The sequence below is a fragment of the Vigna angularis genome, chromosome 7 (assembly GCF_016808095.1).
Source record: "Vigna angularis cultivar LongXiaoDou No.4 chromosome 7, ASM1680809v1, whole genome shotgun sequence".
Taxonomy (NCBI): domain Eukaryota; kingdom Viridiplantae; phylum Streptophyta; class Magnoliopsida; order Fabales; family Fabaceae; genus Vigna; species Vigna angularis.
Window position 1 is genome coordinate 22,839,910 of NC_068976.1, and position 72,089 is coordinate 22,911,998.

The window sequence follows — 72,089 nt, forward strand, 5'->3', positions numbered from 1 at the left end:
TCATTTGTAACATACTAATATAAAACTATTAACTAAAATATTATAAATTCTGATAGTGTATAATAGATAGAAAACATACAAAATGTTATTTTATTGTTAATTTTTAAATATAAAATAAATACTAGAGCTAACTTTTTTGTTATTCTCTATTTTATTATCTTTTTATATAGATTCATAAAAGCAAGAAAAAAAACAAAAACATAATAATTTTATTTTAAAAAGATTTAATTAAGTTTTAACTTTTTAATAACTTTGAATACTTTTACTAAAAAAATGTATTAATGTTTTTTTTTCTATCTACTGATTATTAAAAAAATTATATATAAATTAAATCTGCGTCGTTTATATTTTTTATTGAGTGACATAATTAATATTTTATTTTGTCATTTTATTTCTTTATCTTTGTATATTAAAAAATATAATAATTTATATTTAATGTAAAATAATATTGTAGTGAAGGAATATGTCATTAATCATTTTATACATTAATCACAAATATTAATCTTAAAATATCACATATCTTAATATATATATAAATATCTTAATATAGAGGAAAAGAAATTGGTTTAAACCCTTTAGTTGTCCCTATTTATGTGTGTTTTTTCCAGTTTGATTCCCAACTGATTAGAATCTCCAATTGAGTCCTTAAAAATGTTAATTTGAGTCAATTGAGTTCCTGCCGTTAAATTTAGTTAACGTGGTTAAGTTTTTGTACAGGTGGGAGGTTGATGTGTACCTTTTTGAAACATGCATCCTTTTTGAAACATGCATGCTGATGTCAGAGTAATGTGCTTGTGAACCTGTCTGATTGTTTTTTCCAATTTTTCATATAGTCACTAGAGTTCATCACGCTCCATCACCTCCTTCGTAGTGCCAGCGATGCTCGTCCCCCCACCACCAACGCAAACCCTCACGCCACCGTAAGAAGAAGCCATCGCGAGTTTCGTCAGAGTCACCATGAAATCTCGAAACTTTAGCGCAAAAGCTCCAAAATCACAGCGTCACCATGAGCATCACCGCGAAACGAAACTCCTCGCTTCATCTCCTTTATCGCGAAACACTTCCTCGCAACCTACAAAACCTGAAACACAGAAAGCCCCAAATCTCTTCACACCAGAAACCCTAAATTGTGACTTCGCTCATCTTCCAAATTGAATCCCAATACTTTAAATCCCAAATTCAGTTTTATTGAACCCTAAATCTCTTTTAAGAAGCTCTGCTAATTATAATGTCGATGTTGTACACAAAGCTTCCATTATCCAAAAGTTGTTTGTGTTGCTTCAACCTGTTGCTACAAATGGCAAGAAAGTTCCTCTTGGACAAAGAAAACTGATGTGTAATGATGACTGTGCTAAGTTAGAACGTAAACGGGTACTTGCAGATGCCTTTGAGATAACTGCTCCAAATCTGGATTCTTTCCATTTTGGTGACAATCCTGTTACTTTTGAATTGCTTTCTGACATGTTGAGATGTGATCACTAGTGCAGCGAGGGGCTTTTACCGCAGTTATTTTTCACTATACGTCGCGGTTTACGAACCGCGGCATATTCAGCCGCGATAGTAAGTCAGAGACTTTATGCCGCGGTTCTAACCGCGGTATATAAGTTGCAGAATATGTCGCGGTTGTCCAAAGAACCGCGGCCTAAATCCTTTTTTTAAAAAAAAAAATTGTCCACTATATGCCGCGGTTGGGGTTACAACCGCGGCATATTCCCCTGCATGTGTCAGCACCTACTACCACATAATCTACTTCTCATTCCATCGCTGTGCACAAGTGTTTCTCTTTCTCCCAATCAATCACCGCATCTCAAATTGAAGAGAAAGAACGCTCATTCACGAAAGGAGCACTCCAGGACAGTGCTTCCAGCTCACACGTGACCATGACCGTGCTTCTCTTCTCCATCATCTCTTCACACTCTGAATCATCACTTTCTCCCTGCTTCCAAGCATAAAGCTTCTCCAGCAAAAATGAAAAGGGTCGTGTGCATCCACACACTTCACCTACCAGCTTGCTTCATTCTCAAAATAAAGTGGCCATGAGTAAATCAGCAAATAGAAGTAAAAATCAGCTCTTAATTCATCATCCAAAAACAGCGTTCCAGTCAAGAAATGAAAGACTTCAATCGAAGTGCATAAAAACTGATTCTCGAAGTTGTTGAGCGTCTGCGCGAACAAGACGATTCTGTTCCAAAGTTTTTATTTTTAACTTTGACCGGGGAATCTACCGCGGTTCACTACTTAACCGCGGTAGAAGATGGAATTTTTAAAATTATTTTTAAACTATATGCCGCGGTTCGGAGGCAACCGCGGTAGAAGATGACATTTTTAAAATTATTTTTAAACTATATGCCGCGGTTCGGCGGCAACCGCGATAGAAGATGACATTTTTAAAATTATTTTTAAACTATATGCCGCGGTTCGGCGGCAACCGCGGTAGAAGATGGCATTTTTAAAATTATTTTTAAACTATATGCCGCGGTTCGGCGGCAACCGCGGTAGAAGATGGCATTTTTAAAATTATTTTTAAACTATATGCCGCGGTTCGGCGGCAACCGCGGTAGAAGATGGCATTTTTAAAATTATTTTTAAACTATATACCGCGGTTCGGAGGGCAACCGCGGTATATTCCTCTAAATATTTCTAATTCATTTTAAATTTATTTCATGTAGGAGAATAGGTTGCGGTTACTCTGAGAACCGCGGCATATAGGCTGTAATTTAATTTTTTTTTTCAGACGTGGCGTCAAAGGGGATGGTTGACTGGCGTATATGCCGCGGTTCCCCTCTAAACCGCGGCATATTCCTTCGATTTATTTACAAAACTGCCACCGCGCACCATTATGCTGCGGTTTCTAGTGAACCGTGGCATAATGTGCGCTGTAAAAAGCCAAATTTTTACTAGTGGATCCTAAATAGATTTTATCTGTTGAGGAGAGATGCAAGGTTTTGGTTCTTGGCAAGAACAGGGGAAATACACAAGGTCAAAAAATCCATATTTCCTTCCTATGATAAAGGACAAAAGAGATGCAGTGAGGTTCATTGCTGAAAGATGATTTAGATTAGAATTAATTTTTTTTTTCAAGTTGAGAAAAAATATGTTTTTGACCTCTCTAAAAACTTTAGTTTCAGTCCTACAATTTGTTTTTTCAGAAATTCATATTATTATAATTTTACACATTGCCAAATTCCACATTTCAACTCTCACCATGCCACGTGTTCAAAAATTGACACATCACCTTTCCATTTGTGCAAAAACTTAACTTTCGTTAACTAAATTTAACGGTCTCAATTGACTCAAATTAGCACTTTTAAAGACTCAATTGGAGATTTTAATAAGTCGAGATCAAACTGAAAATAACCAACATAAATAGAGACAAGGGTTTAAACCAAATAAATAAGATGAAAATGTTGAGATGAAGGTATGCGTATTTGACCTTGAGAGGAAGTATATTTTATTAAGATGGAAACAAGACATATAGCTTTTACATAAACAAATTTGTAGTGTTAGAAAAGTACTAAACAGTTACTAAAATAAATGTCATTAATTTATTAAAACGTAAAATCCTTAAAATATCCTACTAACAGACAAATCAGTTACATATATAATCAACAAAAAATAAATAAATGATATAAATTAAATAAAAAAATGTAAAATTTTTAATTAACTAATAGTCAATTGATTTGAATAATAACTCAAATAAAAAATTTTAAATTTATGACTTAAAACTTTATAAAATTTATAAATTAAAAAATTAAAAAATAAATATTTTATTTGTTAAAATGAATTTAAGAAAACGAGTCCATGGTGGAGGACAGTACAGAAAAAGTTTGTGGGTATAGAAATTCTTATGGTAACAGATAAAAGACCTATTTTTTTTCTACCTGATCAACTCTTTAGTATTAGAAATGAAAATTAAATTACTTTCTCTGCATATTAATGGTCAAGAATATACAGATTATGTCATAATTAATTTAAAACAAGATAATTGAACATATATAATAAGGTTCTAAAAATAAAAGTCTTGTGTAATGATATAACAAAATTATTCTATTTTATTCTCATTAATCATTTAGTGTAATAATACGACTATTCTTACTCTAATAGAAATTTGGGCTCAAAAACAAATTTAATAGTATTTCTTTTTTCCTCTTTCTTGTCTTCCTTTGCTTCTCAAATAGTATATCATTTTTTTTTCACTATAATAACCAATATATTTATACCACGTCTATTATTTTTGTTTAACAAGTGTCCTTATATAACATAAAAAGTAAAGAGCTTTTATCAATAATCAATAAATTTCTATGATGCTCTTTTAGTGAAATAATCAATATTATTAAGCATACTTTATTGTTAATTTTGAAATATAAAAATATATTAAAAATAATTTGTTTTGTTATTATCTATCCATCTTTCTATATATATATATATATAGAGAGAGAGAGAGAGTCATAAAAACAGAAGAAAAAAGAAACAACAAAAACGATGTAATACTTTTCTGACAGCATGCCTTATTTGTTTATGATTCTTTTATGCTGTGGATATTATAAACTGTACATTGACAGAAAACCATATTATTATAAATGCTGTTGAATGGGAAAAAAATTCAAAATAGGATTGAAAAAGGATAACTTTTTCAGTAAAATTATTTTTCAACACATCTTGTCCAGCTAAACCAGCATAAATTATGATGGCTACCCCTGCAACAAGTGATATCTGATGTGCAAGTACCATAAGTTACATCCTTCAATAAAATAAGTTAAAAAGAGACTGCTGGGATTATGCTATACATTTGTCCATAGGGCTATTCCCATGGATCTTTCATAATAGGGGCATGCCGATAAGCATGTTTAAGAAGAAAGTTTTTCAACGAGGATTAATAGAGAGTCTTTTAAAAACTATTCCAAACCATCATGGTTGTTAAGTTTCATCATGATCATATGCTGCTTTTATAGATCACCTAAGTTTAAGAATGAAAAGAATGGGAAGAGGAATCCAAAAAGTTAAAAAATAGATTGATTGCAAACAAACAGTAAGACCAAAAGCAGTTGAATATGAAAACCTTAATTCCAAATATTTTTCTTTCACTGCACCAATGTACGCAGCAGGTTGTGTGTTTGTTAATGACAGAACTATGATGTTTTAATATAAAACATTATGAGGCAACCTCTGCAATGGCATTTTTTAATCATTTTATAACTCAAATGTACACTGCATTTTAAGTGTTTCGCCAAAGATAAACATGAGATTGCAAATGGGGTTTTTTTTCATATGATCATGCAAAGTCACCAAACTATGGAATCATTGTTCGGAATACTATAATTTCACTTGAACAACATTGCAAGATGAGGTTGAGACGAGCATTACCAATGCAGTTACTTTTGATTCCAGAAAACATGAAAGTATGAGGAAGGGCCATACAGGAATACTGTTTTTTGAGCTGTAGAACAACAAATGGAAGATACGATGAAATCAGCTTCAGGTATTGTCAAATAGCACATATACATAAGAAAACACAAAATTATTGTATTTATGCTGGCAACAGGGAGGGCGGCAAGGCTTAATCAAATATGTATTTGCAAATAATTCAATGTTTATGGTTCACAATTATTATTGTACGGTTCTAACTAGGCAGCAATTTGTATCATCTATAGAATCTGAAATGGTTAGAAATCTCACGTGAACTAAAAATATCATCAAATTATAAATATACATATATTTATATATATATATATTTATATATGTATGTATATATTTATATATATATATATATATATATATATATTTATATATATATATATATATATATAGATGCAAAATCAATCTACAAACTTATTTTGTAAGGTTGAAATTCATATTCTAAGTCAAATGACGCCGAATAGTATGATATTAATTACATAATTAGTACAACATCGTGATCAATTCCTAGAACAATAAATTTTCATAACACAATTCAACTAAAAGTTAGAGGTTTATGAGTGGCTTGAAATCTGATAAAAGAAACATATTATTTATGTTGGAAAAATATGCATAGCAAAGGGAAGTACCTTCTTCCTGTTGGAAGCAAGAGCATGCTATATACCAACGGCCACAAGCCCATTATATACCACAATGATACTAACACTTCATTCGTTCTGAAACCTTCATCCCCTTTCAGATTCAGGAGCTTTTTCAGGAAATATGAATCCCTTAACTGAATGAAAGTAAAATTTCACAGTTAAGACAAAAGGAAAGAAAAAATAAAAGCATAGGAAGATAAAAACTGCTAAAGGCTACTTTCTGTGATGAATCCAAGACTCTTAAATCAATATATGAGTCTCTCACTGAACTGCAGGGTCAATTTAATACACAAACTTATGGCTGTAAAAGAATAAAAGTTTAATACAGTAATTGTAATTTCACAAAAATGAGGAGGTGCAACTATCTACCTTAAAATGAATTCCGTGTAAAAAGAAATTACCACAAAGGAAGCAAGTCTAATCAACAAATGATACCTATGTTAGGTGACAAGCTACTCTGTGTGGTTCTAAAACTAGAATGAAATCCCCGACAGCCAAGAACACCTCCTCCTACATCAGCAAAATTCTTCGGATCATTATGGAAGAATGACTGGCGCACAAGCAAACAGCCTCTGCAGATAGACATTATTGTTAATAAATAATAACAGGCACACACAGAAAGAGATGAACCAAACTATTATCAAAATTCAATAATGATATTTATTTATAGAATAATAAGAATTTGGTATAAATCACACCCTCTTTAGCAGCATACTGCCTCAGAATGATATCAAGAACTCTCATTGCTTCCAGGTAATTATCGGAATCCTGTCCACGGAGAGCATTGACAATAGCTTGCAGTGGAATCTTTGAAGCAAAATTAATCTCAATTTTAAAAGTTTTGGCTCTATTTGGGCGCCTCATTCTTTTCTTGTCGTTCTTGCTGAATTCTCCATGCTCATCATGCTGGCATTTTCATTATTTCTATCCATACATGTTCAAAATTAGCATATAAGCCAGCATTCAAAATTGAAAACCACAACATGAAAATGCAGCCTGATGGTAATGGAGAATTCAGCGAGAACAACAGTAGGGAGATCATCCTGCCTCGAGAACAACAGTAAACTAAAGACGATTACGGGCGATAGAGCCAAGGGTAAAAGAGTTTTCTCGCCATGCAAAATTCTTCCCGTTTAGTTCAAGCTCCCACAAAGGGTTTTCCATCAAGCTCTCCCATTCTTTTAACACGATTACTGTGTGACTTCCTCAGGCACTGTGAACAAGAATATTATATTACACTTTACACACAGAGAATACAAACATAAAGACAACCATGGCAGTAACAATAAGTAACACAAACAAAGGCAGCATTACGATTGCGTATAGGGCTGCTACAGGTTGCAGGGTGAGGTGAATGATCAAATAGTCCTTACATAGACTGAGTCGAGGGAAAGCCTCTGGTGCTATATCCAAAAAAGCTTAAAGACATTATCGTTGCAACGGCTGCTACAGGTTACATCAAATAGTCCTTACCTCCACTGACTCCAGGGAAAGCACTGCCTGCTATATCCGAAAAAGCTTAAAAGCATACTTGACCTGTACGGTGGTGGTGGAAAACATCAACCCTAGTTCCTAACTGAAAACACTTTGGTTTGCGTCCGAGGTTTTTGAGAAAATAAAAAGTATTATAATTATGTTTTTAGTTGTATTAAACAAAAATTCATCACAGAGTTATGAAGAGTCACATGACATATTTAATATTTGTTTAATTTTTCTAATTAGAGTTCAACTTTATCTCCCATAAATAAATTGTATATAAAATTTAAACAAGTCATAGAAGAAGAAAAAATAAGGTTCAACTATTTTATTACTAAAGTACGTTTGTTAAGCGAATTATGATATTGTTGTTAACATATTTAAATTACTCTTCATAATACTATAGAAATATTTTTACTAATAGATAAAATGAACTTAGACCATAAAAAGATATATTTATATTATTATAAATAATAATGATGATATAACACAAACTCTGAAATGTATTTTGGGAATGTGTAATTTATAATGTAATAAAAATGTGCACAAGTACCTTGTCTAATAATTCTTTAATCGGTTAAAGGATGAGAAATTAGGGTATTAGTGAGAAAGAAATGAGAAAGTATGAATAAGAGATGAGAAGGAGAAAGCATAAATGTGGAGGTGCATTGGAAACAAGGGAAACTCAGTGGGAATAAGGTTAAAGGTTTAAACCTAATTTTAATGAATGATATTTTGGAAATCAAAGGTTTTATGGAGGGGATTACAGACAATTATATTTTTCTTTATAGTTCCTTGATATTAAAGAAGATAATTACTTGCATCTATCTATTATCTATTATATGGTGTTGCAATCAATAATTATAAACTTGTTAAATGTTTGTATCATTAAATCATTGATTTAAGTATTGAGTCCTTTATTAAATATTATGTGTGAACCTCAAATACTGGAGAAGGGAGGCTATTTATAAGAAATTAACGTTTATGTGTGAACCTCAAATTTCCAAATAATTAGTTTTGGAGGAAACCCTACCCAAAACTATTTTTGTTCTAACCCAGTAATGGATTTTTCTAAATTAAGTATCGTAATACCTAATTTAGGAATAACTTATATCTATGTTAATATTTAATTTTAGTTTTAAATGTAATAAAGTTAAATATATTTATAGTCTTCAAATTATTATAAAATATATATATTTAGTCCACCATAATATCTTAATATTAATTAGTAGTAATTTTTATTTGTGTAATATTAATAGGGTAGTATGTTGTGGGATTATTTATCTCTAACCTTAAGTGTTTAGATCTCGAAATGAATTAGAGAAAGAAAGAAAGGTAAAAGAAAAATTACAAATAGGAATATTTAAATTAATTAAAAAACAGAAAGTGAAAAAAAATTGTAAGTTATTTAATTGAATAATAAATTTTAAAGAAATTATAGAGTGATTCATTTGTAAAATTTATTTATTATTATTATTAACTTAAATTAATTAAATATATATTATTGTTTTACTATTATTTAATATATTTATATTATTTCTATTATTTTTAGTTTTATTATTTATTATTTTATAATTATAATTATCTTATTATTATTATTATTTTTAATTTTCATCAACAATTTCTTCTTCTTCTTATTATTTATATTTTTCTATTATTATATTTTATTTTGTATTATATTTTATTGATATAACTTAACCTATTATAAATAATATTTTTCTCAATAGGTTCTTACTTTTATTTAATTTTTTTTTAATTGTAGATACGTGAACAGTACTATCGTCATAAAATAATTCACGCATTTCTATCGGCTTACCTTCTCAACCGTAATTTTCATTTTGACTAAGACCACAATATTACATTATGGCACCTAATTTTGCTTTTGTCATAATCAAATTCTCGTAACTATGGCACCATTGATTTACATTCCAAAAGTAAATTCAATAAATAAAAAATATCAAAGACAGACTTTGTCCTATGCTGAAATTTTTGCCAAAACTTTTTTTTTCTTGCTTAATTACATGTTGTCAATATATAAAGTCTAAATTTTTTTTCTTGGCATAAAAGAAAAGTCTAAAATCAATGGTATGTGTGGAAAAAAAGAAAAAGTGGTAGGAATGGTGGAGATTGATAATTTTGATTTTAAGCTTTTACTCTGTAAGTTTCTACCTGTCTTAATCATTAGGACCACGTTTATTCCATATTCATAGCGAGAATAAATGTTATTAATATTTTGTTTTTATATTTCACCACATTATAAGTGGGGGAACTAAATTATAAATCAATTCAATTGAGCTTTCATGCTAACAATTTGTTATGCAATATATTTTAAGAAAAATAATGATAAAATTATAAATAATAATAATAATTATTATTATTATAATTAAAATAAACTATAGAAGAGAATGTGCATGTTTAATTTTGAAATTCGTTTTTGCTTTCACACTTAGCTACACCAATCTTGGAAAACCGAGTTTGTGATTGAATGAAAAGCGGAGTGGTGAAGTTTCAAAATCTGTTTTTTTCTGCTTTTTTAAGCAAACCTTCTCAATTCCATACCCATTTGAAGTCTCAAAACATGAAAGTCTTATTTGGATTTGTCATTGAATATGTAAAAATATATTTTAAAACTAAATCAATAAGTTTATTAAAATTCATTTTTCAATTTAAAATTTAAATTTAACTAATTTGTGTTTAGATTATTTTATGAAATCAGAAAAATTCAACACTTCCACCACAAAATATCACCATCCATACATATATTACCTAATGTTTCGGTATCCGGGTACTTTCATATTATTTAGAATTTGAGGTCAGAGGTAATTATTATACCATCATTTTTTTCATTATTTTAATTATCAGAAATGACATTAAACTTGGTGGATATTGAATAAGTTAAAACCTGAAGAATGATTTTTTTAGCGAAACAAAGATTTATAAAACAAAATTAAAATTAATAATATGAGCTTTTTATGTGATTCAACCTTTTATGTGAAAAAAATTAAATAATAAATAAAAATATTAAAAAGAATAAAAATAATCAAATGTATACACTAGAAATTATTTAATTCCATGAGATTGATGTTTGAGTTTGCTTAAATATAATGTACCAACAAAAAGAAGCAATACAAAAGAGAAAATGTATATTTAAGATTGTTATAAAATGAAAAATACTTTAAAAATAATTTTAAATAAAGATGAAGTCGGAATCATAATAGATTTTTTTGTAGAGAATCAGAGAGATATATTACCATGAAACATGAATTCAACTTATATATAAAAGATTAACATCACATTCAAAATAAAGATAATACTTATAGATCTTTTGAGAAATGATCACCATATAAATCAATAAAACATGAACTCAACTCACACGTAAGAAATTTACATCACTTTTTCAACTCAAAACCTAAAGATAATAGATTTATAAGTCTTACAATATTCAATTTTCTTACTTTTACTCAACATGATACTTAAACTCATAATTAAATTTTTAACAAAATAAAAATGTTCATACACATTCTCCATTTAAAAAGTTTAATACATATCACATATTTATACCTAGTCAATCTAAGAATAAGATTGAGACGAGTTTAAACAGTAACCGAGATGTCATTTAGGAGATGTTTTTTTATCATTAACAATTATATCTTCTCTTTGTAAATAACTTTTAATATAACTGGACTTGAGAGAATTTTTCTCGAGTCTTTGAAATCTTTTCTTACGTTGAGTTTTATCTTGAGTCATACACTACAAAAAATATTAATATTACCGACGGATTTTTACCGACGGATCAATATCCGTCGATATATCTTAATTTCCGACGGAATTACCGAAGGCTTGTGGCCGTCGGTAAGTGACATGCGTATTACCGACGGATTTACCGAAGGTTTTTGGCCGTCGGTAAAAAAAGCGGGATTTTCCCGCCCATTATTTCGTGGATGACATTACCGACGGATTTACCGAAGGTTTTTGGCCGTCGGTAAAAAGAGCGGGATTTTTCCCGCCCATTATTTCGTGGATGACATTACCGACGGATTTACCGAAGGCTTTTGGCCGTCGGTAAAAAATCAGAATTTTTCAAAACCAGTTCGCATCCAGTGCCAATATATGTGGGTAAACCAAGTATTTCTCCTCTCATTTCGTAAAGAAATCTCCACCTGCTCTCCACCGGCACTGCCATCCACTGCCGCTGCCTCCACCACCGTTGCCCTCCCCCACCGCTGCTCTCCACCACCGCTGCTTTCCACCGCTGCTCTCCATCATCGTTGCTCTCCACCGTCACTGCCCTCCCGCCGTTGCCCTCTCGCCGCTGCCCTCCCGCCGCTGCCCTCCACCACCGCTTCCCTCCACCACCGCTGTCCTGTACCACCGTTCTCTCCACCACCGCTGCCCTCTACCACCGTTCTTTCCACCACATTGAAACGATTAGAAACATTACAAATCTGAGAATTGCAGAAAAACTCTCCATGATTCACTATAATTTTAACTATTGAAAATAAATTGGTTGTTTGATACTTTGGAAACTAGTTTGTTACTCGCGTGATGCTGTTTTGGTGGTGGAGTTCGTGGAAATGGAAAAAAAAATTTACACAGCGATGAAGGAAGAGGAAGAAGATGAACCAGGTCGCGACATTTACCGACGGATTTACCGACGGCCAAAAGCCTTTGGTAATTACCGAAGGATTTACCGACGGCCAAAAGCCTTCGGTAATTACCGACGGCCAAAAATCCGTCGGTAAAGTTTACCGACAACGTTTTTACCGACGGTATTTTGGCCGTCGGTAAGCCGTCGGTAAATGCCAATTACCGACGGATTTTATACATTACCGACGAATTATGACCGTCGGTAATTTCAATCATTCTTGTAAGTGAGAAATCCATTTATTACTCTTTCATTTTTTTTTTCTTTTCTTTCATTTGAATTTTTGAATATATGTTATTATTTGTTTCTAGTTCTGAGTATATGTTCTTCTTTTATACTCTTAATAATTTTTCATACTTCTACAATGTTTTGAATTCAACCCGTTGTCAGTAACAAACTCTTAAAAGTTCTTACTTTATCTAATTGCTTGTGATGTTTCCTTTTTATTTTTATGTATTTCAGTGCTAGATGTAAAATCTCACTTATATAATCTTTATACATTATATCTGTGATAAAATGTTTAAGTTTCATATTATTTGATCCTAATTCATGAAAAGATAAAAGTAAGTTGATGTTTCTTCTAATAATCAAATATTCATAATTAAATATTCATCAACTCATATACATTTTTAATTCCGTAATTTTACATGTACAAACATTGTACGTAATGTTAAGAACACGTTTGAGATGGTTGTTTTAATTGGTGATTTGCTTTCCAAAAGTTCATCCATTGTTAAGCACTAAAATTAATACATTCATAATTAGTTGCATAAGTAAATAAAATAAAATATGCTAATCATACATGATGCTCATGTCTAAATAAAGTTGGAAGTAAAAAAAAAAATGAAGTGTTACGCCTACAGTAAAATTGTTGGTGTGTAAACTTAGCTTTGTTGGCTGTGCAAAATGTAGTGATTAAAAGAAATGGAGAGACTCCATGACACATTTCAGAATTCATAACATATGAAATCAGTGGGTGAAGTTGTTATTCTATTTCCACCTCTAAAATCTTATAATAAGAAAATTAATTGCAAAATAATAGACAGTAAAATAAATTGTCTTCACAAATATCCACAAATAAAATTAATAATAGACATAAAATGAGTACCTTTAAAATTATTTTTTATAAATGTTAAAAGGAGAAAATTTTAAGTTGATAAAAAATATAATTGTATTTTGAGTTGAATTCTAAATATTTTAAAATAAAATAAAATGATTTTACCTTTAATATTTTTAAAATCATATAGTCTCTTTAAAATCTTAAATAATTTGAGTTCATGCTAAGTTTTCTTTACTCTTTTTCTTTAGAACATTTATATCATTTTTTGTTTTCTTTCTTAGACTATAAATTAGGAGACAATTGAGATTATAATATACTTAACTCAAATAAAGATAATAATATTTTGGAGATAATTGTTTTATTTTAGTTTGTATGACTGATGCATGTGATGTTTGTCTCCATGTGAGTGCAGTATGACTTCTAATTAGAGCTGTGTATGTTAAGATTAAACTTTTTTTTAGTGTTGTTTAGATTATGTTTAAAGTGATTTCTAAGTAGTTATATGTATTACTCTTGTCGGGTAACTCGAATAAGTTAAGGGTTTTTAGGGTGTTGTATTTAGAGGACGAATATCTCTTCATAGAGAGCTTTAAGAACTGTGTTTAAGTTTGTTTGATTATGAAGAGTCTTTAGATGTTGAGTTTAGAAGACGAGTGTTTCTAAACAAAGAATTTTAAGGATTAATGTTTGATGTTGGATTTTTAGGGTTTCGAGTTTAGAAGACAATTATTTTTAAAGAGAGAGCTCTAAAAACTAGTATTTGGTTTAACGTGTGACATCATATTATAAAATGAATATTACAAGAAAATATAATATGTTGTTTAATTGTTTTCATGTGAGTTTATTCTTTTCTATGTGTATGTGTTTACAAGAGAATATGATCATTAACCCTGCTTAATAAATATCTATTATTTAATTCAACTTTCTATTTTGTTTTAAGAACACTCTGTTTAACCTTTTCCTTTGACTTAATTTGAAGTGCCTGTAAAGTTGATGATTTTGGATACCTATTCGTAGGAATAGTAAACATTGATGATTTTTTTTTTAAACTTTCGTTACGATAAATTTTAATTTTAATTTTTGGAAGATTCATAAACTTTAACGTAAAATAGAAGTTGGAAAATTGAGACACACTACTTTTCTTTCTTTGGAAATTTCTACCTGTAAGGATAAGAGTTAGGACCACATTTGTTCGATATTTATAGTGAGAATAAATATTAATAATGAAAGGTGAAGTTCCAAAGTCTCTGCTTTTTGTGGTTTCAGTGTCACACTTTATTGTCTTCCAATGTTTCTTTATTTATTTTCCTTCTTACAATTGTTTGATGTGCAATCCTCATGACACGTTTGCCTTGTTACAATTCAAAAACTCAGTAGTTGCTCTCAACTCTCCACCTTTTCTTCCTGTGAATGATCGTTGTTCCTCATATTTTTCAAAGACGAAATCTTGGAACAAGGTGACAGATTGTTGCGGGTGGGATGGAGTCACGTGCGACTCGAGATCAGGTCACGTGATTGGCCTCGACCTTTCATGCAGTCTTCTTAGAGGTGAGTTACTGGGTTCCAATAGTTCTATTTTCAGGCTAAGACACTCTGCAATTGGTGACCTTATCGACCTCACGCATCTAAATATATCATGTGTTGGGATTAGCGGTAATGTTCCTCCACAATCTCTCACTTGTCAAAATTAGAACATCTTCGTATCAGTAGCATCGACACATTTCCCACCAGAATTAGAATTGATGATTACACATGGAACAGACTCATTCACAACGCAACTAATTTACGAGAGATTTATTTAGAAAAAGTGAACATGTCTTCTGTCGGAGAGAGCTCTTTGTCATTGTTAACTAATCTGTCATCCTCTTTAGTTTCTCTCCATCTCTCAAACACCCAAATCCAAGGGAAATTGCCCTCTAACATCCTTCATTTACCCAATCTCCAAGAGATAGATTTGTCCCAAAATCAAAACCTCAGAGGTGAACTTCCAACGTCCAACTGGATAACTCCATTAAGAATCTTGTCTCTCTCTGAAACTGCTTTCTCAGGATACATTCCAGATTCCATAGCCCACTTTAAGTCTCTTCACACACTAGAACTTTCAGATTGCAATTTTGATGGATTTATTCCTCCATCATTGTTTAATCTTACTCAACTTTCTTTCTTAGATTTATCATATAATAAATTAGTTGGCCCCATTCCAACCCAAATCACCAAACTTTCTATATTATCGATCTTATCCTTGTCTGGTAACATGTTAACTGGACTAATTCCTTGCTGGTGTTACTCCTTGCCTTATTTATTCATCTTGGATCTTAGAGACAACCAGTTCACAGGGTCAATTGGTGAATTCTCAGCTACTTCTTTACGATATTTGTCTCTCTCTGATAACAAACTGCTAGGTAATTTTCCAAATTCAATATTTCAACTCCAAAATCTTACTTCTTTGGATTTGCAATCAACAGGTTTGAGTGGTACCGTGGACTTTCACCAATTTTCAAAGCTTAAAACTCTAAGTTTTTTGGATCTTTCTCATAATAGTTTGCTCTCACTAAAATTTGAAAATAATTTTGATTGTATCTTACCCAACCTTCAGTACTTACATTTATCTTCAAGTAAAGTAAGTAGTTTCCCAAAATTCATAGCACCAAACCTGGAAGTTTTAGATCTTTCTCATAACAGAATTCGTGGAAGCATTCCCAAATGGTTTCATGAGAACCTCTTGCGCTCCTGGAAGAACATTAGTTACATTGATTTAAGTTTCAACAAGTTGCGAGGTGATCTTCCGATTCCACCTAATGGCATTCGATTCTTTTCAGTCTCAAATAATCAGCTGAGTGGGGACATTTCTTCAGCATTGTGCAACGCTAGCACCCTTTCTATACTTAACTTGGCTTCCAACAACTTCTCAGGACTTATTCCACAGTGCTTGGCAACATTTCATTCTCTTCGGGCGTTGGATTTGCAAGACAACAACCTTTACGGTAGCATACCTGATAACTTTTCTAAAGGAAATTCCTTTGAGACTCTAAAGTTGAATGGAAATCAGTTGAAGGGACCATTACCACGATCTTTGGCTCATTGCACAAAACTCGAAGTTTTGGATCTTGAAAACAATAACATATATATGTTCCCCTATTGCTTAGAAACTTTGCCAAATTTAAGGGTACTCAGTTTACGGTCAAACAAATTTCATGGCGTCATCTCTTCTTTCGGCACCGAACTTCCATTTCCCAGATTGAGGAATTTTGACATCTCCCATAACTATTTTACTGGACCCTTGCCAGCATCATACATCCAGAACTTTCAAGGAATGATGAATGCGATTAAAAACCAAACTGGTTTGAAATATCTCGGTAACCATTCTGCATATAGTGATTCAATAGTGATTATAATGAAAGGGTCATACATGGAACTCACAAGGATACTGACTGTTTTCACAACCATTGATTTATCAAATAACATGTTTGAAGGAGAAATTCCAACAGTCATTGGAGAGTTGCATTCTCTGAAAGGGCTTAACCTTTCACACAATAGAATCACTGGTATCATTCCATTATCAATGGGTAATTTAAGCAATTTGGAATGGTTGGACCTCTCATGGAACCAGTTGAAGGGTGAGATTCCCATGGCTTTGACAAATTTGAATTTTTTGGCAGTCTTGAACCTTTCACAAAATCAGTTTGAGGGGATGATACCTAAAGGTGGACAATTTAACACATTTGAAAACGATTCCTATGTTGGAAATCTAATGTTGTGTGGAATCCCTTTGTCAAAATCCTGCAAAGAGGATAAAGAAAAGTCACCATATTCAACACTTGACAAAGAAGAATCCGGATTTGGGTGGAAATCCGTTATAGTGGGATATGCATGTGGGATGATCTTTGGAATAATATTGGGTTGTAATATATTCTTCCTTGGAAAACCTCAAATGCTTACAAGACTTGTTGAAACATGTTTCAATGTGAGACTGATCTAATAAAAACAAGAGAAACCTTACAAATGGTTGGATGATGAATTAGTACACTTTTAGTTTAATATGGTTATTTTTTATGTGCCTTTTATGTAGTTTTAATTTCTACTTTCTCTATCTTATGCTATCAATTTCATGTTATGCTTAACATGTTGTAAGATGTCAAACCTTCATAAGGTAAATTCTAATATTCAATCTTCAATAAACACAAAATTAATCTTATATTAGCTGGATGCGTATAGCCTATAGATTAACACAATTAAATGCAAAATTGTCTTATTGTATTTTAAATTTGATAGGCTCAAATTGTGTCCGTCAATGTAAATGATGTACGAAGGAGTGAACATGACAGTTTTGTTGACCAAAAAAAATTTAGAAGTTAACGACTGATAAATTAAATATTTATCAATAAATTTTTAATTTATAAGTTTTAAGTATATAAACTAGTTCATTAGTTTAAAAGTGTTTAGTAGATATGTTTGATAAGCTAGTTAATAATATACAATTATACAAAAGATAATCTAAAAAAGTTTATATTTTTAAATAAAATTATAGTATTATATTAAACAATAATTAAAAAGAAATAATGTGGTATCTCACATAGAAATTGAGAAATTGGTGAAGAGATGTTTTTGTCTCATTAAAATTGAAAATAGATATTAATAAATAAAAGTATATTAAATATAGAAAATATAAGAGATAATAATATAAAAAAATAAATATAAATGGAATAAAATAAATTATAAATTAAAATTTTAATATATTTGATTAAATATTATTTTGCTAGTCAAACTACTTTTTAATGCACTAAAACGTATTTTATGTTACTAGTTAAAAAAATACATGTAAAATACCTAAAACGAAAATTTATACCACGTCAATAGGTTTTATTTTTTTAACAAGTGTCCTTATATAACACAAAAAGTAAAGAGCTTTTTATCAATAATCAATAAATTTCTATGATGCTCTTTTAGTGAAATAGTCAATATTATTAAGCATACTTTATTGTTAATTTTGAAATATAAAAATATATTAAAAATAATTTTTCTTTTGTTATTCTCTATTTTTATTATCTATCTATCTATATATATATATATATATATATATATATATATATATATATATATATATATATATATATATATTCATAAAAACAGAAAAAAAAACAACAAAAACAATGTAATACTTTTCTGACAGCATGCCTTATTTGTTTATGATTGTTTTATGTTGTGGATATTATAAACTGTCCATTGACAGAAAACTATATTATTATAAATGCTGTTGAATAGGAAAAAAAAAAATTCAAAATAGGATTGAGAAAGGAGAACTTTTTCAGTAGAATTATTTTTCAAAGAAAGAGCAACACTGTAATTTTGTTTTTTTCCTTGTGAGAGGGATTCAGTGACTTGGAATTTGCCCTTCTTTTCACTATATTATGTTCACAGTTGATGAGTAGTCTCGATATCAATTGATTGGTGATAAGCCACGTAGGATCTGGGATATGGAATACTAATAATATGTAGTAATCCAAGTTGGATTTGTTAATACAGTTGGCTGGAAAGTCTGCAGAAGATTCCACTTGGGAGAATGAAATTGTGCTTAGGAGTCCATCATTGACACCACAATTAGCAACAATCATTTGTAGACACTAGGAATGAAATAAAATAAAAAAGATAGAAAAAAAGTGTTGAAATAATCACTTTGAAGTCACAGAAATAGTAATGCTCTTTCTTTGAAATTGGATCCCATCTAATAATAAAAATGTAGGTAATGTCAGTTTGTTGTGGACTGTGTAGAAAGAAATTATCTTCTTGAACCAAACTTGAAACCAAATATATTTTTGTTGCATAGAACGTGTGCACTTGTATTATTAATTTCACTCTGGTTCAACAGGAGTTTGCGAAATGGCCTCTGCTGATAATGATGGCCGCAGGAGAAGGTATAAACCAGGCCCTAAAAATGGTATCAATGATATGGGAAGAAGCCAAGAACCTTTCTCAAACCTGCAAATTGGATTAGCGTTAAAATATGTGCTACATTCTCTTTTATTCACTCCGTTCCACAATAACTGCAGTTTAAGGTTTTCGCGCACAGGTTATTTTTAATCAAAATTGGTAATCAAAACATCATTGTGTCGACTCTAATCCCAACTAGGTTGACACTTCTCACACAGATGTACCACTTTTTGAAATAACTTTACTAAAATAGTCTCACTTTTTCAATAAATAAATTGCTCTGAATGAGAAAAAAAAAAGAGTAATTAATTTGAGGATTAACTAGGAAGAGAAAGAATTAATACTTCATTGGAATGTGAGAGCATCAATCAATTTGAAATTTTTTTTACATGACTAAAACCGCAGTTATCATTGAACGGAGGAAGTATATAACTAGGCCAAGGAACTGAATGTAAAAATTGAACTAAGAACTTATATGGCAAGTAATTTACCATTTTCGTGCTGTCATGTCGTTGTAAACCCAGAATGGTGCAAATGTGGAAAGTACAATAAAATCAATGGAGGTAATATGAATCTGCAATATGAAAAGTCAACCTTAGCACCTAACATTTCCAATTTAATGGAAAATGGACAGTGTAAATCATGAACATGAAGTCTAAGAACTGCATTCTAATGTTGTCATGAACTTGGCCTAGTAGACCAGCAATTGTTGAATTTAGATTAGCATTTCATTTAGCAAAGATCACGATAACAAGATTGAAAAAGTCTATGACACTGCTAATGCTTATATAATAAACACAATGAATAGTCATGCCAACTTGTTGAAATGCTGAGTATGAACTTACAAATTTGCTTTCCCTGAAGTACTGGTAAAATTCTTTCCACACATCTTGTCCAGCTAAACCAGCATAAATTATGATGGCTACCCCTGCAACAAGTGATATCTGATGTGCAAGTACGATAAGTTACATCCTTCAATAAAATAAATTAAAAAGAGACTGCTGAGATTATAATATACATTTGTCCATAGGGCTATTCCCATGGATCTTTCATAATAGGGGCATGCTGACAAGCATGTCTAGGAAGAAAGTTTCTCAATGAGGATTAATAGAGAGCCTACTGAAAACAATTCCAAACCATCATGGTTGTTAAGTTTCATCATGATTATTGGTCACGTAAGTTTAAGAATGAAACGAATGGGAAGAGGAATCCAAAAAGTTAAAAATAGATTGATTCCAAACAAAAATAAGACCAAAAGCAGTTGAATATGAAAACCTTCCAAATATTTTTCTTTCACTGCACCAATGTACGCAGCAGGCTGTGTTTGTTAATGACATACAACTATGATGTTTTTATATAAAACACTGAGGCAACCTCTGCAATGGCATTTTTTAATCATTTTATAACTCAAATGTACACTGCATTTTAAGTGTTTCGCCAAAGATAAACATGAGATTGCAAATGGGGTGTTTTTTCTTATGATCATGCAAAGTCACCTAACTATGGAATCATTGTTCGGAATACTATAATTTCACTTGAACAACATTGCAAGATGAGGTTGAGATGAGCATTACCAATGCAGTTACTTTTGATTCCAGAAAATTCAAGGGCCACGTTTTAAGCTGAATTTCTTCAACAGGAGGTGCTGGCGGTTTCCAAAGTACAAAATAAGGAAGAAGTGCATATGCACCTCCAAAACATGAAAGTATGAGGAAGGGCCATACAGGAATACTGTTTTTTGAGCTGTAGAACAACAGATGGAAGATATGAAATCAGCTTCAGGTATTGTCAAATAGGACATATACATAAGAAAACATAAAATTATTGTATTTAAAATTCGTGTTCTAAGTCAAATGACACCGAATAGTACGATACATGAATGATTTGGTACAACGTGGTGCTTACTGATATTAATCACATAATTAGTACAACATCATGATCAACTCCTAGAACTATAAATTTTCATAACACATCTCAACTAAAAGGTAGAGGTTTATGAGTGGCTTGAAATCTGATAAAAGAAACATATTATATATGTTGGACAAATATACATAGCAAAGGGAAGTACCTTCTTCCTGTAGGAAGCAAGAGCATGCTATATACCAATGGCCACAAGCCCATTATATACCACAATGATACTAACACTTCATTCATTCTGAAACCATCATCCCCTTGCAGATTCAGGAGCTTTTTCAGGAAATATGAATCCCTTGACTGAATGAAAGAAAAATCTCACAGTTAAGACAAAAGGAAAGGAAAAATAAAAGCATAGGAAGATAAAAACTGCAAAGGCTACTTTCTGTGATGAATCCGAGACTCTTGAATCAATATATGAGTCTCTCACTGAACTGCAGGGTCAATACACAAATTTAAGGCTGTAAAAGAATAAAAGTTTAATACAGTAATTGTAATTTCACAAAAATGAGGAGGTGCAACTATCTATCTTCCTTAAAATGACTCTGGGTTCGCCATAGACTACTTTTGTGCTCTTATAAGAGGACCAAAGAGTATATTGAATCCTCAAATATCTTACACAGTATATTGATTTCCCATTTTAGTCCATGAGGGACTCTAACATTGTTTAATCTCAGCTCAATGAGCCTTATTTTTGCAAAGATTCTATTAAAAATCCTCTTGTGGATAATAACTATAACTTTGATTCTCAAATAATATTAGAAGGTTTTGTTGTTGTGGTGGAGATTATATTTCCTCTATAATTATTTTTTATTCTCAAATGAACTGATATAAACAAATCACAAGTAATACACATTCGAATATCCAATCGTTTTCCATCCCTATGGAGATCGAATTTTATATGATGATTAGCACATTTCAAATTGGAAAGAACAGAAAGAACATACAGGGGTCTGGTTTGGGGTGAGAAAGAAGACATAGTAGATGAGTGCTGCCCAGAGGAGAAAGAGCAAAAAGGAGGTTGTCCAGTCTCTTCCATCATTCCCACCAAATTCGCTCTCTTTCTTCAAGCTATGGCAGATTTGGAAACCACTCTTTTTCTGAAACGGAACGAACAGAGTTTTGATTCTTGCTCTCACACCGAGTGGTTTTGGCGTTGGTGAAACTCTGAAAGGAGGAAAATTGTTGTGAGGCTGAAGTGAAGCTCTGAAACTTGTCTTCTTGGTGAGAGTGGGAAAGTTGGGAGAGAAGAAAATGGATTGAGCCAACAACATGTTGTCTTATGGCTAACCCGATGACCATGTATATTTTAGTGCTCTCATATTCGTATCTCTTGCCCCCTCTCACTAGCTATATAGAAAGAGACAGGAATATTATATAATAATAATTATTATTATTATTATTATAACAAGAATAATAAGAATAGTAATAATAATAATATAAAACTGAGAAGATGATTTGCGTGCACGTGGTCTTTTCATGTTCAAATTCTCGAAATTAAAATTTAATGTAATGTAATATAAAAAAACTAGTTGTGATGAAAAAAAAAGTCATTCAACAATAAAAATAAAATTTTTGTAACTAAATGTTTTAAAAATAGAGTATATTCTTTATAGTTTATTTTATTTATAATTCTTTTTATCTTAAAATGTTGCATACTATTACATATTATTAGGACTCCAAATCTAGTAGGAACGGTGGACATAGATGATTTTGAATTTTTTTTGTAAACTTTTCTTGCAATACTTTCTTTTGTTTAATATATATATATATATATATATATATATATATATATATATATATATATATATATATATATATATTTGTATTTCTGAAAGTTCATAAACCTTAACGTAAGTTGGAAAATTATCACAGTACTTTTATTTATTTCATCCAAAGTTTTTACCTGTAACGACAAGAATTTGGATCCCATTTATTCGATATTCATAGTGAGTATAAGTATTATTAATATTTTTGTTTTCAGGATCTGAGCTTCTAATTGAATAAAGAGCTGAAAGGCAAAGTTCCAAAGTCTATTTTTTGTGCTTTCTCAAGAAACTTTCTACATTCCATACATACTGCCTTGTTGAAGTTTCATGGCTTATTTCCCTCCTCATCTTATTTCTCGTCCTTTAGAATATTTGATTTTTATTTTTGATTCTTAAAAAGACGTATTTCTTTCTCCTTCGTCAACTCTTTAATATTGAAAATGGAAATTATTTTCTCTACTGGTCAAGAATATAAAAATTATATCAGTATTAATTTTAAAAAATAATTAAATATATATGATATGATGCTCTAAGAATTAAAGTCTTGTATAATGATTAAGATAATATAAAATAATTATTCTATTCTATTTTCGTTAATCATTTACTCTGACAAGACTATTATTATTTAAATTTGTGCTTAAAACAAATTTAATACTTTCATAATTTTAACAAATTTTTTAACTTTCCATTTGCACAAATTTACAGAATTCAACTTTTTTTTCTTTTTCCCTGCTTCTCAAATAGTATATATATATATATATATATATATATATATATATATATATATATATATATATATATATATATATATATATATATATTTAAATTAGCTTATGTATTTCGTTCTTATTTTTTTAAAGAAAAATCTTAAATAAATCCTTTTATTTTTATATGTCTTAATTTTGTCTCTATTTTAAAAATTGTTAATAATTTGATGCTCTATGAGTTGAAAATGGCGGCTGGTGACACTGCTACGCCATAGATGAACTTTAATATAAAAGCATAATAAAATTTGATAACAATTCAATATCTTTTTTCCAGTAACTAAACAATTTATTTTTGGACTAAAATTATTTAAATTTGGAAAATTGGAGAACCAATCTTATTAAAGCTTTATGCTTTGATATGTGTTCGAAAGTCAATAGTTTACTATGTCACGTGTTGTTATCTGAATGTTTGTATTTATGTTGGCATGTTTATATTTGAAAATTATTATAAAAGATATTTTGAAATCAAAATTATGAAAGATTCGACTATTCAAGAAGTAATTGATGGGTATTAAACGTCATTACACATTTTTTTAACTGAAATATAGATTTCAGAACCAGCTTTGGATTAAGATAAACTCAATTTATTATAATTATATTTTATTTTAAATTGATAAGTGTCAGAGTTAATTTCTTAATAAATTGATTGTTTGCTATTCACATCCACTTGATATGAGAATAATGCGTAATCATGTTATAACATGATTGAGTGGTTAAACCGTTTCATTCAAAATCATATGATACATTTTATAATCACTTTATTTAGAAATTAATCATAATATAAAAAAAAAAATAGAATGTGTTAAAGGTCCCATAATGTACACAATACTCTGTAACAATACATATGCTAAAAAAAGTTTAATAAGAATGATAAGTGAAGGAGTAGGCATGGGCCGCTACTCCCTGCACCCCATTAATTTATAAAAGACTATTATGCTCTTATGAATGTATAATATATTATCTTTTTTGTCTTCTCATTCTTCCTTTCCAATGTTGTAACCTTTCTCTCCTCACTTTGCTCATTCTTATTCCATCTTTTCTATTCTCTTCTCCACCATCTACATGTCCATCTCCTGTTCACCATCAAAGTCATGCAACATCAGATTAAAACAGGGAGGGAGGGAGGAAGAAGCACCCGTAGGCAGGGTATTCTTGCTTCGAGAAAGCCCATTATATTTTTGTGTGTTTGGGTTATGGCCCAAGCCCATGATTCTTTTTTTATCAAAACCTATTTTGCTAAATAAACCAAAGAATACAAAAGTTAAGCGAAACAAAAGAAAAAGAAAAAACACGCGCGGTGTGACATGTTTGAAGAGCTTAGCTCCACATACTAATATTATTATTATTATTTGATTTTGTTTTATCAATGGCCACTCTTCCTTACCGCACTCTTCATCCTCTATCTTCTTCTCTCAGTCCTTCTTCCACTTTGGTTCACCTTTGTTCATGCTCTTCCACACCTTCTCGTTCTCTTCTCCAATTCCCCTCCAATCTCAGACGCAAAGCCACCAAGAAGCCCAGACTGTTTTTGATCGTTCACCCCATTTTTCTCTTTAACGGCGTCGCCACCACTTTCTATTTTGACACCCAAACAGTCATCGTTACTGTTAGTGTTTTGGCCGCCATTGCTCTTTCTCTCTTCCTTGGCCTCAAGGTTCTCCCTTTTCATTCTTTTAACTATGGGCTTCTCTCACTTTACATAAAAACGAAAACTTTTTTATTTTCCTTTTTATATGTAATGTTAGACTTACTATTTCACCATAAGACCCACGTGCATTTAGTGTTTATGTATTCACTTATCTAATATTTCGGAAATGTGTTCACTTTAGCATATCATGCTTCCAATTTTGCTAATTATTTCTTTTTATTGATGATGTTTCTTGTCTTTAATTAAGATTGTTACTTCTGCCTTGTGCTTACTTTCTGCTGCTTCAATTTTGGTTATGGAAAATTGTGGAGTGGGGATGATAAATGTGATAAGTGATCTGAAAGAAAAGCAATGTGGAAGTGAGTTATAAGAGAAAATTAATTTACACTTATAATTATCTTCTGAAATTTGTGGGTTTTGATTTCATAAAGTGATAAACATTTTTTTTAGAGTGGTGGTGGTGTTGGTGAATGTTGGCAGCCTACCTCATTCAGAAGTGTAATATAGTATGCATATGCATAACTGCATCAACATTTGCTCACGGAAGTGTGTGCTACTTTTTAACAGTAACATTATGGGTTAAATTAAAGTTGATACTTCTGTTTGTTAATGAGTGATGGGGTTTTGCAGGGTGATCCGGTGCCTTGTGAGCGATGTGGTGGCAATGGTAATTATCTTTCTGCATTTGAACTTAAACATTGTTGTGCTTTAGTGTTGAATTTTAGGGAATTATTGAGGCTTGAATCGTGATGGTAACAATACGAGGAACATTTTAGATATTGGTGACGAGGATATCATTATTCATGTGTTTAGGACATTGACTTGAATCATTGTAGTTGGGGAATAATGATTGTTTTGAATAAGGATACTTGGGGTCTGCTTGATTGAGCAAGTGAGAAAGTGAAGAATAGAAACAGTTTTGGACTAAAGTTATTGGTCAGAGTTGAAAGGAGATTGTTTTATTTCCCACTCTTTGTGGTGTTTCTATCATACCAGTCAAAGGTGTAGTGCTTTTCATGTGAAAATCTTCACCTCTTATTTTCAACCTATTCAACCAAGCTGTCATTTAGGACCAATTGGTTCTAGTTTCAAAAAATATTCCCAGCAGCAACACGCCTGATTGTTGTATTTGCATAAAGGGAGTGGCTGACATGTGCTTTGTGAAAGTTTTTGGATCAGGGTAATCTTTAGAAGTTAGTGGGTAACATATGATCTTTTAATTTTTTGGCTTGATGACTGATGTTGTGTTTTTCAGCCACTACAATGTATGATACAGAATATAAAGCTTCCACCAATTGTTTTTGCATTAAGATTGCGCTTGTATTATCCCAATAACTTCAAAATTTTCTCCTTACCCCTTTTCAATAATTATATCACTATGAATGGAGATGTATTCTATGGCAATAGTTCATTTGGATTGGATAAAGAAAGTGTTGTAGTACCTATTTTAGTGATGGTTATGAATGAGAATTCTACTTTCTAATGTCATTGCCCCTCTCACTATTGTGATTCCTGTAAGTGTGCATTGACCTGCGTTTTTACATTGCATGTGTGAAATAAATGGGAACTTGTTTCAGTATCGTTGACAGAAGATACTATTTTGAATGCCGTTGCTGACAAACAGGTGGGACAAAATGCGTGTTTTGTGACTATGGCAAGATGAAGCAAGATATGGGGTTAATTAACTGTAAAGTATGCAAGGGTTCAGGTATATCTCTCTGTTATCATATGTGTAAAACAAATTATAATGATTGCATTTTCTTACCTGAATATTTTGGGTGCATTTCCTTTCCTTTACCACTTTTAAGGAATTGTTTGATCTGTTACGTGAAAATCAATATATTGTATTTCCTCAAGGGAAAAAAAGAGATTATACTATTTTTTCCATGTTCAACCATGGCTTATTTACTGTCTTCACTGTTCTTTTTGTTTATGCATGTGTTTCCACTCTATAGGATTGATTTTCTGCAAGAAATGTGGAGGTTCAGGCTATTCCCGTCGGCTATGAGCTGTGAAATTCCTCCTATATGTTAAGACCATCTGTTCTGAGATATGTAAGATGTTGTAACAATTTTACTTCATAGTGTCTTTTTCTCTGTGAATCATTTTAATAAAGTTATTCTGAAGTCCTCTTAGCTAATTGGTTTTTCCATAAAAATTAGTCCAATTTTGGTAATAGTGTTTAATATGGTTTCTTCTTGAAAATATAAGTTAGGTAAAAACATGTTTAGAAAAAATAAACTTAAAAAAAAGTTAACAAACATAGTTTTTGGTTTAAAAAAAAAAGCATATTTGACTTGTTTTCGTATATCATATTTTGATCTCGTCTATAGTTTTAAAACATTTTTGTTAAGTATTATCATCGAACACAGTTAAGTTTAATAATACTTTATTATGTTTAGTGATTATTATCATCAAGTGAACACTTAAAGTTATGTTTAATAATACTTTATTATGTCTTAGTGATTACTATTTTTTGAGTTTTTTTCTTTTAGAAATTCTCCATGGAAATATTTACTAAAATTAAAAAAAAAGTTGTCAATGATTAAAAATCACGACAAATATTAATTGTAAATAAGAACTTATTAATCCATTTATTTTGATTAATATATTATTAGATGAGTTCTAAAAATAATATATATGATAAAAGGCTAGGGTTTGATTCAATTTTTATTTTTTTATTAATAGAAAGTTATTCACAAAAAATATCATTAAATTATTAAAGAAACTATCTAAAATTTATCTCAAATTAATATACATAGATGAAAATAAGCCAATTTTTTTTATAAATGAAAAATTTTAAAATATAAAAGAAAAAACATATTAGACTTTGCATTTAAACTTAATTTAAAAAATTGGAGTCCACATTTTTTGTCTCATTAATTTCTTATACATATTAATGTTATCAATAATAGTTTTACTTTTTCTTATGCAAATTCCTATTAGCAACTATAGTGTGGCTTCAAAATTATTACAGATAGAAATAAGAAATTATAGTGGTAAGAATCATAGCAGCAGCTCTACGGCTGAAAGAAAAGCCCAACGAGATAGAAGAAATCCTCAGGACTAAAGGACATGTCAAGATTTCTCCTACCACCAATGATCTCTAAAATCAGCAAATTGATTCGAAGTTTTTTCTTGGCATGAATTTGCAGAGCTTTGAAATCTTCTTCGTATCGTAAATAGGTCTTCATTTTTGCTTTTGGGATAAAACTCAATATCTTTACCAGATGTCGATATTCATTCACGAATAATAACATCTGAATGTTCACATTCGTTTAAATATTATTGTTAAATTCCTTTATTTTAAGAACATTTGTTCTGAAATATGTAACAATCTGACTGTTCATATTGTTTCTTCTTAAAAATATAAGTTTGGTATAAAAAACATAAAAAGTTAACAAACATAGTTTTGGGTTTAAAAAAAAACATAGTTAAACTTTGACTAGTCTTCGTATATTGTATTTTGATCACGTCTATAATTTTAAAATATTTTTGTTAAATATCATTAAATGAACATGTCAAGTTAAGTTTAATAATACTTTATTATTATGTGGAGTGATTACTATTTTTTTATGATTTTTTTTCTTTTAAAAATTCATTACTCAATGAAAATATTTACTAAAGTTAAAAAAGTTAGTATTAAAACTCACAAAAATATTAATGATAAATAAGAACTTATTAACCATTTATTTTGATTAATATTTTTTATACGATTTCAAAATATAATATATATATATATATATATATATATATATATATATTTTACAAAGTCAAACATTTTATGTATCATTAAATTGTTAAGGGAACTATCTAAATTTTATCTCAAATTAATATACATTAAAATAAATACTAGTCTTCTATTTTAATATCTATAAAAACTTTTTATCAAGCCATATTCGAAAGATAAAAATATCAATAAATGAGTTATCATTAGACTTAAATGTTATTAAATTTAGCATGTGATAACTTTAATAGCAATAATTGAAAGAATGTATCAAAATCATAGACCAACCAAAACATATTATAACTAGATTAATCAAAATTTAGTAAATGTAATAAAAAAAATTAAAAATATTTTGTATTGAAAACAAAAATAGTTAAAACTTGAAGGAAAAATGACAATATATTAAATAAATAATTCTTTCAGTAGATAAAAATTAGCTAATTTTTATCATTATATAAAAAAGAAAACATTTTAAACATAACAATAAATATTAGACTTGAGAATTAAAATATAAAATAATTTTGGAGAATTTGATTGATCCTCTTGTACTCTTCTATTTATAAGAATAAATTGATAAAGAGTATATAATAATTAAGTAACCTTAGACATAATATAATCATGATAACCCTAAATACAATATAATCATGATAAATATAATAACTCTAAACACAATATAATTATGATAAATAGGATAACCTTTAACACAATATAATGATGATAAATAAGATAAATATCCTTACAATTAGATTTTGCATTTAAACTTAATTTAAAAAATTGGAGTCCACATTTTTTGTCCAATTAATTTCTTATACATATTAGCAATAATAGTTTTACTTTTTCTTGTGCAAATAATCTGGGTGGATAAGTATAGCAACAAATGATAAGTATTGAATGTATTTTATATTTTTGAGAAATTTAATTAACATTTTAATGGGCAAATCATACACAACGTTTTTCATCATTTTCTCCTTCAATCCAACGGTGGAAATTGGTCTTCCTTGTTTATTAAAAGTATTACTCATTTCTCATATAAAAAAACAAACTTCCCATTTCATTTTATCTTCTTACTCTTCTCATTGCATGGGAAAGACCCGTGTTGATTATAGTATTTTATGGCAGGTTAAAACCATAAATATATTTTATAAATAATTTAAAATTATAAATAATTTAAAATGTGATTGGTATAAGATATTTCTAAATTAAAATGGATACATTAAGAAAGAATTTTTTACATGCTTGAAATACATTTTGTCACACCCTTAAAAACTCACTGAAAACCCCGAGTAGTGGGATCCATGTGTCAAGGAGTGAGTGAGTGTTTCAGTTAGTGGAAAACAAGTGGCTGTAGGAGAGTGACCGTTCGGTTTTGGGTGACGGCAGTACTTAATACGAAAATTTCAAATGTCATGCCATTCTCTGCATGCTCTCTTTCCTCTCCAAATTTCTGAAAAAAAAAACGTTTTCTCCTCCTTCTCTCTAAAATCTCCACCTTCTCTCTAAGAAAATCTCACATTTTCTTCTTCCAATCACCTCTCAGGCACCGTTTGAACACTCCCGGCGTCAAGAGCTTTCGTTTAAACCGATCAGTTTGTGATTCTGAGCTGGTGAGTTTCCTTCCCTTTAGCACGTTCATTTATTTTCGCGTGCCAACCTCTATTTCTGGTCGCCTGAGTGAATCATATAATTCTGAGTGTTTCTGGTTTTCTGTTTGGTTCAGTACTCCTAAAACGTGACTGTCGAACGTTAAGTATTTGGTAGTGGGGAGCTCCATTATGCATCGTTGAGCGTTCGATTACGTATAGAGGTAAGGAAAACTTATATAATTTGATTAAATCCTTGTTTTGAACTTGGGTATGTTTGTATGATACGTTGTTTGATTATTTGATGAGTATGAAATATGTGTGTACTGTTTGTTTGGATGTGTGGATGGATGACTGATATACGTGTGAACTAAGCTGAGATAGGGCTTAATATTCAAACTGTAGTATTATGAGTAAAGGTGATAGTATGGTCGAGCGTCATTAGCGAGCGTTCGGTTCTTCTTGGGAGTGCATAGTCTTACCTGATTTCTCATGCTTTAGGGATAATGTCTAAGAGTCTTTCTGTAATACTATATAGGATTAGGTAAACTGTGATCGAGAGTTCGTATTAATCGTTCAGTTTTCCTTTGAGCGTCCGTCTATATTAAGTTATTCTTCTACAAGGAATTTCGTTAATGAAGATCTTGTTATAATATTGGATAGGCATAAATAAGTGTGGCGCAATTGTGTGTGTGTGTGTATATATATATATATATTCATTCGTTTTATGTAAATTTATTAGTGCTCGGTCTTGGACCAAGCGTTCGATCTCAGTAGCGCTCGTTCCTGATAAGTACTTGGTCTTGGACCAGCGCTCGTTCAATAGTGTACGGTTTTCTACAGGGCTCGGTCTTAAACCAAGCGCTGGGTCTCGTTTCAGTAATTTATTATTACTGTTTTAGAATAAGAGTATTCAGCCAAACTCGATACCATCCGTTACTTCATAGTTTCTATCAGTATTAGTATTGGGTATCAAACAATGTTGGTTTCTAAAAGGTGTTCGGTCTAAAGTCTTAGTACTCGGCCTAGGCTTCGTGGTGTTCGGTCTAAAGTCTTAGGGGTCTGTTTATTGAAGTGGATAAGTAGCGCTCGGTCATGTTAGTTTCTAAGGAGTGTTATTCCAGTTGGACTTATGTTATGATGAGAAAGTGTGATCTTATTTCAGTTGAATATATTGATGAAGTATAAGAGAATTTGAAATGTGATGTAAATGAAATAGTTTGATTATGAACGAGTATTCTAGAGAGGAATATCTCAGAAAGTGGTTATTGATTGGTAAAGTATGAATGTGGGCAAAACTTAGCGGGCGCTTATCCTGATATTCCATGATTACTCATTCTCAAGTAGAGAGGAGTAAGTCATGTGTGGGAATGACAGGAGGTCCTCTTGGACGGAACGGATCAACCTCGGGTGGCAACTGTTGAGGGTATCCCAGTTACTACATCACTCGGGTGCACGAACGTCGTAGCTACACATGATTCATACCGTCTGGACAGTCAGAGTCAAGTGGTCGTTAATTGCATGCCTTGATGTATGAATGATGATTTGGGTGTTGTTAGTTTAATTATGAATGTTGTATGTTGTTATTGAATAAATTAAATTACATAAGCTTACCCTATTTGTCATTTTATTTGTGTTGTGCGTCCTGTCGTTGTCATGTTGCAATGATCATCCGTGTAGATGTGACAGAAGGAGAAGAGCTGCTGGAAGAAGTATTGGAAGACGCAGCAGAAGTGGAGGTCGAACCTTAGGAACGTTCGGTCTGTTGTTAGCTTTATCTTTTGTAAGATTGTTCGGTATAAGTTATTTTGTACACCGTTCGGTCTAGTGGTAGCTAGCATACGGTTTTAAATTTCCTGCTGTTATGTAAGGTCGTTCGGCCGTAATCGTATCTCGCTAAGTGTTTGAACTGATCTGTAGTATTATTAATATGTGATTATTCTCGTATATGGTTTTACACTGTATTTTTAGGATGTTACACATTTTCCTAAAAAAGAAAAATGAATTATGAAAATCCTAAATTGACAAAGTGAAAGGTAATCCATTTTCTATTTAATGTATAAGTATTTCTTTAATTTGAATTTTAGTTATTTATTTAAATAGTTGTGGAAAATATGAGATTCAGGTTTAGGGTTTAGATGTAATGAATATTTTTAATGAAATTCAGGTTCAATTAACTAAATTTAATCTTCATTTAACTTTTCAAAAATAAATACTTAATGAATCCGACGAATAACTCCTATTTTAATTATTTGACAATGACGTGCACTAAAATAATTTATTGAGTTTGGCTATTTTCACGTCTAAATAGAGATATAAATCTGACAAGTGGGTTATTTTAATTATTTGACAATGACATGCACGGAATAAAATCATTCATTGAATTTGGTTGTTTGCATATCTAATTCCCCAATTGTTGTCTGTAGACAGAAATAGCTGATACTAAATTTACAAACAATGTCGTACAAACAATGCGAGAATCCCTTTTACCTGTCACATTGCAAATAATGGAAAGTGGGACACAAAGAGCAACTGAAAAAGCACAAATACAGTTTTTTTTTAATCCATGTTTTGGACAGAAGAAAGAGTAAAGGTGTTAAATAACATTAATCAATTGATTCATATAAGTTCTAGTAAATTTGTCACAACAAATCAGAGTCAAAATTCCTGTTATATACTTCATTGAAAATTCACCTGCCTTTGAATTATATACGGGAAAGGGTAGCAGAGTTATGGTATTATATAGCAATGCTACCAATAGTTAATTTAACACTATCCTATGCTAGTTTTATTCTGTGCATTAAACGTGATTTTTCATCACATCAATCCAATATCAGCAGTTAATGCTTATGAGAAGTGCCACTCAAGATGACAATGAACCGCTGTGTTTGCTTGGCAATGGTGTGTTCCTCCGGGACTGGCGTTTTGTTTGTACAACTACTGGTTCTTGTTCTTCCCACTTTTCACTCATTACTTCACTGTCACTGTCATCATCACCTTTAAATACAGGATGGATATACGCATTCTGAAGGAACTCTTTCAAATTGAAGTTTGGCTCTCTTGCACGCTCCAATGTGTCCTTCATCATTGCCTCCTGAAGAAATTTAACCAAAAGGGTGGAAATTTAACACGAATTTGGTGAAGAAATGGATGAACTACGATGCCATGATAAAGAAAAGGATAAAAAAAGGCAATTTTAAAACAAAGGGTTTCCTAAAAACGTTTCTTTTTTTGTTTCTTGCATAGTTAAAAGCAGTATCCAGTTGCAGTATCAAGACTAACCTGTAATGGATGTTTAATGAAAGCAGGTTCATATCGTCCCTTGCAATACAAATGGAATGCTATTGTCAAAACTGGGAGAGTGATGAGTAATGGAGTTGAGTTAGCAGCTTCTTTTGTACTCAATAATCCCATTAACAGAAGCTGTGAGATCACTAATGCAAATATGATACGTCCATGGATATCAGGCCAGAATGCTGCAGCACTCTCATACTCTTGGTTGTAGACATTTATTATCTGCCATCAGATAATTAACTTCGATATTAAGTTGAATTATACATACTAGATAATCATGCTTAAATTTTTCGTGTATGTGGTCAGTTTATGAAAACAGTAACTAAATGCATGCATAGAAACAGAAACATGTGATGAACCAACTTTTACCTGATGACGGTATACGACATATGCCAAGCCAAAGAACACTATGATGTATGGAAGAAGAAATGGTGTGACCACAGCATATACAAGGCCAAGTAAGAAATAAAGTTGTATTTGAGGTTCTCCTGTATTGAAACCAAAGGTCCCGGGATCCATTGCTTCTTCACGATCCTTTTCAGTCTTCACTAAGAAGAAATTTTTCAGGTGATAAAATATCAATGGCTTCAACCTTAAAATCTCACCAGCACATCCAGCCCATCCATCTACCATTATGTAAGTTATAAAGAATGTTGCCTTCATTGGAATTGAGACACCAATTGTTATTGGGATTCTGCATACACAGCATATGATTACTTTTGGTTATTGAAAGCTATTCAAATGAAAGGATATTTTCTGTGACTGTTTTAGGATTATCAAAATGACTGTTGACATATAGTTTATTTAAACTTAATGGCTAACATACATAAAGTTAAATGTAAATCTGCAGCTGAAGAAGATTAATGATTGTAATAGTAGTACTAGGAGGTCTTACTCATTTGCTGACTGGTGAAGAAATTTATCTAGCTGTTGGAATGCAGTCCCAGTAATTATGCTCCCAAGAAACACATTAATGAACTGGAAGATGTAATATCTAGTGGCTGCTCTCCTTTCCAGAGAAGAAGTGCTAATAAAACCTTCGAACTTGGACATTATCATCAATATTGATGGCAGAAATATGAGAAATATCTTCAAAGCAATACCGGGAAGGAAACCTTGTATGAACGCTTTTATGACTTTGCTGGATAAAAGAGAAGCATAACATTAGTTTTCCACCACAGACACCATTAAGATATCAAAGAACAACACAAGGTCATCAGTAACATTTTGTTTTTTCATCGGTCAGACATAGAACCTCCAACATATTCTGGGTTCAATCATAAAAGTAGTAAAAGGTTTTCATATTTATTCTATAAATTTTGTTCAGACGGATATATGTGTTATGCAAAAAGGAAAATAAGATGATATTAAAAATAAAAAACACTTACATTTCAATAAAGGGTTTAAGAAAAGGTACTGCTTTTTCAATCCCTTCAATGTTAGCTAATGACTGAACAAAAGCAATGGGGATCATGAAAAAGAATGTCAGAAAGAAGAAAGCTACAGCAACTATAAGCCTCCTTATTGTGAGTGAAACATATGGTATTGCCATGTTGTCCCAATACACATCACGAGGTTCTGGAGCCCACTCTGTCAACCATACGGTTGGATTTCTGGACTGTTGAGTTTGTGCACAAACAGCTGCACCCCAACGAGTTCGGAAGGAAACAAAAGCCGCTGGCATTATATATTTAGGATTCTTTATCACCCTATCTTTCTCCAACTCTATCTGAAAATGCAGAGGAACATCAAACTCAATAATTTATGATACAAGAATATAGGGATATGGACATGTATAATGATGATCATAAGCAAAAATTTGTATTTCAAAGATGAGAAAAATTTCTGTCACTGATGGAAAACACCTTCTATTGTTATAGCTATGAAACAAGTATGCAAACACTACTGATATTCTGTTTTAGGTGTACGAAAATAATTTTAGATCAGTATATGCCTACCATCAGTGTTACAGCACGATAATTAGCTCAGATCTCTTTCATCTTTTTTCTTTCACAGTTGACAGTAGAATAAAATTTCTTTTTAGTTATCAGCATATAAACACAGAAAGCACTGCTTACTTCTTTTGATAATCTGTTAATTTCATCAGTATAAAAATCAATTGCATCCACTCGATCCCCCCAAAGACCGAGACAACCAGTCTGCAAGCAAGTACAAGATAGTGGAGTTATATAGTGCAGGAGAAAAAGAAATGGAATGCCTTTAGAAAAATAGCGAGAGTTTTACACTGAGATTTTAAAAAATGGAAGATAATTCAGAACTCATAGGAACCAGGTTATTGAAAATAGCATACCTTTTTAAATGGCCGTGTGGATTGATTTCTAGAATATTTAAGTTCATAGTAGTCAAGCCAATTCTGCGTTTTCTTCTTCTTAGAAACTAGACTAGAAAGTTTCTTTGCATTGTGAACAACCTGCAGGAATATCTTTAAAAGTAAGGGGAAAAAACCAAAAGTTCTTCTTCGGATAAAACACAATAATCAACCTGCTAGAATTTATTCTGTGAATGATGGGTCAAGATGGGTTGAACTTGACATCCAAGTGTCATTATATCAACAAAATAAAATGGAGCTAATTGGCTTGCTGTTCTGTTTAATAACGAGAGATCGTCTCATAGTTCAAGGTCTGTCCTAGTAAAATCCATTTCAACAGTGCATTTAGAATACTAAATTTTGGTCATTGACTCGATCATGCTACAGTTGACATAGGACCACCTCAAAGTTTCTAGTCCAATATATAATCTATAGCTATCAGAAACAAACAGAAGAGGAAGTTTGTCAAATATACTACAAAAAACTATATTACACTAAAATTTACCCCAACTAAGAAATATGTACTTCATGGCTCATAAGATTATAACTAATAACTAATCCTAAACAAATTAGGAAATAACTATCCATTTGAACACAACAAAAATTAATATGAGGATACCAGTTATAAATGTTGTTAATCTGATACACTCAAATAACAAAAATCATATTACAAGATCTGAAACAACAAAAAAAAAAATTAGGCGAATGTGATTGCAATAAGAAAGGATCAGACCTGATGAGTGAGATAGTGATCTGGATGGTTGACCAAAAAGAAATGTTCCACTAGCTCACTAACTGATTCATCAGGATCAGGTGGTACATTTCTGACAAGTACCTGCACAGATGTAAAGGACAAAGTTTACTATGACAAGTTTTTCTTCTATATTTATGAAGGTGATGAAGGTTCAATGGATCGTTAGGATATATGGACTTATGTGGACTTTAATAATCTTAGGATATAAATCCTTATTACAGAAACAGTGGTTCTACGAGTATGAACTTATCGTCTTGTTCAGATATAAAACTTATTCTTACTGTGAATTGGTCTGGACGACGTCTTTCTGATGCTAGAAAATGCAATCTCATTGTTGCAACTATTTGATACTCCCTTTTCAAGATATAGCATGTCCAGAAGGTAAAAGCATAAGCCATTACCAAATGAGTCCAGAATCTGCAATTCATGTAAAAAGCATTGGAAGATAATCATGCTTGTTCGAAAAAATAGGCAGTTACTTCAAAAGAGATTAAGGTTCTGGAAGGAGTTATTAATTTGTTTCAACTTGATTTAGAGGATTTGCATGGACTACCTCAGAGATGTATATACTAATTCACCCAATCTACAACAGGGACAAAAATGAATGTATGCGACATACTAATACTAATGTGCAATTCTTTAAATTAACAGACACATCATTAGAAAGTTCATATTAGATGAAATAGAATGTAAAAGGCAAAAGAAAAGTAAAAATTAAAGCAAACAATCCAACCGGGTGAAAAGTGTGGATACCTATTTGATCCGGTTGGAATATTTGAAATTGAAAGCTTATCTATCTGACTATAAGTCAAATTGGACCGCTCCAAGGTGCTATTCGTCCAGTTGACAGGAACCATAACAGAAAACGCTAGGAATGCAATGGGTACAAATATTTTCAGCCTGCATTTCAATAAGGTAAGAAGACACAGTAAAAAATCAAGAGACATAAGCAATGTTGGAGTTAAAAACTGGGGAAATTCTGAAAAAAAGAAAACTACCGTTGGAAATGAAGGAAAAACCAGATGAGAAAGCATGAAAACAATGAATGGTTGAAATCCACAAATGCCACAAAGAATGATTGATCAGAGCATACCCAAGTAAGTAGATCCTCAAGTAAACAGCAGAGTCCAAGCCTGCATGGTCAATTAGTTCAGGTTCTGGCATTTGCAATGCTGCAGGCATCCAGCTCAGGAACCTTATATATGACTTGAAGTCCAAATTGACAATCTTGCTCACAAATAACCCTGCTTGCAATGGACTGCTTCTTAAACCCTTCAAATACCATTTTGGAAAATACACCCTATCGTTTATAGGCTGAATTCGAAGTACAGCAAAAGCCAACAAGAAAGTAAATGCACTCAGGATGTTAATTGCTGCGGCGAGTCCTATATCACTCAAAGAAGCCATGAGCATATGGCAACTTAGAAAAACGAAGCTACTCCCTGTAAATTATACAAATAAGCATGATGTCAAAATCAACACATTTCTTTATAGGCTTCGAACTTAAAAGTACAACCTTATTTTGCAGCAGTGATTGGTGGAAGACAAAGACAGAAAGATTTAACATCTGATTTGAAATAAGAACTGATGTAAAACTGATTTTCCCGTGATGATATGGACAAAAAACAGAATTATAATGTTAAAAAAAATTGTGATGTGGGAGAGGCTGAAAAGTCACAGTCAAACTGAGTTTTCTCTTCCCCCAAAATTTCACCCAAAGTCATAATCAAGTGAGGAAGTAAGTACTAATCAATCCTTCTACCCAGTATCTCTCGCTGGTCAAACTATAATCCACTTCTAAACAAAATAATGTTTTCCGTTAGGCATAACCGATCATGATTCTGAATTCCCATTTTCCATGCAAAACCAAAAATTAAAGCCAAAACTTTATGACATCTGTGTTCTTCTAGCAATCTTAGCCACCAATCAACAGAAAACACATAATTCAACACCCAGAAAAATTCAGCATTAGAAACCATAGCAACTAAAGAACAATGAACAAAAATGGCTTTGAATATTATTATCACACAATAGATCCACGCCGTTGGGGTACATTACCTTGTCTGCCACAACAAATTGTCCGAACAGAAAGAGAAAGAAAGGAGAAAACGAGCTGAAACAAAACGGCGAAGAGTAGTTTTTCAACACAATTGAGATTATTATCACACTGCCACTGTTAGTTCAACCGACCACAGGGAGAAAACCCAAAAGCCAGAAAGTCAGCAATAAGCAAAAGTTACAAACTTTATGGCATTTCTTTTCAAAGGGGTGCGTTAAGGATTTATAATTTGTAGCGGCACGTCTTAGTCAGGTGAGGTAAGATTTGTGCCTACTCATCATATACACCATGTCGACCATTCACTGTATACAATAAATCCTGCATGTAAAATAATGAAAAACAATTGAAAACAAAAACTTTAACTACAAGAAAATTGGATTGATAAAACAGTAAAGCAAATTTGGATAATTTCATGAAAATATGGTGATAAAACAGTGAATCTCTTGCAATTAGTTTTGTGATTTTACGTTTCATAGTATGATCTTCTGATGGTAACAAATATTAAGAAATTAAAATAAAACAATTAGGATTTTCAATTGATAATTGAATTGTGTTTGGTTGGCCGCACATGGCACGAGGTGGTGGGGTCGGAGAGAGAGTGTAATAGGAAGAAAGGAGATACTGTCTTTGACGTTTCCTTTCTTTTCCTAACGGCTACTATCTTTTTTTTTTTTTTGTAATTGTTAATTCACTGTAAGAGTTTTAAAAGCCATGGCCAGCCGAACAGAGATTTTTTAAAAGAAAAAACTGAGAGTTTGATACTCTACAGTTAGATAATTAAAAGTTAGCTTATTTAGTCTTAAATAGTGGGTTTGAATTCAAATCTCGTTATTAATTGTTTTAAATATTTATAAAGAAAGTTTTGTGATTCATATTAACTTTATTTAACTCTGATGATTGTCTTCCATAAAATATACATATAGTTCATCGTAAAAAAAAAGGTTATCTTTTTAAGAAAAGGGTATGATTCCTTAAATGTTGATGGTGCTGTTTTTCAGTTAATTTTATGAAAGAATAATGGTTGGATGACAAATTTTTACTTTCGTTTGACACAATATAAAAATAAAATAATTATAAAAAATGAATTTATATATTTTTTTAAAAAGAAAAAAGTAAAAAAAAAATGTTAAATAAATATAAAAATTTTATGTATAATTTTTTCTTCATGAAAGGAAAGTAAATAAAAAAAACAGACACGTAAAGTTGCATATTAAAAGTTATACTGAACATAATTTTTTATTTAGTTGAAGATGTGTGTAAACTCATATAATAATATACATAAAATTTTATATTGATCACTCTGTGTACGTGTATTACTATTAATGCAAGTTATATACGTAACTTCGACTATGTTATTTTAATTTAAATTGTGACGTCTTTTTTATATTTTTTCAACTGTTGTATTATTGAGACTTAACACAGTGAAGAATTTTGATTTTACAGTGACACATCCCTCGATTTTCGTTGGTACAAGCTTTAACGTTTGCAATAAACACGGGCCCACATGATGAATGTTGAAAGCAGTTATTGAGATAAGTTTTAAGTTTTCAATAAATGTTTATGTTTCCATTGACAAGTGTGTATTAAACAGTGCAGGGTGCGTGACCATAGAGATTTTATTTTAAATTGAATCATCTAGTTCGACATACAACACTATGATGTTAAAATGAGTTTTAATTGTATTTCCTATTTTAAATCTTATCTTTTTAATCATTTATGGACACACAATAATGAAAACGTGTTTTCTAGAAAAAAAATATCATAGCAAATTGATAAGTCTGAGATTTTAAATAGATGATTAACTGTAAAAGATTAATATAACCGCAACATGAAAAAAAAAACGACTTGTCGTAAAAATTTGTCTAGTATAAAAATATTTATTTATTTTTACGTCATATTTAAGTCAAACAATAAAATTTTCAATTACGTCTAGAGATAAATAATTAATTAAAAACTTATGAATACATAAGAACAAGTTTTAATAATAACGTCATAAAAATAATTTAATATGTGTAAGCATGTTTTCAACTTAAATATATTTCTTAGTTATGAAAAATTAATTTATCGGAATTGAATAAACTCCTGTTCAAATATTGATATTTAACAACCACATACAATATTTTGCACTAAATTAATTAATAATAAATATTGTATGGCAAACATCAGAAAACCATAATCGAATAAATAATAATATCTTTATAAATAACGAAATGTCACTTAATTTTTTTAGATATATTATAATAATTATAATCAATTAAGGTTTAAGTCTATGCCGATAAAATAAATTAAATCCATTTGTGAATTTTTAATTGAATTCTTATTGATATTTTTTATTTATTAAATACTTAAATTTTTTAATTAAGTTCTTGTTATATAATTTTTTATTAGTTAGATGATGCGACTATTATTTTATGTCTCCTAATCTTACTTTATTATTTGTATGTGTTAATCAATACAAGACACTAAACATATCAGTTAAGAAACTAATCAATCATTTTTTTTTTCATTTATGGTAAGAAAACGACAGTTTTTTAGCTTTTGGTCTATCCATTATGTATGGTGTTTGATTTAGAGAAATGTTAGTTTTTATAGAAATTATTGGTTTCTGTGTGATCTCTTTGATGTGAGATTTGATGTAGTTAGGAGACAGGCTTTTACGTAGTTGGGACTTGGGAGGCCCAATTCAGTGACAAACTGGGGCCAAGCCTTGGGAAGTTCTGGGCCACCATGGCCCAAATTGTTGAAGAAATGATTGAATGCAGAAAGGGAAATGAGAAAAGAGAGAGCCAGAGAGACAAGAAAACTGAATGGACAAATTAAGGATTGCGTGTAACCCTTTAGGAGGGTAGGCTTGGACCTTCTTTCTCCTCAATTGTCCTTTGTTTTATAGCCAAAAAGAGAGCTACCATGATTGAGAATCACAAGAGCCACAGAAACTCACATCCATGCAATTTCAGTAATGTGATGAAATCATTCATTAGTGTTAATCCTTTTGACTCATTATCATTAATACGTATTTCTTTGATAAATCTAAAAGAGAATTAGATGAAACAATTACGAGAGAATCAAAATTTGCAACCAGCAAGACTGATATGGTAAAGAGACTCAGCCTATGGAATTAGGAATTTCTCTTGAGAAAATAGTGTTGGAGAGATCCAAGTTCTTCATCAGAGTGCTCAAGTTAGATTTTGGAAGTTCAACTCTTAGCCATCCATTAGATGAAAGATATATTTTCTTAAGATTTGCTAAATACAGTATGCCATTTCGAAATTTGCCTTACAAGTTGGTGCCTGAGAGTTTTTTGGATTTATTGAAATACTATTCACGCATAATGAACGAAAGTTGAAATAAAAAACATTAGAAAACTGCAAAAACACAAAAATTGAAAAAAAAAATACTTTTGAACTTTCCTTAATGTTATAGGAAGATCATATAATAAGTTATAATTGATTACTTTTATTTTATTTTGTACTATATGACTATCTAGTCAGCATCAGAGAATTGAATGGTCAATTATTACTAAAGACGTGTAAATGAGTCATGTCAAGATAGAACAATTTGATGGTTAGAATGATTAATTCTAAAAGTTGATCAATTTAAAGATAAAATATGATTACTCATAAAATATGATTACTCATTAATTCTAAAAGTAGGCGGTTGCTACTCAAAAGTCCATCTCGAAATTTATAAATATTAATTTCAAGCAAGAAAATAAATAATTATATTTATTAAACTATTAATATTTATTGGATCAAATTGACTTTGATACAAGAGTACTTCATAGATGTACTCTCTACACAATTTGGACAAATGACTACAATAAAACTTAAGGTGGAAGAATGTGTTTAGGAATCTTAAACAACTTTCTACATGTTGATATTAACCTCGACCTTACACTTCAAAATAAATTTATATAATTCATATTATTTTATATTATATTAGTTTTAAAAATTCTTTTAAATATATTAATAATTAATCAAATTTATTTTATCAATTACCAATTAATTTACCGTGAAATATTCCATCAAAAGTTTCAATTACCAATGAATTTATAACATTTTTTATAAATTCATAATCAACAAATTTAAAAACATTTGAATTATTGATAAATTTTAAAAAGAAATTACAGATGAATTTATTGTCAATTTTGAAAAAAAAAACATTATTAATAGATTATAAAAAGAAAATTTATACAACAAATTTATTAACAAAATTTTATTATTAAAGTTTAAAATAAAAATTTTAATGTCTATCTTATTTACAAAATTTAATAGCAAAAATATTCATAATAATAAACCTTATAAATTATCAATTAATTTTGTTAATAAACTTATTATCAGCATATATTTACATCGTAATACAAATATTAATGATGGAAATATTTATCCATAATTAAAAAATTTAAATTCATTGATAAAATTTTGTTAATAAATTTTTTTATTAATAAATTTGTTGTCATTAATAAAATTCTGTGATAATTAAATTTTTGATAATAAATACTTATGTTTGGTTTTTCACATCGTATCACTATGCATCCATTTAAAATTTTATATTTTAGCACTGTTTTTCAAAACTAGCTCGTGACTAGTTAATAAACTATATTTTATCTAGCTTCTTGCTGATAAGCTACTATTTTATCTAACTTATAGTTGGTAATAAGTTCAGATCTGACAAGTTAGTTTATTTCAATAGAAAATGTTGATAAATAAGCTAATAAATTATTAGCAGATGTTATAATTATATAAATGAAATTTAATTGTTTTAGAGAAAAATTTTCATTATGTAACTATAAATTTAAAGCTTTTAAAATAATTAAACTTTTGATAATTTTTTTACTATTTTTATTTATTTTTTAAAAGTTGTATAATGTTTTTACCTATAAATTAAATTATACCTTTATTTATTTTTAAATATTTAAATCTTCTTATTTCGCGGCTCATGTGGGTTGAACCCGTGGTGGGCCGGGTTGGTCCACCAACCTAATTTTATTTTATTAAAAATGAATTTTAATTTTATAAAAAAATATTTATTATTTTGTTTTTGGTTGAAAAAATTATTTAAGTTTCTTATTTTCAAAATTAATTAAACACCTCGTGTTCAAGAGTGAAATTTTTTTAGATTTGTATTATAGAAAGTTTGTAATTTTTTTTATTTAAAAAAAATTGTAATTAGGTGAGCCAGTGAGCCAACTCGTTTACCCACCAACCCATGGTGGGTCGAGTCGGATTCGAATTTTTCTGGCTCGCTAATAAATGAACCGGGTTGAATTGGCTCACTAAGTGACCAACTCGTGATGGGCCGGGTCGGGTCGGGCCGGATGACCCGTTTTAACAGCTTTAAGTTTTATTATATGTAATTTTTTTATATAGCATAATAAATTATTCTAAGCAGACTAAGGTTTTTACCATTCCTACTGCATTTAACGTGAATAGAAAAACATGATCGATTGATCTTATTTATTTATTTAATGTTAAAAATAGTTTTTTATATTTTGTATAATTGAAATATTATATTAAACAAGTAAATTTAAATTCAATAACTTTGAATTATTTTATAAAATCATTTTTAAAATTAAATAATTTGAAATAAAAATAACTTAAATTTAATATATATATTTTTTTAAATGTTAAAATTTATCAACCAAGATTAAAAGAATCAATGCACGGGAGTAAACCCATTCTCTCCACTCATCAAGGAAGAGAATATTTCATCAAAACAAATGCAATATTTTAGCAAATATCGAATGAAAAATGAAAGTTTAACTAATGATTGCAAAAAGAAGAGTTTTAAGTGTTAGGATATAATCAGTTGGTATGGATTTATTGTGCAGAGTCTCACTCAGAACACAATCAAACTTTAATTTATTTTAAATATTCATGGATTTAGTGTTGGTAAGTATCCAAACTTTTAAATTATTTATATTTAATGAAATAAAATAAAAATTCATAAAAATTTGTGTAATATAAAAAAATATGTAAATATTTTGTGACATGATAAACTATTATTAAGTAATTTTGTATTGGAATAAGTTCTTAGTATGTGTTAACTAATAGAGAGTTTGTGTAGAAAAAAACTAACAAAGCACTGGTCCTTAGTACGACATCGTTAGTTAACGATAAAACACAATTCCAACTCTATTGTAGATTTGAGTTGTCCGATAAAACAATACAAGTTTGTTCTTAATAAATTCCTGCTTTCAACGACTATTATAGTTTGAACGTGTAAATTTTCCACAATATCTTTTCAAAGATGAATACATCAATGATGTAATAGAGAGATGAGGTTTTATTCCATAGACTGATAAGTTTTGTAAAATAAAACAAAATAGATACTGACAAACACTTGACACACATAAAACAAAACTATGTTAATCTAATCCTTTTCCAACAATTTGTAGGCTTTCTGCTAGTTGGTCTAATCAGTCTCACATTTAAAACTCTCTCAACAAGTCTTGCAAGCAATTGGGGTTTTCCAATGAAGAATACATTACAACCCAATATTATTCCAAAGATCATCCCACATGCATATCCCATTAGAACGGATTTCCACCCAAATCCGAATTCTTCTTTATCAAGTCTTGAATATGGTGACTTTTCTTTATCCTCTTTGCAGGATTTTGACAAAGGAATTCCACACAACATTGGATTTCCAACATAGGAATCATTTTCAAATGTGTTAAACTGTCCACCTTTAGGTATCATTCCCTTAAACTGGTTTTGTGAAAGGTTCAAGACAGCCAGAAAATTCAAATTTGTCAAAGCCATAGGAATCTCACCCTTCAGCTGGTTCCATGAGAGGTCCAACCATTCCAAATTGCTTAAATTACCCATTGATAATGGAATGATACCAGTGATTCTATTGTGTGAAAGGTTAAGCCCTTTCAGAGAGTGCAACTCTCCAATGACTGTTGGAATTTCTCCTTCAAACATGTTATTTGATAAATCAATGGTTGTGAAAACAGTCAGTATCCTTGTGAGTTCCATGTATGACCCTTTCATTATAATCACTATTGAATCACTATATGCAGAATGGTTACCGAGATATTTCAAACCAGTTTGGTTGTTAATCGCATTCATCATTCCTTGAAAGTTCTGGATGTATGATGCTGGCAAGGGTCCAGTAAAATAGTTATTGGAGATGTCAAAAATCCTCAATCTGGGAAATGGAAGTTCGGTGCCGAAAGAAGTGACGACACCATGAAATTTGTTTGACCGTAAACTGAGTACCCTTAAATTTGGCAAAGTTTCTAAGCAATAGGGGAACATATCCTCTATGTTATTGTTTTCAAGATCCAAAACTTCGAGTTTTGTACAATGAGCCAAAGATCGTGGTAATGGTCCCTTCAACTTATTTCCATTCAACTTTAGAGTCTCAAAGGAATTTCCTTTAGAAAAGTTATCAGGTATGCTACCGTAAAGGTTGTTGTCTTGCAAATCCAACGCCCGAAGAGAATGAAATGTTCCCAAGCATTGTGGAATAAGTCCTGTCAAGTTGTTGGAAGCCAAGTTAAGTATAGAAAGGGTGCTAGCGTTGCACAATGCTGAAGAAATGTCCCCACTCAACTGATTATTTGAGACTGAAAAGAATCCAATGCCATTAGGTGGAATCGGAAGATCACCTCGCAACTTGTTGAAACTTAGATCAATGTAACTAATGTTCTTCCAGGAGCGCAAGAGGTTCTCACGAAACCATTTGGGAATGCTTCCACGAATTCTGTTATGAGAAAGATCTAAAAATCGCAGGTTTTGCACTGGTGCTAAGAATTTTGGGAAACTACTTATGTTACTTGAAGATAAAGATAAGTATTGAAGGTTGGGTAAGATACAATCAAAATTATTTTCAAATTTTAGTGAAAGCAAACTATTGTGAGAAAGATCCAAAATCCACAGAGTTTTAAGCTTTGAAAATTGGTGAAAGTCCACGACACCACTCAAACCTGTTGATGACAAATCCAAACAACTAAGATTTTGGAGTTGAAATATTGAATTTGGAAAATTACCTTGCATTTTGTTATAAGAGAGAGACAGATATCGTAAAGAAGTAGTTGAGAAGTCACCAATTGACCCTGTGAGTTGATTGTTACTAAGATCCCAGATGAATAAAGAAGGCAAAGAATAAAACCCACTAGGAATTGATTCGTTTAACATTTTACCACTCAAATCTAGGGTCGATAATTCAGAGAATTTGGTGATTTGGGTTGGAATTGGGCCAACTAATTTATTACTTGATAAATCTAAGAGAGAAAGTTGAGTAAGATTAGACAATGATGGTGGAATAAATCCATCAAAATTGCAACCGGAAAGATCTAGTGTGTGAAGAGACTTCAAGTAGGCTATGGAATTGGGAAGGTATCCTGAGAAAGCAGTATCAAAGAGAGACAAAACTCTTAGTGGAGTAGTCCAGTTGGACGTTGGAAGTTCACCTCTGAGGTTTTGATTTTGGGACAAATCTATCTCTTGGAGATTGGGTAAATGAAGGATGTTAGAGGGCAATTTCCCTTGGATTTGGGTGTTTGAGAGATGGAGAGAAACTAAAGAGGATGACAGATTAGTTAACAATGACAAAGAGCTCTCTCCGACAGAAGACATGTTCACTTTTTCTAAATAAATCTCTCGTAAATTAGTTGCGTTGTGAATGAGTCTTTTCCATGTGTAATCATCAATTCTAATTCTGGTGGGAAATGTGTCGATGCTACTGATACGAAGATGTTCTAATTTTGACAAGTGAGAGATTGTGGAGGGAACATACTAATCCCAAGACAGGATATATTTAGATGTGTGAGGTTGACAAGGTCACCAATTGCAGAGTGTATTGAAGATCCAAAGAAATCATTAGAAAATAGATTGAGTTGTTGAAGGTGTCTTAACTTGAAAATAGAACTATTGGAACCCAGTAACTCACCTCTAAGAAGACTGCAGGAAACAACTGAGTTTTTGAATTATAACATATCAGACTTATCATGAGGGTTGCACAACAAACAATTATAGGAAGGAAAATAAATAAGCAAACATTGGAAGATAATAAAGTATATCACTAAAACCCAACCCATTAATCTCATACGGAAGAAATATGGATTTTGGATGCAACCCATCCAGAAAGTTTAATCTATATATAAGAAGCTGCCCTATTTTAAATTTACAAAAAAATTGATAATACTTAATTTAATTCGTACTATAGAAGTCAATTAGAAATTCAAAGCAGTTTCTTTGAAATTTCCGTCCTAAAAAGGACGGAAGACTTTCTAATACAAAATGACAACTGACAACTACAATTTCTTAATCTTATCTTCACCGGCATCATTAGAAATTTCATAAAATTAAGGCTTCTCCCAAATTAATCTGAAAATGATACTTTGAACAAAATTTCACCATTTTTTATTTTAATAATTAATAAATAGGAAAATTTCATCCTATTAATTATTATATTGTTTTTAATTAACATTATTCACGTTATTTTTACAATATTTCGTGAAAACATACCTCCAAATATTTTAATAGGATAATTATAGCTTAATATTATTATTTTAGAAATAATAAAATAAATATCAAAATCAAATTTATTTATATATTAAATATTAAATATAAATACTAAAAATATATTAAACAAACTTAGATTTATTAAAATCTGATTTAACCCTACAAAGTGAGTGACAAATATTGTGTACTAGGAAAGGAATGTGACTTTTTGTGGCACGTTGTCGAGTTTTTCCGGTTTCGTAAAATAATATAAAAACAAATGAGTTAAATTTTAATTTTAAATTGAAAAGTGAATTTTAGTAAACTTATGAATTTAGTTTTTATATGCTATTGAATTAAAGTTCTTAATGGTTTAATTAAGTTTTAAACTTTCATACATTTAGAAAATTTTAATTAAGTCCTGTTAAACTTCTGTGATTCATTAAATATAGGAAATCTTAAATTGTAATTTATAATTTTATTTAAAATTAAAAATATTTTTCATTAAATATAATGAATCTTATAAGAAAATATCATTATAATAAAATATTATATAACAACTTTTAAGTGGGATAATTATGTTAATGAAAAAAATGTAACAACAAAAATTCAATTAAAAGGTTTTAAATATTTTTAGGATATTCAATAGAATGCAAAAGTTTAACCCAAATTCAATTGAAGATTTTTAAATTTATCAAAGATTTCAAATTTAATTACATTTTAATTAATTAAAAATCTCAATACAAATTTTAAATCAGTCTAAAATAGTCATTCTATACATAGTTATTTTTCTTTTCTAGAAACTGCAGTAATTTATTATTAAGAACAGAAAACCATGTACTTTTTACTTAAATGTTATGCTTATTATAACATTAAATCATGAATTATGAAAATAATTGACAAAATTTGATTGGACATTGTCCGGTAGGTGGCCAGATCACTCGACCTGAATTTGGATTTTGGATCCACTGCAAGAATAAAAAGTAATATATATATATATATATATATATATATATATATATATATATATATATCAAGAATTAAATAAATTATTTATTTATCAAAGATATAACATATAAATAAAAGAATTTTATTGGGGCGTTTGTAACATACCAAAATATAGTAATAAACCATACAATAGTAGTCACAGAAATAATAAAATAAAACAGTTAAAAACTAGGAAATAAAGTATAAACTTTTACAGTCATCCAAAATAACCGTAGAATTTAAAACTTTATTTACAAGAGTGTATTCTACAACTATACACCAAAATAACAACCTAACTAAATTAAGCTAAACATCAGCATCATCTCCCTCCAAAGCCTGCTCCAGAGGCACCTCATCTCCCTCTACTCACATCCATCGGATGATCATTGCAAAAGAAAAACACCACACATACAAAATACAAACACAAGCAGAAGGATAAGCTAGATACACAAGAAAACACCTAATTTAATAACATATAACATACACAAGATAACTCAAGCAAAGTAACTGAATCAAACATCCTAGCATGTTATATTCTAGACTTGACTCGTCCGGACTTTAGAATGATTGTCGAGCTATGGCAGGTCATGCACTCGTGGTGGCCTCTACTGCTTTGCAAAGCCATTGCCAATGGGTTTCACCCTACCACCCTCACGAGGTTAGTCTGTTCGGGGCCTTGAGGCATATTGCCCCCAAGACTAAGACCTTCTGCTACTCCTCACGACATGGTTCAATCCTCTCTACTTGAGAATGAAAAACCATTGGAGTTTCAGGATAACCCCCAAGACTGAGCTCCTACATTCATTATAAACAACCTGGAATCTCACCAAGAGATTCTCCACTGAAACTTACATTCACCCGTTTGAATCACATACTTTTATTTGTAATTTCACTCATAATAATACTCAGTTATATATTGTCATACACCTTCAAACACACTTCACAATACATGTCACAATTAATTTAATTCAACTCAATACAAAGCAAATAAAGAATAAACAGTTCCAGACCTTTCGCTCTACGCACCTAATTTGCAAGGTGAAACCAGGAGTTTCTCGCATAGCGACTTATCTCGTTGTGCGAATTAACTCGCAGAGGAACTAGACCTCAACCTCTTGCATAGTGCTCGAGGTCGCTATGCGAAAGCCCAGACAAAGACCAACCATCCTAACTCACTCGCTGTGCGCCCCTTTTCGCTATTCGAATAAAATTGGCAGTAGTCCCAGACCTCAACCAGACGCATAGTGCCCTGATTCGCCATGCGAATCACTAGACACAGAGCAACCCTCACCAACCATTCGCACAGCGTCCCAACTCGTTGTGTGAATGCCAAGACAGAGAACAAACCTCTCAAGTTATTCGCACAGCGCACCAATTCATTGTGCGAATGCCCTTGGCAAAGAGCATCTCGCCAGAGCGACTCGCTATGCGAATAGATTCGCATAACGAGTCTGCATAATCTGCAGAACGAAAATCTGCAGAATTATGCAACTCAAACCCCAATTACCAATTCTATCCATTTTTCCCAACTTCTAACGCTCTTAAATTGTATTATATATCCTTGAGTTTTGTTCTTAGACAAATGACAAACGAGAAAGAGAGGTTGAAAGAGAAGATAACTTAAAGAAAGGACTTCCTAACTATGCAAATAAAAAGAAAAATATTTTTCTTTATATTTCTAAATGTACCCATATTTTAATAAGTTAACACCTTCATTCTTTTTTCATTGTTAAATATAATAATCTCTTTAAGCTCAATCTTAAGTCCAAAACTGTGGAACCCTAAATATCTAAATTTATAATATTTACATCTCCTTTTAAATCCATATATATATATATATATATACTAAATAATGAAATAAATATACAATTAAATTTATAGATAAAATAAATCATACAATAATAAGAAAAAGAAAAAGGCGACGACACATAATTATAATTCATACAAAGATGAAAAAAAAAAAGAGAAATCCGTTTTGTCTTGAAATGTAATAAAGGAAAGACAGACGACAATTTAGTAAAGAGATGCCAAAAAATCAATTTATTAATTCACTAAACAGTAACAAAGATTATACCTGTTTTAATTACGATTATTCTGTTATTTTGAAATGAGTTAAATATGTTTTTAGTCCCTAAACTATTGGCCGTTTTTGGTTTTCGTCCCTCTTTTAAAATAAGGTACAATTTGGTCTTCATATTTTTCTCGAAACGTTCGTTTTAGTCCTTGAAACTTTGGTTTTAGTTCTCATTTTGTTGACTAAATGAGGACCAAATTTTTAACGGTGTTAGTTTTCGAGGACTAAAACGAACGTTTTGAAAAAAATGAGGACCAAATTGTACCTTATTTTGAAAGATGGACGAAAACAAAAAACAGTCAATAATTTAGGGACTAAAAACATATTTAATCCTTTTGAAATCAATAATTTAAAATCGTTTTAATTATCTGTATTAATAAGTGTCGCAACCGGAATCGCGACGGGACGACGATCCAATAAAAAAAAGATTTATAAAAATATTGGAAAAGAGATTTTGGAGTCGCCACCATAGTTTATTCTGGAAAACTACGGAAAAACCATAAAATGATAAGGCATAGTCAAATTGAACCAGATTCTTGGTTCGGGAGTCGGTTACGTGTAGGGAAGGTATTAGCACCCTACAACGCCTGCCCTAAGGCAGTACCTTTAACTAAATGTGCGAATGTGGATGTGGTTTTCAAAGTGTTTAACATTCCCTTGAAATAAAACTCTAAAGAAACAAACAATATTTTTTAGCTTTTTGGGCCCGACAAGGATTGACCTTGCTCCTACGTATTCTCATGCAGAATGAGAAATCAGGGTTACGTAGTTCTTTTAGAAACTTCTTGAGAAACTTGTTTGAAAATTTGTTTGAGAAATTGTTTGGAAAATGATTTGGATTTTTGGGAGAGTGAGCCTGACAAGGACTGACCTTGCTCCTACGTATCTCCACTTTTGATGGAGAATCAAGGATCACGTAGTTCTGGAAGGCGATATTGTTTGTTGTTTGAAAATGTTGATGTTTTTGGCTTTTGAGGATTTTTATATGTTTTTGGTATTTTTGTTGTAATGTTTATATTTTTTTGCGTAATGAGTACTAGGCTGATGCGTACGATCGCACGAGCACTCACACGGATTTCTCTTTTTATTGTTTTGCGTAATGAGTACTAGGCTGATGCGTACGATCGCACGAGCACTCACACGGCTTTCCATTTTATTGTTTTGCGTAATGAGTACTAGGCTGATGCGTACGATCGCACGAGCACTCACATGACTTTTCTCTTTTATTGTTTTGCGTAATGAGTACTAGGCTGATGCGTACGATCGCACGAGCACTCACACGACTTTCTCTTTTGTTGTTTTGCGTAATGAGTACCAGGCTGATGCGTACGATCGCACGAGTACTCATACCGATTTTTATTACATTAAATGTTTTTTAACGTTTTATATATATTTTTTATTATTTACAATTTTTTATATATTTTTGTAATTTTTTTATATTTTTATTTTATTTTTAGAAACAAACAATAAAAGCTTGAAAAACTTTTTTTTTTTTGGATTTTATGATTTTATGTCTTTAATTTTTTTTTTAATTTTTATTATGTAATGAAATGGGCTAAACGGAGGGAGAATTCTCTGCCAACCATCAGGGGTGTGTATGGAAGATTCGGGTGTAAGAAAGGAAATGACCCAAGGCCCAAATCCTTGGCTTTCTCCAATTGTAGCGGGCCAAGCCCTTTCCTTCTCTTTGCCGGTCCAACACCTTCCTCTCATTCTGGAGAAACATTTCCTCTATCAGCCAACAACCAAGGACATTTTCTTTCTTCATCCCCGGCGGCTAGGTTCAGAGGTGGTGGTGGTGGTCAACTTGATGGCGGGCGACAACGGTTCGCGGTGGCTCCGTGAAGGTTTGGGTGACGATGCGACGGAGTGAAATGGGCGAGTTACGGTGATGAGATGTGGAGTCCGCGGCGACGCAACAGCAGCTATGGCGCCTGAAGCGGAGCGAGTGAGGATCGAAACCAAAGGTGGTACGACGGTGGAGTGACCATAGTGGAGAGATTCACGGCGACCGGCGCTGCTGGTGGCGCGATATGGATGGAGAAGCGCGGATGGAAAGATTGCATGCACTCTCGGTGGCGCAAGAGTGGGGTTGAGCGGAGGCAGCGGCAAGAGTCGTCGATGCGGTTGTGGCGAGGAAACCGGCAGCGACAGCGCGACGCAGCAGCGAAGTTGAAGAAGGTGGCGGCTTTAGAGTGGTGATGCCAGCGGCGGTTGCATGCAGAGATGAGGATGAGAACGACAACAACTTCGGAGTAGCTGCAGCAGTGGTGGCAGCGGGTTCGCAGGTGAAGATGAGGGAAAGATGAAAATGAAGATTGGTGATGGTTGGTAGTGGTGCAGTAACGCGTGGTAAGGGATGAAGATGGCGGAAGAGAATGGGGTTACGAAGAAGCATATATTGAGGAGGGAAAGGTGAGTTTGTGTGACGGAGGATGAGGCTGCGACGGAGACTGCTACATGCAGAGTTTTAACGTGGTGGTGCGTGATGGAAGCTTCACGGTGGCCAGCGGTGGTGAGGTGAAGGCGGAATGGGTTTGAGTTGCAGATGAGCTGAGGTGGGGGGGTCAGTCCAGTGGTGACTCGCGGTGGTGGCTTACAGTGGCCGTGCCTTGTTCACCGTGATTGGGGCATAAGGAAAGATGAAGTTGGGAGGTGAAGGTTGGCTGGTGATGGTAGCTGCCGTGGTTGGAGGAGAGGAAGAAGATGTGTGTCGGCTACATTGGTCACGGAGATGAGCGGTGATCCGGTAAAGGTGGGGGTTGGAAGGTAGCTTCCCGGGGATAAAATGACAGCGAAGAAGAGACTGATGTGGGAGTGGTGATCCACGATGGTGGTGAGTTGGTTGCGGGAACTTGGTGGTTCGAAATGGAAGAGATGATATCCGATGAAAACCGGGGGACAGACCACGACCAAAGAACAAAGGTGGATTGGGATCGGGGAAACTTTCGGAGCGCGGTGGCAATGACAGGGTAGCAGTGGTGATAGCTGGGCAAGGAAGATATTTCAGCGGAAGTTCCCACAGGGACCAGTGTTATTGATAGCTGCAACGATGGGGAATGACGAAGACGACCACGGCGAGGAAGAAGTGGCTTGCGACGACGGTTGCCAAGGCAAGATTGAGTGATGTGGTGAGGTTAATGGCAACCGGCGATGATGGGAAAGACGAACAAGAATTTCACTTTGCATATTCCTCTGACTTAACAATGTAAATGAAAGAGTTGCACCCCTTCTACTGGATATTGCTTTGTTGATGTTATCTGGGTGCAGGCCAAGGAGATATTTGGCAAAGCGAGATCGTTCGATGACTGATGTTAGCATAAGGACATGGACATAAGGATGGATTTGGGTGGAAGATCTCACGGTGGTTGGTTTGCGTTCGGTGCTGGAGGTGGTGAGGCAATGAAGATGGCTCGCGCTGTAGGTTCAGACGAGAAACAGTGATGACAGAGTGGGCATAGTAAGGGATGATGATGGTGAATCTGATGGAGCGATGTCGGAGATGAAGGAGGTGGCAGTGAGGAAAACTTTGGAAATGGTTACTGTCAACACTCAATTTCGTCCGGATTGACTAAATAATTTTGTTTTATTGTATTCTTCTCATAAAAAGAAAAATTGAAAAAAATGTATATAATGAAAAAATAAAATAAAATAAAAAAAAATAAAAAAAAAAATAAAATAAAAAAAAAAGATGAAAACGTTCGTCCAAACAGTGACCGTTCGGTTCTCCCCACTGTTATGACGTTCGTCCTTCCCAACTGTTCAAGCGTTCGTCCTTTCCTACTGAGGTCGCTCGTCCAAACAAAGAGCGTTCGTCCTTTCCTTTGTTGCTGTGAGCGTTCGTCCTTCCCTACTGTTGTGACGTTCGTCCTTGTCCTTGTTACTGTAGTCGTTCGTCCTTCCCCACTGTTGTGACGTTCGTCCTTCCCCATTGTTCAAACGTTCGTCCAAATAGTGAGCGTACGTCCTTCCTCACTGTTGCTGAAAGCGTTCGTCCTTCCCCACTGTTGCTGGGGCCGTTCGTCCAAATTGTAGTCGTTCGTCCTTTCTCACTGTTGAACCGTTCGTCCTTCCCCACTGTTCAACCGTTTGTCCTTCCCCATTGTTCAACCGTTCGTCCTTCCCCTATGTTCAACCGTTCGTCCTTGCCCACTGTTCAACCGTTCGTCCTTGCCCACTGTTCAACCGTTCGTCCTTCCCCATTGTTCAACCGTTCGCCCTCATATTCAACTGTTCGGTCATAATGATTTGATGAACGTTCGGGCTCAATGATATATGTCTTCAGCGTTCGGTTTTGGACGTTCGGTCCAGTGTTCTGCAAATTGCATTCGGTCAGGTTTATTCTTAGTGAACGTTCGGTCTTGCTTTGTTTGTTAGTGAACGTTCGGTCTTCATTTGAACGTTCGGTCTCCTTCAGCGTTCGTACGTTTGGTGCTTGTTTTCTTCCAGCGTTCGGTTTTGAACGCTCGTCCTTCGCCTTGTGCGACCGCTCGTCCAATTCGTTCTTCCTCCTGTCTGCCGCTCGCCCCAGTTACCTCGGCCTTTTCGGCCGTTCGGCCTCAAACCATTCAACCTCAATGAAGTTCGAGCGCTCGTCCAAACGGTAATAGTTTTTAAAAGCGCTCGCTCATCTACAGCCCGTTCGTCAAGGTCGCTCCTTTTCTCTACCGAACGTCCTGATGTTATTTTGTTTTGAAAACGGTCGTTCGTCATATGGTGCTGTAGCGTTCGTCCAATTTAAGTTTTCGGACGTTCGGTGCTTGCTTTGTTTTAAAGGGGCCTACCTTTAATTATTCCCACGATCTTTGTCTACCCTGTCTACAAAATTATTCCAACGGCCCCCACAATCTTCTAAATTATTCCCTAATTATTCCATGAATCTTCCACCAATCCAATGATTTCTGCATCCTCCAATGAGAGCTGCCGACACCAATCATCCAATAGAAAGCTGCCGACAATTTGGTTTTCTAGCAATTTAAGAAGAACACAGACACTGGGATTGGGGGATACCCACGGCTACTGGGAAGCAGCTGACTCTCTACACCTCTGACCAGGGCCTTTGCCTCTCACGACCTTCACCCGTAACCATCCTTACACCAACTCCATCACTTCCAACCATCGCATATAACCACATACTTTTTCATCTTCAACCTCTGGACATCATATCCAACATCCATACTCATAAACCATAGCCTCCACTAATGCCCTTCCCTCCGCTGTTTCGCGGCCAACATCCATCATGATCACCCGTGATCTCCATTCTCCATCACCCATCCCCTCTCAACACCTATCATCCTCACAAAAAAAAAAAAGACTCAAGCTCTGCAAGGTCACCTCTGCATATTCAAACCGAACTCCACCACCAACATCATTATCCCTTCACGGTCAACACCGTCATCCTGATTCTTTCATCCTCCGTTTTGCACACAGCCAAGATCATCATCACCCTTCATAATCCCTCACTAAACCAGATTCAACCTTCAGAATCACTGCCCATTCAAATTTATCTGCATCAACATCACCCGCTAACTTCATCTTTAACCTCCATTTTATCCATCTCCTTTCTTTGAAAACCATTATGCAGAACCCCAACCTTCATCGCTCATTCTTATCATTTTTCAATCACTAAGCCAAACTCTCACTAGGGGAGCCCACTCACTCATCAACCACACCCCCCAATACCCGTGATCATCTCCAACAATGAATGCCACGACCTAACTTCAAACTCTATCACCAACACTTACCATCAGGAGGAGAAGAGAGGCCAGAATCATCATCCATTCCCAACAACCCAAACACCCCCACGGCTACTGGGAATACTTCTACCTTCAACCATAATTCATCTCTTCATCCTTACACCCACATGCTACTAGTAACTGCTCATCATCCATATACCATAGCCCATATCATCATCATCAACACATATACCTTCCAAGCGGCCAACATCCATACGCCATATTCCCACACAGCCAACAACTCACGGTCAGCCCTTTCATCTTCTCAATTTTTCATCTCCAACAATAAAATCACCTCCAGCGGCCTTCACCTCCAACACTCCCCTATCCCCAACTCCCACTCGTCACTGACTGACACAGCCATCTTGACACTGAACCAGCACCTATTAACTTCATCCATTTCCTACCCGTGATCATCCCCAACACCCGTTACCACCCCAACCACTTCTCCTTTTTCACTTCCCCAAATCAGCATCCTGTTCAAATCAACACCCATCATCTTAATTCACTCATTTTTTTCTTCTAGCTCCTGCCTCCCCCGTGACCCATTCACGCCTCACCTTCTTCCTCCATTTTCATCTTCCAATTTCAAATTCAATTTCATCTTTGCAACCTGCAAACTGATATCTCTTACACTCATATGCACCCAACACGGTAAAACGATAAAATAAATGAGAAAAAGAGAAGGAAAAGTGGTGTTGCTGGAGATTCTTTTGACATAAAAAAAAAACTCGAAAGGGGAAGAAGGAGAACGGTGCCGGCAGCGTCAGTGGAGAAGCAAATTCCGGTGAAGAAAATGGTGGCCAGTTTCGTCCGTGGTGGCGTTTCCTTCGTAAGATGAGAGACGGTGCCTGGGGCGCAGCAACCGGCGACAACTTTGGCCGCGATTAAGGGCGCCGTTGGAGTCCCGATTCGCGACGTCTGGGAGAGGGGAAGGAACTGCCGCGAGCGAAGAGGAGAAGGGAGATGCGAGGGATGTCTCTGACTTAGAGTGAATGAGGAATGGGAAAGGGATATGAAAAGCCCTAAATGTGATTCTGAGCTGGGACGGGTGATGCCTAGGCCAAACTAATTAAAAGAGAACTTTCCGCACCCCCTGTTTCTCACTCCATTCACACCCTTTCCATTTGGGCCGAAGCCCATTTGTTTCTGCAAGTAAAAAAAAAGGGGAATTGAGCCTGACAAGCAAAGATTCAATGGAGCACCCCCAAATTTCATCTTTACACCCCTGACAGTTGCAAAGGAGCTTCAATTTCACTCGGCACCCCTGGTTTTTATCTTTGTACCCCCAATTTCTATTGAGCTTTTCTTGTTTTATTTTTATGCTTTCTTTTTCTTTTTATTGGTTTTTATTACTTGTTACACCCCTTTGTATAATTACCCCCACCCCTTTGTTTTAGTGATTTTGTTCATTTCATTTTATTTCAAAAAAAGGAAAATAAAAAAAATAATAAAAAATATGTAAAACTTTAAAAAACATTTAATAATAAATATCGGTATGAGTACTCGTGCGATCGTACGCATCAGCCTAGTACTCATTGCCCAAATATAAAACAAATAAAAGCCGTGTGAGTGCTCGTGCGATCGTACGCATCAGCCTAGTACTCATTACGCAAAACAATAAAAAGGGAAAAAAGCCGTGTGAGTGCTCGTGCGATCGTACGCATCAGCCTAGTACTCATTACGCAAAAAATATGTTTCAAAGGTTTAGGCACATGTGTGATCGCACGCATCGTCCTTGTGCTACAAACCTTTTCTTTTTTCTAAAATGAAAATACCAAAAAAATATAAAAATGTTTAAAAAACTAAAAAACATCTACTTTTCAAACTCAAACAATATCGCAGCCAGAACTACGTGATCCTTGATTCTCCATCAAAAGTGGAGATACGTAGGAGCAAGGCCAGTCCTTGTCAGGCTCATTCTCCCAAAAATCCAAATCATTTTCCAAACAATTTCTCAAACAATTTTCAAACAAATTTTCTTCAAGCAGTTTTCAAATGAACTACGGAACCCTGATTTCTCATTCTGCATGAGAATACGTAGGAGCAAGGTCAATCCTTGTCGGGCCCAAAAAGCTAAAAAATAATTGTTTGTTCTCTTTAGCGTTTTATTTTAAGGGGAAGTTAAATACTTTGAAAACCACATCCACATTCGCACATTTAGTTAAAGGTACTGCCTTAGGGCAGGCGTTGTAGGGTGCTAATACCTTCCCTATACGTAACCGACTCCCGAACCAAGAATCTGGTTCATTTTGACCATGCCTTATCATTTTATGGTTTTTCCGTAGTTTTCCAGAATAAACTATGGTGGCGACTCCAAAATCTCTTTTTCAAAATAATTATATATATGTCTTTTTATTGGATCGTCGTCCCGTCGCGATTCCGGTTGCGACAGATGGCGACTCCACTGGGGAAATTGGAGAGTCAGGCCATTTAATTAGATGTGAGAATTTAATGTGGTTTTCCTTTGTGTTTTTCTTTCCTTTCTTTTTCTTTATCTTTGTTTGATATTTGTCATTTTTTGTATACATGTTGTTTTGATTATATTGAACCCTAGGGTAGAAAACATGTTGTATCTGCCTGGGATTTTTCTGGTTGTTTTGCAGGTGAGGGTTTGGGGTGTATAATTGCATTCTCCCTTCACACACACACATCATATGCATATCATGAGTGAGGCCCTATACCCGGGTCTGAGCGCAACTTAGAAATAGAGGGGTTGTGTAGCGGTGTCACTCTGGGATGTACTTCCTGTTTGGCTATCGTGAGAACCCCAGCCAGAGTCTGTTCTTTTCATTTGTGTCTCCACATCTAGTTGATTACTCTGACTGTTGTGGAGAAACAGTGAAAAGAGCCATAGCTCTGGTGGCCTGATTTAAGCATTAGGAAGCTATCCTTGTGAGTGCATATATTTGGCCTTAGAACTTTTGATATTCAACCTTTGATAAGGCACAAAAGGGAGAAATGTGTTTTCCTATAACCCTCATGTTTGCTTAATAAAAATCACGCACCTTGTACATATCATCATATCTCTTTTTCTTTCTTTCTTTTGCTTTTTCCTTTTTCTTCGCTCATTGTTTTTCTTCATAGTCTTGTCACATATTGTGGATTCTAGTCAAAAATTGTAAAGTTGTGATTAAGGACCTTAAACTAAAAATGGAAATTAACATGGAATTTGAGTCAAGGGGTATAAGAATTTGGTGAGTTTGTCAGAGGGGAAAAATTTGGGAAAATATTAAATGCAAGTTTTGAGGCCAAAGCTCTATACCACTAAATCGGGCAATATACCCATGTCCCGTCCTGGCTGAAGTTTATGGGACCCTTAATCGTTGTTACGAACTTAAAGAGGGAAAGATGTTATGTTGTCTACCAGTGGTGTATTTGTGGTTCATTTCCCGTGAGACTGGAGACGCCTTAAATTCCCTGTACCCCATGGACGAATTATTGTAGTGTGTAATAAATTACAAGGACATTGTAAACGATTACCCGAGAGAAAATTGGATTTTGTACAAAAAGTCCATCACAGGTACTCAGTCAGGTGAACATGGGTCACCATTGGAAAAAGAAGTAACTTTTAGGCACTTTTGCGCTTGTCTTAGGCTGTTCCTTGTGAACCACATGTGAAAAGAGTAAATGAATGGCGCAACTTTGTGCAAGTTTAAATGAAGAACAAGCTAAATGGTCTGTCCCTTGGGAGCATAGATCGCAGATTACATATCATTGCGGGAGGTATCCTAATGTACCCCTCATGGGTATTAGGTGTTGTATTAATTGCAATCCTGTGTTAGCAAACAAAAAAAAAATAATTTGAGTATCCTGAGAGGATCGCTAACACCTGCATCTCTCGCCACATTGCAGATCATATGAGGAATGAATCTTCGCTGAAATGTTCCATCAAGTTAAAGACAATTGGGGGCAATGTTGTTCGCTTCAATGAAAGGCCCAAGATCATGAACTGTTAGTGAAAGTTTCCCTTAGCCAATGAATCACAGAAAGGGTTAAGACAATCAAGTTGTAATTAATTTCCCTTACCCAAATTGCGAAAAGAAATTTCAAAATGATGAGCAGTGGATAGAAGCAGCAGTGACAAAACTAGAGAAGGAATGTTTCCATTTAGCTAAGAGGGAACATAAAGGATTGATTAGTCAGATGAAGAAAGAATATGTCGTTGAACAAGGACAAGTTAAAAGAATTGGAAGAGAAGTCTCTCACAGCTGGCTTCCCTTGCCAATGGAGCCATTGAAAACGTCCTTAAGTTCTTAGTTGATGCTGAGTCTGTAATATCAATCATCAACCCGCCTAAGGGGATTGAAACATTCCTCAATTACTGCAAGAAGCTGATCAGACAAATGAAGAATGTGATGACTAAAGCCTGCGATGGTTGACCAAGAATTCCTATGTCTCGCATTTTGGGAACTTCTGAATGACGAATCACCTTATTGACTCAGTTTCGTGTTAATTTCCAAATTATACCGGGGCAATTATTTTCACAGCTTTATAATTTCTGACTAGAGATTTTAAACTGCGTTGTGTGTTCTTTTCATTCAAAAAAAAAAAAAAAAAAAAAAAAACTAAAATACAGCTAAACATCTAAGATACCCTAAAGGACTCGAACCAGTTCACAAATCTTGGAGAACCAAAAGAAGGAATAAAGGTCGATATCCAACAACTGAAGGAACAAATGAGCTTAATCTTAGAGGCCCTAAACGCCTTACAATGACTTGGAAATTTGTACACACCACAACTACAATAGAGTTTGAGTGGCACAATTTTTTCCTCCTTATTGGTCTTTCCTCATATTACACTCCGCCGTGAGAGGCAGACTCGGGTCATGAAGCCCACAAAAGACCAAGGAGAACACACTTTAAAGAGGAAACAAGCTGGGGACAACCACTTGCATGGTCCTTTGGGGAAATTATTAAGCCAAGTATTGTGAGCACGATGAGGACAAAGCTGCCTGAGTTGAAATTTTCTCACCAAGTCAATGTTGAGGTTGTCAGGCACAAATTTGAGGTGCTAGAAAAATTGTGAAAGCCATAAAAGGTGGATGAAGCGTCAAGTTTGAAGGTGTTGAATGGACGCTCGTTGCCAAGTGAGCGGACGTTCGTCACATGGCGAGCGCACGCTCGTTCCATAGCGACGCTCGTTCAGCGCGCAGAGGACGTTCGTCCAGAAAGTGGACGTTCGTCCAGAAGAGGACGCTCGTCCAGAAAGTGGACGCTCGCTCGTGCATAACGCTCGAAACGCTCGTCCATGCTCGTCTAGAACGCTCGAATCGCTCGTCCAGCGAGGACGTTCATCCAGAAAGTGGACGCTCATCCACGCTCGTCCACGCTCGTCCATGCTAGTCCAGAACGTTCGACACGCTCGTCCAACAGAGGACGTTCGTCCACGCTCGTCCAGAATTGGGATGCTCGTCCAGAAAATTGGACGCTCGTGTGACTCAATTATTGAACCCTTCTCTTTAAAAGTTGATGCAGAGGAGTTGCAAAAGCAGATTTGGACGAAGAGGAGACTTACGCGTGATGCTACAAAGTGTCCTACGAAAAGGCCTTGTCTACTGGTTTCGTGAAGCCTGTTAAACTTCCATGATCCAGGGCTTATGGTTTCATCGAAAGTGTTGGGTGTTCCAGCGCAAAGCCAAACTTTAATTGATTCAAGATGTTTAAAGTTCGATGGATTGGGCTTTAGGAAAACATAAGTCATTATACAAGAGAATTTGATGTTGTGAAGTGTCTTAGTACCGAGGAGGTATACGCATTGATATAGCACCTTCATCCATGACTTTCAATGTGAACATTCACTATAAGGTTCTCAAAGCAGTGCTGGAAATCGAGTCCCTAAAGGGTATTGCGGAAAAAGAAAAAAATTGAAAAAATTTTGAGTCACTTGTCTTACTTGCAAATTACCAAACTCATATTTTTTTGAAAATATCAAATTTGTTAATCAAGAGTAAAGTTGCAGTGTCAGATTTTCCCGAATTTGATGTTTTCTTGCGAGGCATGTTTTCCATCTTTACAGTTTTTTCAGTGTGTATTGCAGCGTGTTTTCCATTTGAGGCTTTGTCTTGAGCCAGTTTCTTTCGTTGTTTCATACACGTATTTCATTGAAATTTTGCTTATCCCTTTTACTTCAGATCTCATGTTTTTATTCGAATTCAATTTTCCTTATTTTCTTGTAAATAAATTATTTTAGCTTTTTTTTCTTATACATAATTGTGGGAAAATCTTGTTTTGACTAAAATAAAAAGAAAAGCATAAAAACCCATTTCATTTCATCATCAGAGTAGGAAATTACAGTAAAGGTCAGATACACTCATACGATCTTGGCATCATGATAAATAAAATAAAAATGCAAAGAAAAGAAAAAGCTGAAATAACAAAAAAAAAAAGAGCGCAAGGTTACAATTTCAAATAAAAGCAAAAAAAAAAAGCAAAGCAGAAAATAAAACAAAAGCAAATAAACAGTGTTCAAGATTCGATCACGGGTGATCGTTAAGTTACAGACCATGAAAATAAATAATAATAAAAAAAACTGAAATTCAGCGAAAGTATTCCCGAGCTGGTTGCGGTGGTCTGAGGGAGAGCTCCGTCGAGGGAGCTCTGGTCCGGAATGTGAGAAGCATGGGTGGAGCAATTTGTCGTCCGTCCCTGTCGTCGTCAATGATGATCGGAACGGGGAACAAGTTCAGCAGCCTCGGCGCCCTCATGATCACCCAGTCGTATTCTGTCCAAAAAAAAAATATAAAAAAAATAAATAAAAAATTGTCAATAATAAGATGAGGAGAAAATTTTCAAAAAAAAAAAAAAAAAAAAAAGAGAAAAAAAGAAAGATGGAGGTGATCAGGGTACTTACCATACATGTATAGCGGCAGTTGTGAGAACTGAGTGCCGGTAGGGTCTATCTCTGCTTGCCAGCACCTGACCCGATTGCCGTGGTTGTTAAACCAGCAGTGCACATTGTATTCGCTGACATCTGCGAAAACCCTTAGTCGAGACGCAATTTCGACGACTTGTGCTCTGCTGGGATGTGTGACCCCGTAATTGAAAATATTGGTCATCATTCTGACCTGATCGTCAGTAGGTCGCCACCGCTGACTGGTATACCTATCCATCTCCATCTCGTTCATCCTTCTTCTCTAAGTTTTCTGAAACAAAAAAAAAATATAAAAATAAAAAGAACAAAAACATAACGAAAGCATAAAGCAAAAAAAGGTTTTTTCAGTGTTTTCTTTAGTCGTTTTTGTTTCCTTTTAGTTTTTTGTCTGGTCAGTCTTTGTTATTTCAGGTTCTGGTCTCGGATCTGTTTCACGGTCCTTGCAAGAGGGTCCTAAACGGATCTATGTCCTTTTTGTCCTTGTCCTTTTGTCCTTGTCCATTTGTCCATGTTCGTTTCATACAAATCAATTCTCTTTTTAAGTTTTCTGATTTTATGGGGTACGTGGCGTTGTTCTACCCGATTGTCTCTGCCATACCTTCAAACGAAGGGAGATGAACGTCTGGTTTCCAGCCTATATACCCCTTAAATTAGGACAGTTGTGTTTTTAAGTGTTTTGAGTTTTTAAATTAATTAAAAAAAAAAGAAGAGAAAAGAAGAAAGAGGACTCAGAAAGAAATGCAGAGAAAGGCGAGAGGGAAATAAAAGCAGACAAAGTGGAAAGCAGAAGAAAATAGAAGAGCTTGCAGAAAAGAAAGCAGAAAAGAAAAGCATAAAGGGGAGAGGGGAAGTAAAGCAAAAATGGAAAGAAAAAGCATAAAAGGAAAAGCAGAAGCAGAAGGCTAGAGAGTAAAGAATAAACCAGAAAGCATAAGGGAAAAGAAAAACGAAAAGTGAGAAAGCATGAAGAGATCGTAAGAGCAGAAAACTTAAGAGAAGAAAAGCACGAATGAAGAGAGATTTAGAGTTCAGATGACTTACCTGGAAGAAGAAGGGCTTGCAGAAGCTTGTCGGAGGACTCAGACGCCTTCGAAGGCACGCAGGGGCAGGAGCTCCTCGCAGGAACTCAGACGCTCTCAAAGGACGCTCAAGGAAGAGAGAGAAGACAGAGAAAGGGAGAGCAAGAGAGAGAGAGAGATCAGAAAATGTCGCCCAACGCGGAGGAGCTCTCGACTTATAGCTGAGCAAATCCACTGTGGCTACAGTTCCGGTCGCTGCAACCGTCTGGTATCGGTCTGATTTCTTTCTGAGTTTTAAAAAAAAAAAAAAAATTCAAAAAAAAAAGATTTTGAAAATCTGAAAACGGGTAGGGTTTTGTTGGGACGATTCGGCCCAATTCAAGACTTCTTGGATGATCCGATTTCACCAAAAAAATAATAAAACACAAAAAAATCAAAAATATGATAAATGGAAAATTTTCAAAAAAAAAATAATAATTGGAGTGATGTAAAATTTGAAGTGTTCAAAATTGTTTTTCATTTGCTTGATAAAGGGCATTTTTCAGGTTTATTGGGCCTCATTGTCATGTTAGCCTTCTTTGAACCCATTTCTTCTGAAATATAAATTTGAGTGGAGAATTATTTTGCCATGTTTGTAATTTCACATCACGCCATTTTGTTTGTTTTTATTCCTTCTTCTACATTTTGAATAAATCAAAAATATAAAAAAAAAGGAACAGTGCTCGAGCCCATTAGGCCCAATGGCCTTCGTGGTTTTCTCTCGAGTATACTTCTTTTGAAAATATGTCAAAAATGTTTTGTTTTCACATTTTTGCTGTTGAATGATGTTTTGTACATTTGTTCAAATTGGTTTGTGTAATTTCCTTTGCATTTGTAACAAAAAATCTGAGAATGAAAGATGAACAGTTTTTGAGCCCATTAGGCCCTTTCGGCATATGTGGTTTCTCCTGAACCAGTGCATCTGAATTTCTGGAAAAAATAAAAATCCTTGTTTGTGTAAATTTTGTGTTTTCAATTCATGATCTCCCTTTTGGTTTGTGTGAATAAGATATTTTGTGCTGAAAAATAAAGATAGAGGAATTCAGACCTTGTTTGAAGAATTTTTGTCATGGCTGTAAGAAAACTAGTTTTGGGCCCATTGGGTCGAGAGTGTTGTGAAGCTTTCTTTAATTCAATTTTCTGAAATCCTCTGATAAAAAAAAAAAAAAAAATCGATTTTCTTTAGCTTGTTCCATAAAATATGAAAAAATGAAAAAATATTTTCCTTTGTAACTCTCCTCTGTCAAGCTTTCACGGCTCAGGTCATCTGATCCATTGGGTCAATGTGCCTGGTAAGTCCAACTTCCTTTTTTTTTACTTCTCCTTGGGTCCGATCCGATCTGGATTTTCCCGTGTCAGAAAGTGAATAAACAAAAAAAAACATTTTTCAAACGTTTTTTCTAAATCAAATTTTCTCATATCAATCCTTGCATTGCTCACCAAGCCCAGTTCCTATACTGGCCCCAAAAGCCCAGTTTCCACACTGGCCCCCAAGCCCAGTTTTCACACTGGCCATCATACGTAATTTTCTCTTAAAAAAAAAAATCTGTTTTTCAACTAGCATCATCATTTTCATTTCATATACTTTTCTTCATGCATAAAACCAAAAAAATACGCAAAAGTTTGAGTCATTTGTTTTCGATGAAAATCATCCATTTTATGAGATTTCAAAAAATATAATGGATGTCATAATCTCCTGGAGTCAAATGATCAAATCACATATTCTTAAGGGATATCTGTGTGTACATTGCTTGAAAACATCACCCTTTAGCCTTAGCTATACCAATAGATTGACCCAATCATGTTCTTGAGCCCAAATGATAAACACCAAGCTTTACACTGGGACAGATTTTCCATCCTCCACTACTTTCATTTGGGAGATCCTGAAGCCCGAAAAAAAAAAAAAAATAAAAAATAAAAAAAAGAATGAAAAATGACTCTCTTGAGATCATTTAGTCTTTGTCTCTTAATTAATCTTTTGAAAATGAAACAACCAATATTTGAAATGATGTGTGGCCATTTTTCTTCATCCAAAAAAAAAAAAAAAAAAATATATCCTTTGATACCCAATTTGAGCTAATCAGAAATTTCTTTTCAAATTTTACCCAAACAAGGGTTACCATCACGGTAGAAGTCAACTCAAATTGCAAGAGGAACACACTCAGTGATCAAATGAAGTGAATTCCTCAAAAGTGAAGCAAAATGCAAAGAATCACAAAGTGATGGCAAGCAAAGAATGAAATTTGAGAAAGGGCGAAATAGTCAAAACAGTTTTGACGAATAACTGACGCAAGGTGCAGATGATAACTCTTGTTTCAAATAACCCACAAAAATTTATTTGAGCCTTTATATCCTTTCTTTCAATACCCCTTAGCCCAAGCCACATTACAAGCCCAATAAAAGTCCACACAGATTGAATAACGGTTGCTTAAATTTTCATGAAGCTTAATTTTTGGGACAAGACAAAAATGATTAACAATACAGTCAAAAAAAATGAAAATAATGATGAAAAATAAATGTCCTCGGATGAAAGGAGCTCCCTATTGATCAAAATTATACAAAGGAAAATCAAACCATTTGGGGCAATCTTTTCAAGCCAATCATTTCCATGTCCATCACAAATTCCTGAACACATTCAAGTCCCATTCAAACTCTTCCCTCGGATCCCAAACTTGGGGCAACTTTGTTTGTCTCAGATTTGTTACATCTGTATATTCAGTTCTTACCAAGACCGAGGCATCCCTTGTTGGGCCTCTCAGATTTGTCTGCACTGAAACTCACGGATCCACCCTCAAAACAGGGGCAAACACTTTAGGGCTTTGTATGATTTTGAGTCCATCTTATCATTCGTAAACCCAGAGTGGGGGGAAACTTCTTTTTGAACCTCGCTTAATTGACTCATACCCAAAACTAAGGCGTGTCTTTCATATGCTTCGGCCCATTCAGAGTATTGAGCAACTTTGTTAAATTTCAAATTTTTTTTTTCATCTGAATATTCAAAGCTCATATAAAGACTGGGGCATCCCTTGTTGGGCCTTGCATGATCTTGGTTCGCCCCGAACTTCAGAAACCTAAAACCACCAAAATTGGGGCAATTTGCAAATCACACATGATATTCTCACTTCCTTCATTCCTGACTTATTCCCTCTCAATTCACAGATACGTTTGTCCATATCAATACTTTTACCATGTTCTAGAGCAGCTTCTGGGTATTTTCTACCTCACATTGGCCTTTGTAGCCATTTTAAGGAGTAGGAGACTCAAGTAGCCAACCCGGTACTCTCCAAATCCTTCCAATCATCCTCCACATTTTGTCCCAACCCTTGATACCAAGCATGTACACACTAGTATCTCGTCAAGAAATGTGTCGCACACAAGCTTCATTTTGAACAGTTGACTTTAGAATTGGACATCCATTGAAAGGAAATTGGAAGTCTAGATCGTCATAAATTGGATAATTTCAAAGGAAACAAATTGACTCTCAAAAAAAAAATGTCATAGGTTCGTAATCTTCCAATACATCATGTACATATTTTCATCAACTTTGAATTTGCCTCCATGTATATTCTTCAAATTTTTCTTCTTTCAAAAAAAATGCATCAAAGTTTTCCCCTCCATGTACATTACATCAAATTTTTCTTCCTTCAAAAAGACAAAAAAAATCAGCATGCATCAAAGTTTTCTTCTCCAAATTTCAAAATTTTCATCAACCAAGTTTCTCTTGCATATCAAGATTTCAAATCTTTGTACAAAAATGCAACACCTTGTTTCTTAATTTCAAAATTTTCCAAAAAAAAAATCAAAATCAAAATAAATAAAAAACTTCTCAAAATTTCAACCAATTCCAATTTTCAAATTCAGAGCAATCAAACATTTTTCTCTGCCTTTTTTATCTCGGCCATCTGCTAGATAATGGTCGAGCGCACTTTTCTCTTGTTTTTATCTCGGCCATCTGCTAGATAATGGTCGAGCGCACTTTTCTCTTGTTTTTATCTCGGCCATCTGCTAGATAATGGTCGAGCGCACTTTTCTCTTGTTTTTATCTCGGCCATCTGCTAGATAATGGTCGAGCGCACTTTTCTCTTGTTTTTATCTCGGCCATCTGCTAGATAATGGTCGAGCGCACTTTTCTTTTGTTTTATCTCGGCCATCTGCTAGATAATGGTCGAGCGCACGTTTCCTTTGTTTATCTCGGCCATCTGCAAGATAATGGTCGAAAGCACCTTTTCAGTTTTGTTTTACCTCGGCCATCTGCTAGATAATGGTCGAAAGCACCTTTTGTTCTGTTTTTTATCTCGGCCATCTGCTAGATAATGGTCGAGCGCACGTTTCCTTTGTTTATCTCGGCCATCTGCAAGATAATGGTCGAAAGCACCTTTTCAGTTTTGTTTTACCTCGGCCATCTGCTAGATAATGGTCGAAAGCACCTTTTGTTCTATTTTTTATCTCGGCCATCTGCTAGATAATGGTCGAGCGCACGTTTCTTTTGTTTATCTCGGCCATCTGCAAGATAATGGTCGAAAGCACCTTTTCAGTTTTGTTTTACCTCGGCCATCTGCTAGATAATGGTCGATCGCACTTTGTTCAATTCCATTTTATCTCGGCCATCTGCAAGATAATGGTCGAAAGCACCTTTTCAGTTTTGTTTTACCTCGGCCATCTGCTAGATAATGGTCGATCGCACTTTGTTCAATTCCATTTTATTTCGGCCATCTGCAAGATAATGGTCGAACGCACTTTTCAGTTTTGTTTTATCTCGGCCATCTGCTAGATAATGGTCGAAAGCACTTTTCTTTTGTTTTATCCCAGCCATCTGCAAGATAATGGTCGGGGGCACTTTTCTCTTGTTTTATTTTGGCCATCTGCAAGATAATGGTCGAAAGCACTTTTTCAGTTCCATTTTTATCTCGGCCATCTGCAAGATAATGGTCGAAAGCAGTTTTCAGTTTTATTTTGTCTCGACCCTCTGCATGGCAATGGTCGAACCCAATCAAATTCAAATTTCTCATTCATTTAATCTTGTTCATTTTATATGAAAAAAAAAAAAAACAAAAAAATTTTAATTAATTAAAAAAAAAAAATGAATAAAAAATTTCCATGTTTGTTCCTGATTCTTTTTCATTGAAAATTCTCTTTTTTCCCTTGTGTATTTTGAAATCCGAACGAAATTAATATTTCTATCTTTACTTATCTTTTACTCTGATAATATGAAAACATTGTTTATCATATGATCTAGTAAAATCTAAGTAAAGAGGGGCAACACTCAATTTCGTTCAGGTTGATTAATAAATTTACTTTTATCAAAAAAAAAAATAATATTTCCTCGTTCACTGCATCTGTAGCATTGGTGGACCTTCCACAAGGTTGTCACACTTCAATTTTCAGTTTTGTTGGTTTGTCTTATTCTCTGTTTGTTTCTTGTTTATCTTGAAATCCAGACGAAATTAGTATTTCTATCTTTACTTATCTTTTACTCTGATAATATGAAAACATTGTTTATCATATGATCTAGTAAAATCTAAGTAAAGAGGGGCAGCTGTCAACACTCAATTTCGTCCGGATTGACTAAATAATTTTGTTTTATTGTATTCTTCTCATAAAAAGAAAAATTGAAAAAAATGTATATAATGAAAAAATAAAATAAAATAAAAAAAAATAAAAAAAAAAATAAAAAAAAATAAAAAAAAAAAGATGAAAACGTTCGTCCAAACAGTGACCGTTCGGTTCTCCCCACTGTTGTGACGTTCGTCCTTCCCAACTGTTCAAGCGTTCGTCCTTTCCTACTGAGGTCGCTCGTCCAAACAAAGAGCGTTCGTCCTTTCCTTTGTTGCTGTGAGCGTTCGTCCTTCCCTACTGTTGTGACGTTCGTCCTTGTCCTTGTTACTGTAGTCGTTCGTCCTTCCCCACTGTTGTGACGTTCGTCCTTCCCCATTGTTCAAACGTTCGTCCAAATAGTGAGCGTACGTCCTTCCTCACTGTTGCTGAAAGCGTTCGTCCTTCCCCACTGTTGCTGGGGCCGTTCGTCCAAATTGTTCAACCGTTCGTCCTTCCTCACTGTTGCTGAAAGCGTTCGTCCTTCCCCACTGTTGCTGGGGCCGTTCGTCCAAATTGTAGTCGTTCGTCCTTTCTCACTGTTGAACCGTTCGTCCTTCCCCACTGTTCAACCGTTTGTCCTTCCCCATTGTTCAACCGTTCGTCCTTCCCCTATGTTCAACCGTTCGTCCTTGCCCACTGTTCAACCGTTCGTCCTTGCCCACTGTTCAACCGTTCGTCCTTCCCCATTGTTCAACCGTTCGCCCTCATATTCAACTGTTCGGTCATAATGATTTGATGAACGTTCGGGCTCAATGATATATGTCTTCAGCGTTCGGTTTTGGACGTTCGGTCCAGTGTTCTGCAAATTGCATTCGGTCAGGTTTATTCTTAGTGAACGTTCGGTCTTGCTTTGTTTGTTAGTGAACGTTCGGTCTTCATTTGAACGTTCGGTCTCCTTCAGCGTTCGTACGTTTGGTGCTTGTTTTCTTCCAGCGTTCGGTTTTGAACGCTCGTCCTTCGCCTTGTGCGACCGCTCGTCCAATTCGTTCTTCCTCCTGTCTGCCGCTCGCCCCAGTTACCTCGGCCTTTTCGGCCGTTCGGCCTCAAACCATTCAACCTCAATGAAGTTCGAGCGCTCGTCCAAACGGTAATAGTTTTTAAAAGCGCTCGCTCATCTACAGCCCGTTCGTCAAGGTCGCTCCTTTTCTCTACCGAACGTCCTGATGTTATTTTGTTTTGAAAACGGTCGTTCGTCATATGGTGCTGTAGCGTTCGTCCAATTTAAGTTTTCGGACGTTCGGTGCTTGCTTTGTTTTAAAGGGGCCTACCTTTAATTATTCCCACGATCTTTGTCTACCCTGTCTAC

General features: G+C 33.6%; 4 protein-coding genes and 1 pseudogene across 5 annotated transcripts; 2 read left to right on the top strand and 3 right to left on the bottom strand.

The window, feature by feature from the left end:
• The first annotated feature begins 14,562 nt into the window (after positions 1 to 14,562).
• LOC108323540 (receptor-like protein 7) lies at positions 14,563 to 17,407 on the top strand. Its single transcript, XM_052880487.1, is given in 2 exon segments — positions 14,563 to 14,899; positions 14,902 to 17,407. Coding segments are annotated over 2 exon segments (2,652 nt in total). The 3' UTR covers positions 17,217 to 17,407.
• Positions 17,408 to 18,682: 1,275 nt separating this feature from the next.
• LOC108323541 (uncharacterized) lies at positions 18,683 to 22,414 on the bottom strand. The gene is made up of 6 exons (XM_017556023.2): positions 22,027 to 22,414; positions 21,234 to 21,379; positions 20,740 to 20,908; positions 20,011 to 20,109; positions 19,657 to 19,739; positions 18,683 to 19,213 (listed from the first exon to the last, which is right to left on the bottom strand). Exons 1-6 carry the CDS (start codon positions 22,351 to 22,353, stop codon positions 19,087 to 19,089), a joined length of 951 nt encoding a protein of 316 aa, XP_017411512.1. The 5' UTR covers positions 22,354 to 22,414; the 3' UTR covers positions 18,683 to 19,086.
• Positions 22,415 to 24,949: 2,535 nt separating this feature from the next.
• On the top strand, positions 24,950 to 27,403 carry LOC108323542 (protein BUNDLE SHEATH DEFECTIVE 2, chloroplastic). 2 transcript variants are annotated; one of them, XM_017556025.2, is made up of 4 exons: positions 24,955 to 25,269; positions 25,894 to 25,930; positions 26,888 to 26,971; positions 27,219 to 27,403. In XM_017556025.2, the coding sequence occupies exons 1-4, from the start codon at positions 24,982 to 24,984 to the stop codon at positions 27,269 to 27,271; spliced, it is 462 nt and encodes a 153-aa protein (XP_017411514.1). In that variant the 5' UTR covers positions 24,955 to 24,981; the 3' UTR covers positions 27,272 to 27,403. The 2 variants fall into 2 exon arrangements, with proteins under 2 accessions (XP_017411515.1, XP_017411514.1); XM_017556026.2 differs by lacking the exon at positions 27,219 to 27,403 and having other exon boundaries at positions 24,950 to 25,269; positions 26,841 to 26,972.
• Positions 27,404 to 33,164: 5,761 nt separating this feature from the next.
• LOC108323537 (CSC1-like protein At3g21620) lies at positions 33,165 to 39,216 on the bottom strand. Its single transcript, XM_017556021.2, has 12 exons — positions 39,006 to 39,216; positions 38,041 to 38,389; positions 37,701 to 37,847; positions 37,229 to 37,364; positions 36,927 to 37,028; positions 36,176 to 36,295; positions 35,943 to 36,023; positions 35,253 to 35,593; positions 34,760 to 35,005; positions 34,234 to 34,558; positions 33,853 to 34,086; positions 33,165 to 33,664 (listed from the first exon to the last, which is right to left on the bottom strand). Exons 2-12 carry the CDS (start codon positions 38,358 to 38,360, stop codon positions 33,434 to 33,436), a joined length of 2,283 nt encoding a protein of 760 aa, XP_017411510.1. The 5' UTR covers positions 38,361 to 38,389; positions 39,006 to 39,216; the 3' UTR covers positions 33,165 to 33,433.
• Positions 39,217 to 45,316: 6,100 nt separating this feature from the next.
• Positions 45,317 to 47,944, bottom strand: LOC108323539 (receptor-like protein 7; annotated as a pseudogene).
• Between the last annotated feature and the right edge of the window lie 24,145 nt (positions 47,945 to 72,089).

Bases quoted from the DNA above. Each gene is read 5' to 3' on its own strand.
- LOC108323541 (XM_017556023.2), bottom strand. From the start codon at position 22,353: ATGTTGTTGGCTCAATCCATTTTCTTCTCTCCCAACTTTCCCACTCTC. The intron at 21,380-22,026 runs GTATGTTCTTTC...TCTTTCATTCAG, and splicing joins TCACCCCAAACCAGACCCCT to TCAAGGGATTCATATTTCCT. The intron at 20,110-20,739 runs GTAATGCTCATC...CTTGCACATCAG, and splicing joins AATCAAAAGTAACTGCATTG to ATATCACTTGTTGCAGGGGT.
- LOC108323542 (XM_017556025.2), top strand. From the start codon at position 24,982: ATGGCCACTCTTCCTTACCGCACTCTTCATCCTCTATCTTCTTCTCTC. The intron at 25,270-25,893 runs GTTCTCCCTTTT...GGGGTTTTGCAG, and splicing joins CTCTCTTCCTTGGCCTCAAG to GGTGATCCGGTGCCTTGTGA. The intron at 25,931-26,887 runs GTAATTATCTTT...GCTGACAAACAG, and splicing joins TGAGCGATGTGGTGGCAATG to GTGGGACAAAATGCGTGTTT.
- LOC108323537 (XM_017556021.2), bottom strand. From the start codon at position 38,360: ATGCTCATGGCTTCTTTGAGTGATATAGGACTCGCCGCAGCAATTAAC. The intron at 35,006-35,252 runs GTAAGTGTTTTT...TCTTTTATCCAG, and splicing joins CTTAAACCCTTTATTGAAAT to CAAAGTCATAAAAGCGTTCA. The intron at 34,559-34,759 runs GTAAGACCTCCT...CTGTGTATGCAG, and splicing joins CTTCACCAGTCAGCAAATGA to AATCCCAATAACAATTGGTG.